General features: G+C 35.4%; 5 protein-coding genes across 5 annotated transcripts; 2 read left to right on the top strand and 3 right to left on the bottom strand.

Annotated features, from left to right (window-relative positions):
• Positions 1-2,121: 2,121 nt before the first annotated feature.
• On the bottom strand, positions 2,122-3,753 carry LOC140180483 (F-box/kelch-repeat protein At3g06240-like). Its single transcript, XM_072221680.1, has 3 exons — positions 3,391-3,753; positions 2,615-3,344; positions 2,122-2,156 (listed from the first exon to the last, which is right to left on the bottom strand). The coding sequence occupies exons 1-3, from the start codon at positions 3,751-3,753 to the stop codon at positions 2,122-2,124; spliced, it is 1,128 nt and encodes a 375-aa protein (XP_072077781.1).
• Positions 3,754-13,785: 10,032 nt separating this feature from the next.
• Positions 13,786-15,105, top strand: LOC140180482 (uncharacterized). Its single transcript, XM_072221679.1, has one exon. It carries the CDS (start codon positions 13,786-13,788, stop codon positions 15,103-15,105), a length of 1,320 nt encoding a protein of 439 aa, XP_072077780.1.
• Positions 15,106-27,952: 12,847 nt separating this feature from the next.
• Positions 27,953-29,479, bottom strand: LOC114925619 (uncharacterized). The gene is made up of 3 exons (XM_029294232.1): positions 28,835-29,479; positions 28,736-28,749; positions 27,953-27,962 (listed from the first exon to the last, which is right to left on the bottom strand). Exons 1-3 carry the CDS (start codon positions 29,477-29,479, stop codon positions 27,953-27,955), a joined length of 669 nt encoding a protein of 222 aa, XP_029150065.1.
• A 6,557-nt stretch (positions 29,480-36,036) lies between these two features.
• Positions 36,037-42,045, top strand: LOC112765910 (3beta,22alpha-dihydroxysteroid 3-dehydrogenase). The gene is made up of 8 exons (XM_025811777.3): positions 36,037-36,893; positions 38,363-38,512; positions 39,218-39,466; positions 40,618-40,707; positions 40,817-40,895; positions 41,121-41,227; positions 41,389-41,519; positions 41,637-42,045. The coding sequence occupies exons 1-8, from the start codon at positions 36,375-36,377 to the stop codon at positions 41,752-41,754; spliced, it is 1,443 nt and encodes a 480-aa protein (XP_025667562.1). The 5' UTR covers positions 36,037-36,374; the 3' UTR covers positions 41,755-42,045.
• Positions 42,046-44,410: 2,365 nt separating this feature from the next.
• Positions 44,411-47,816, bottom strand: LOC112766616 (uncharacterized). The gene is made up of 4 exons (XM_025812511.3): positions 47,308-47,816; positions 46,907-47,187; positions 44,887-45,039; positions 44,411-44,787 (listed from the first exon to the last, which is right to left on the bottom strand). The coding sequence occupies exons 1-3, from the start codon at positions 47,597-47,599 to the stop codon at positions 44,971-44,973; spliced, it is 642 nt and encodes a 213-aa protein (XP_025668296.1). The 5' UTR covers positions 47,600-47,816; the 3' UTR covers positions 44,411-44,787; positions 44,887-44,970.
• Between the last annotated feature and the right edge of the window lie 24,273 nt (positions 47,817-72,089).

The following is a 72,089-nucleotide window of genomic DNA, read 5'->3' as shown; positions in this document are numbered from 1 at the left end:
GCGCTCTACGCGCGTATTTTTTCTTTTTTTTTTCTTTTTTTACTTTTTTTTAAACTATGGCATATATTCACAAGTTGACATTTAACTGCCCTATTACTGTACCTGTATCAAAATCTATTTAATTGACTAAAATGGTCAAACAATGATTCAAGAAATAAAAAATTTTCATGGAGCCTAAACCACATCAAGAACATGCTGCATTTGCAAATTCACTGTCAATCTTAAAATTCTTCCACATTATTCTCCTTGCTTATACAAAGAACTGTGCTCCTTTATTTCCTACTTGGGATGATAAAGATCATCTTGAATTTCCCATAATAATAAGAGAAAATTATTATTATTATAAAAATTAAAATTGTTAATCATACAATGGAACTAAATTCAACCACAGCAAAAAAAAATTCAGAATCTAAATATATTTGATATTAAATAAAATTCAGAGTCTTGTTCATCCTCTAATTATGTAAACCTAATTATGTCATTTATAATGTGTCTAATTCTAACTTTTTCGACTTGGTCATGTTTCCTTAATTGTAGATAAGGACGCAAATTTTTGGCACCAATTCCACATGGATGAAGAGTATCTAAATAAGGAACAAAACGAACAAAAGTAGAGTCACACCCATGGTCACAAATTTTCGAGAGCACCATATATTTTTCACTAGTTAAACCATATGCATAGACATTTTTGTTCGTAGCAAAAACAAGATCACCATTCAAAACGGTAAAGCCTCTGATCTCAGGGTTCTGTTCCACGAAACCCATTCCTTTCACTCTCACCTTCATGATCCTTCTCCACGAACTCGATTCATAGTCTGCTAGAATCCAAACCGTAAACACACGCTTTCTCAATCTCACTAAGCAAATAGTTTGATGGCCAGCAACTGCTCCCTACTTGAAATATTCATATTGCAACTGTCATCATGGGAGCCCCTTCTTGCTTCTTTAGGAACCCTTAACAACCTAGTTTCAATACGTTCATCTTCATCGCCATTCGTGATTTTATAAGACATGATATAAGGCCTAAAATGAGTGCTATCTTTAGCAAGATAACTGTAGCAATCCGAGATGAAGTGAATGGCGCCATTGCAAATCACAGGCATGTCAAATTTCAAATCCCTAGATCCAGCAAAGAAACGGTTCTTCCTTAAGCTCCAAGCACCTTGTTTATGACTATAAACATGGCAATCAAAATGTGAACTCCAATCTTCATTGTCAAAAAGAATCAACCTGTAATCATGAGAGTCGTATTCCAGTGTCATGGAGACACTATGAAGATTCCCTCGCTGTTGCAAGTGGTTGGGGGTGGGAAATGTGTAAAGGTAACAAGTTGCTGGATTGATGATAAATAATTCTGTTCCATGAAGACAGAGGAGTAAATCGTTGCTTGAGCTTAGAATCTTGAGCCGCGAGCTTGCGATGAATCGTAGCATGTTTTCAGGGACGCCGGAGGAAAGTTCCTCTCCCGGAAAAGGATGCAACTCGATGCAGTCGTTGTGATTCAGAATGTCATCTCTTTGAATGAAGAAGCATGAAAGACAATCTTTCTTCAATGAGTTTTCTGCTTGTTTTGCTACAAAGTATGGAGTTTCTGGAAGCTCTGAAAAGAGTTTTGAAGAAGATTTGAGTTGTGGATTGCTTTTGCAGGTAACCAAGACAATATATCTATTAACTCATCGTTAGACATTGTAGACCATTGTGATCAAGGTCAACGATGACTTACTTGTTTGAAAGCCAAGAATGAAAATTTTACCATGGTATCAGAGCTATGGTATCCTCCTTGAGGAGGATATATAAGTTAGAAATCACCATGTTTCTTTTTCAACCTCCTCCCACAATAAATAATCATAGATTTAGTTACATACATCCAAGTGAAAATCCTACCACAGTTTTGATTATCCCGGTTCTTTACCAGCAATTCCGTCTGCATCTCCTTTCTTCTGGCAGTTCCGTCTGCATTCTGTTTCTGCAGTTTAATCTGCATTCTGTTTTAACAGTTTCGTCTAAACTCTTATCGCGCTCTATGCGCCCTCTTTCTTGTAGCGCTCTACGCGCCCTCTTTTATTGCGCTCTACACGTGTATTTTTTATTTTTTTTATTTTTTTAAACTATGGCATATATTCACAAGTTGACAGTTAACTGCCCTGTTACTGCACCTGTATCAAAATATATTTAATTGAATTAAATGCTCAAACAATGATTCAGGAAATAAAAAATTTCATGGAGCCTGAACCACATCAAGAACATGCTGCATTTGCAAATTCGCAGTCAACCTTAAAATTTTTTCACATTATTCTCCTTGCTTATACAAAGAACTGTGCTCCTTCATTTCCTACTTGGGATGATAAAGATCATCTTGAGTTCCCCATTATAATAAGGGAAAATTATTATTATTATAAAAATTAAAATTGTTAATCATACAATGGAACTAAATTCAACCACGGCAAAAAAAAAATTCAGAATCTAAATATATTTGATATTAAATAAAATTCAAAGTCTTGTTCATCCTCTAATTATGTAAACCTAATTAAGTCATTTATAATGTGTCTAATTCTAACTTTTTCGACTTGGTCATGTTTCCTTAATTATAGATAAGGACGCAAATTTTTCGCACCAATTCCACATGGACGAAGAGTATCTGAATTAGGAACAAAACCAACAAATGTAGAGTCACACCCATGGTCACAAATTTTCAAGAGCACCATATATTTCTCACTAGTTAAAACATATGCATAGACCTTTTTGTTCGTAGCAAAAACAAGATCACCATTCAAAATGGTAAAGCCTCTGATCTCAGGGTTCTGTTCCACTAAACCCATTCTTTTCACTCTCACCTTCATGATCCTTCTCCACGAACTCGATTCATAGTTTGCTAGAATCCAAACCGTAAACACACGCTTTCTCAATCTCACTAAGCAAATAGTTTGATGGCCAGCAACTGCTCCCCACTTGAAAATATTCATATCGTAACTGTCATCATGGGAGCCCCTTCTTGCTTCTTTAGGAACCTTTAACAACTTGGTTTCAACACGTTCATCTTCATCGCCATTCGTGATTTTATAAGACATGATATAAGGCCTAAAATGAGTGCTATCTTTAGCAAGATAACTGTAGCAATCCGAGATGAAGTGAATGGCGCCATTGCAAATCACAGGCATGTCAAATTTCAAATCCCTAGATCCAGCAAAGAAACGGTTCTTCCTTAAGCTCCAAGCACCTTGTTTATGACTATAAACATGGCAATCAAAATGTGAACTCCAATCTTCATTGTCAAAAAGAATCAACCTGTAATCATCAGAGTCGCATTCCAGTGTCATGGAGACACTATGAAGATTCTCTCGCTGCTGCAAGTGGTTGGGGGTGGGGAATGTGTAAAAGGTAACAAGTTACTGGATTGATGATAAATAATTCTGTTCCATGAAGATAGAGGAGTAAACCGTTGCTTGAGCTTAGAATCTTGAGCCGCGAGCTTGCGATGAATTGTAGCATGTTTTCAGGGACGCCGGAAGAAAGTTCCTCTTCCGGCAAAGGATGCAACTCGACGCAGTCGTTGTGATTCAGAATGTCATCTCTTTGAATGAAGAAGCATGAAGGACGATCTTTCTTCAATGAGTTTTCTGCTTGTTTTGCTACAAAGTATGGAGTTTCTGGAAGCTGTGAAAAGAGTTTTGAAGAAGATTTGAGTTTGTGGATTGCTTTTGCAGGTAACCAAGACAATATCTCTATTAACTCATCGTTAGCCATTGTAGCCATTGTGATCAAGATCAACGATGACTTACTTGTTTGAAAGCCAAGAATGAAAATTTTATCATGGTATCAGAGCCATGGTATCCTCCATGAGGAGGATATATAAGTTAGAAATCACCATGCTTCTTTTTCAACCTCCTCCCACAATAAATAATCATAGATTTAGTTATATGCATCCAAGTGAAAATCCTACCACAGTTTTTGTTATCCCGATTCTTTACCAGCAATTCTGTCTGCGTCTCCTTTCTTTCGGCAGTTCCGTCTGCATTCTATTTCAACAGTTTAATCTGCATTCTATTTTAGGAGTTCCATCTGCACTCTTATCGCGCTCCATGCGCCCTCTTTCTTGTCGCCTCTACGCGCCCTCTTTTATTACGCTCTACGCGCGTATTTTTTCTTTTTTTTCTTTTGTTTTCTTTTTTTAAAACTATGTCATATATTCACAAGTTGACATTTAACTGCCCTGTTACTGTTCCTGTATCAAAATCTATTTAATTGACTAAAATGCTCAAACAATGATTCAAGAAATAAAAATTTTTCATGGTGCCTGAACCACATCAAGAACATGCTGCATTTGCAAATTCGCAGTCAATCTTAAAATTTTTCCACATTATTCTCGATGCTTATACAAAGAACTGTGCTCCTTCATTTCCTACTTGGGATGATAAAGATCATCTTGAGTTCCCCATAATAGTAAGAGAAAATTATTATTATTATTATATAAATTAAAATTGTTAATCATACAATGGAACTAAATTCAACTACGGCATAAAAAATTTCAAAATCTAAATATATTTTATATTAAATAAAATTTAGAGATTTGTTCATCCTCTAATTATGTAAACCTAATTAAGTCATTTATAATGTGTCTAATTCTAACTTTTTCGACTTGGTCATGTTTCCTTAATTGTAGATAAGGACGCAAAATTTTTTGCACCAATTCCACATAGACGAAGAGTATCTGAATAAAGAACAAAACGAACAAATGTAGAGTCACACCCATGGTCACAAATTTTCGAGAGCACCATATATTTCTCACTTGTTAAACCATATGCATAGACCTTTTTGTTCGTAGCAAAAACAAGATCACCATTCAAAATGGTAAAGCGTCTGATCTCAGGGTTCTGTTCCACTAAACCCATTCCTTTCACTCTCACCTTCATAATCCTTCTCCACGAACTCGATTCATAGTTTGCTAGAATCCAAACCGTAAATACACGCTTTCTCAATTTCACTAAGAAAATAGTTTGATGGCCATCAACTGCTCCCCACTTGAAAATATTCATATCGCAACTGTCATCATGGGAGCCCCTTCTTGCATCTTTAGGAACCCTTAACAACTTGGTTTCAACACGTTCATCTTCATCGCCATTCGTGATTTTATAAGACATGATATAATACCTAAAATGAGTGCTATCTTTAGCAAGATAACTATAGCAATCCGAGATGAAGTGAATAGCGCCATTGCAAATCACAGGCATGCCAAATTTCAAATCCCTAAGTCCAGCAAAGAAACGGTTATTCCTTAAGCTCCAAACACTTTGTTTATGACTATAAACATGGCAATCAAAATGTGAACTCCAATCTTCATTGTAAAAAAGAATCAACCTGTAATCCTCAGAGTCGTATTCCAGTGTCATGGAGACACTATGAAGATTCCCTCGCTGCTGCAAGTGGTTGGGGAGGGGAATATGTAAAAGGTAACAAGTTGCTGGAATGGTGATAAATAATTCTGTTCCATGAAGACAAAGGAGTAAACCGTTGCTTGAGCTTAGAATCATGAGCCGCGAGCTTGCGATGAATCGTAGCATGTTTTCAGGGACACAGGAGGAAAGTTCCTCTCCCGGCAAAGGATGCAACTCGACGCAGTCGTTGTGATTCAGAATGTCATCTCTTTGAATGAAGAAGCATGAAGGACGATCTTTCTTCAATGAGTTTTCTGCTTGTTTTGCTACAAAGTATGGAGTTTCTGGAAGCTCTGAAAAGAGTTTTGAAGAAGATTTGAGTTTGTGGATCGCTTTTGCAGGTAACTAAGACAATATCTCTATTAACTCATCGTTAGACATTGTAGCCATTATAATCAAAATCAAGGATGACTTATTTGTTTGAAAGCCAAGAATGAAAATTTTATCATGGTATCAGAGTCATGGTATCCTCCTTGAGGAGGATATATAAGTTAGAAATCACCATGCTTCTTTTTCAACCTCCTCCCACAATAAATAATCATAGATTTAGTTACATGCATCCAAGTGAAAATCCTACCACAGTTTTGGTTATTCCAGTTCTTTACCAGCCATTCTATCTGCGCCTCCTTTCTTCCGGCAGTTTCGTCTGCATTCTGTTTCAACAGTTTTATCTGCATTCTGTTTTAGCAATTCCATCTGCACTCTTATCACTCTCTATGCGCCCTCTTTCTTGTCGCGCTCTACGCGCCCTCTATCATAATTTTTTTGAGTTGGTTTAGTGTTTACCTCATTAATCCGCTTAAATAAGTGTTGGAGATTTGAATCTCACTTCATACATACAGTAACTCATTAGTTAGCGACAAACTTTTAAACGAAGCTCAAATATGCGAATTAGTTTTTGGCTGAACACCAAAAAAAAAAAACTTAAATCCTTTAAAATAGTAATTTAGATGTCATCATATTTTTCTTCTAGAATTAAATAAAAGAAAACGAGGAATTTAATTTATAAAGTACACTAATTAATAACAAGATATTCGAAATTATCTTCTTAAGGACATTCATTTAAAAATGGAAGCCAATAATAATAAGTAGTCGTATGATGATATCCAGTGATGAAATCAATAATTGGAGTAATTGGAATTCCTTATAAAGGGTGAAGGGAAGAGATATAGAAGGGTAGTTAAAATAAAACAAAAGAATACGTCAAAGCAAGTTGAATTTGATAGAGAATGTTGTTTCGTCCCATATATTCAGAGGTAAATATGATGCAAGATTTTAGATAAGATTTCGTGGTCCTTCTCAGCTTTAAATTAAAGAAAGGGGGAGACATAAGCATCGCAAAAACGCAAAGTGTAATAACACTCACTTTGCCCACTCGCATGTGTTGTGGTCATTGGGGGACCTCTCACTTTGTTTTCTTGCCAACCAAACAAGTGAAACAACTTCATTAATTTTTCAAAATGTTCATGTCCTTCTGGTTACTTTCTTTTTCTTTTTTCTTCCTACTTTTCCTTCTAATAATGTATTTCCAGAGGGAAAAATTTACTTACTATGTCGGCAATTGCACATAGAAAATATATATATAATCCTAGAATGCATGCATTGCAATTTCCATATGGTAAAGTTGTGTTCCATTTTCTTCGGAGCATTGTTTACAATTAATTCTTGGAAGGTTAATTTTACGGAAAAATGAAGCATATAATTTTTTAGGGTGAAAATTCAAATGCAATCAACTTCACGTGAAGTTGATAACTGAGAGTCGTTAGATAAAATTTTAATCAAATCATTCAAATTATTTAACGACTCTCAACTATCAACTTCACGTGAAGTTGACTGCACATGAGTTTTCACCAATTTTTTAGTGATGGAATTCTAATTTCTTCTATATTATTTATGAAAAATGTTATATATAGGCACTATTTTTGTGAATATTCATTGATATAATTTTTATTTTTTTGTATTAAAAATGATTGATAAAAAGTAAAAGAAATAAAAAATGTATTCTTTATACCATAAAAAACATGCAATAAAAGAGTATATAAAAAAAATAGTGTAAGCATATTTGTCAAAATTCACTGTTGATAGATAAAACTTTTACCGCGGTAAGCCGATTTAATGTAGGTTTTATTTATGGAGATGTGGTATGAGTTAGAGTAGTTGAAATGATTACGCAACAACTTTAGAAAGCATATAGTAGATGCATGGCGTAAACATTTTATAGCCACACATCTAAATATTAAACTTCTGCGTAGAAAAATAAAATTGAAACATTGTTGAAAATATATAAGACTTGAAGTATTTTACCATGGAAAATTTGAAATATAATTCATGAGAACGAAGCTAGCCAGATGTAAATTAAATAACCTCTACTATTATGAGAATTTTTTTAGCAAATGATTTATTATTTATAGTATTTCGACAAACATGCACATTAAACATATACCCAGCCTAATTATTTTTCATCACAAACAAAAAAGAATCACTAGTACTTGGTACACTAGTGCACGGATCGTACCACATTTGATAAAGAAATTGAGAAAACTAAGTTTCATGTTTATTTACTTTTATGTTTATTGTTTTTATGTTGTTGTATTTTTGCATTATTATTTATTTTGTTCTCATTGTATGTATTTATGGTGTGGATTTCATCTATCACTAACTTTGTGGTGGTGAGCTATATGATGGGGCCTTGGAATATGAAAAGTATGATATGAATATTTCACTTAAATCCACATATGATATGCAAATTGCTCCATAATGTTTATAGTAGCCAACAAGTATGTAGTGTCACAATCTCACGTGGACAAGATGCCTTTTATTATTAATATTATTGCACACCGCACACAATATATATACCTTGATTCAGACTTGCATTTGCATATCAATTGGAGTTTCCTATTTGTTCCTTCTTTTTTCTTTTTCCTTACTAAAGTTTCATTCAGCCTAAGAGATAGAAAGAATTAGTTAGAGGAGAAAATAAGAAAATATTAATAAAGTCTCTTAGCATTATCTAATAGAGTGTTCATGTTTGACTCAGCCCATATCTCACTTGATAGTTTTATCAAGTCACTTTTTTAGATCTTTATCTTAAAGCGACGATGAAATCCTAATATTTTTGAGACACATTGAGATTGGATTCAGATCGAGTATAAGTCACGTTTAAACCTAGACATAATAGAGCATATCAGTCGCCAATGACCACCATCACCCTCTTCCTCTCACCTTTTAATCCGAACCTCAACTACGGTGATTGCAACTCAATAGTATTTGAATTCGGAGTGAAAAAGAGTTAAAAAATATGATATTTAAATTTGGAGATAGATATATTGGAGAAAAGAAAATTTTTTCATTTAAGGAAAAATAATATTTGTTGCAAAAAAAAAAAAAAGGTCCATTCTAAATGTTAAAATTTATTAAAAACAATTTCGGCAAGAATAATTTTTTTGGGGATAAGTATTTTGGGGGTTAAGTACGATTTTGGTTCTAAAATATAGGTCGAAAATTTTTTTTATCCCTAACTTTTTTTTGCATACAGAATCGTCCCTAAGGTTTAACTTGGTTTTAAAATCCTTCTTCGGATCAAAATACCCTTCTCTTTCTTCATTAAAATACTCAATTTTTATTCTTCTTTTTCTTCTTCTCCATCACAACATATGTTCTTCTTTTTCTTCTTCTTTAACTAAAAGTTCAACAAAATTTTAACAGAATTTCAACAACAACAACAAAATTTCAACTAACAAATATCAAAAAATTAAAAACAGAATTTCAACTAGAAAAATATCAAAAGCATAAGAATGAAATTAGAATCAGAAGTAGAAAAAACAGAAGCAAAAAATAATGAAATCAATAAGAATAGAATCAGAGTCAACAACAACAATGTGATTAACAAAACAAACAAATCTAACAATGTAATTAATAAAAGAAACAGAAGCAGAATAAGTGGAGTTGCAGTGGTAGTGTTGGCCGCTGTTGGTGGAGGTGAAACAAGGGTTGTTCTCTGTGTCTGGTTCAACGAGAGAGAAGCTGATGAAGATGCTGACGTCGCCGGCAGCTTGATAGAGAAAAGAGGTCGGTTTTGATGGTCACTGTTTAGTAAGGAAACTAAGGATGGACAGGGGTGAACGGCTAGGTTGGGAAGGGATGAAGGAAGGAGACGTCGCGGCGGCCTGGGTGTCGACGGCAGCGCTAGGGATCGGGGGGTCGTTTTGGGTTCGCGGAGAGGGGGATAGAGAGCTCGCCGCGACGGAGCTAGCGTGAAAGGGAGAAGAAGGAGGAAGACAAGGAGACGTGTGATGGCGCTGTAGTGCGAAAAGGAGAAGAAGAATGGTGTCGATTCCCTCCCCCCTTCCCCCTCCCCCATCCCCCTCCTTCTTCTTCCCTCTCCCTTTATCTGTTTCTTTCTCTTTTTTTTATTTTATAATTTTTTAGTTAAGGATAATCTGGTAATAAAATTTAGGTAAACATGATGATTTTAAAATTAAGTTATACTTTAGGAACGATTTTGTATGAAAAAAAAATGTTAGGGACGGAAAAAATGTTCGACTTATACTTTAAAGACTAAAATCGTACTTAACCCTTTTTTTGGTAAGTATTATCGTCGAATTATGTTTAGTGTATTTAATTTTTCTCCTTTTGTTATATATGCAGATTCGAAGACAAATATTTTTTAAGAGAAAGAGAATGATATGTACTTAAGAGGACGTTTTTGACATTTTAAAGTTAAGGGATATAATGATAATATTTTTCTGTTCAAGGATTTGAATACTAGAAGAATATACTATGCTGGTTTTAGTCATTAAGGAGATCAATATTTCGTCTCAAAAATAGTAATGCTAAAATGGTGACACTTATAAGGCCCATTCGGCTAAATGAGAACTCAAGAAGCTCAAGAGTGTTCTTCAAGTTTATTGGGAGTCACAGATTTCGCATTAATTTTTGAAATGATGTAGTCTATATTTTAGTTTGATTTTTTATTAAGATTTGTTAAAGATTTGAATTGGTTTTGATTTATTTAGTAGTATTTTTAGATGTTTTAAATTTAAATTAAATTTGATCTAATCTAATAAGATCAAATCTGATTTAAACTAATTATCATATCTTTTACGATCTTTTAACATAAATCGTATCTGATTTAAATGGATATGCTCAATTTAGAGTCATAACTAGAAATATTAGACTCACTTTTAGGCTAATCTATTTAGGGATCTATTTAAATACTTTTTTGAGACAATTTACACAACTTTTGATGAATATAAAATTTTTAGTTATTTTATGCACTTTTTCTATGTGACTAAGTGAGGTGAGTGATTTTCTTTACTTGTTGTATGAAAAAATTTAAAAGATTCAACCTAAGATAATTCTTAGTATTAGTTCTTTTAATTTTTAGTCATTTGATCTAGGTTGTCAATGATAGGTTTTTTGAAGGTCTAATAAAAAAAATTCTGCCAATAAACTAAATTACTAACAACTGATTTTATAGAGATCTAATAAAAAATTCCTTTTTCTATGAGTTCTATTTTCGCTATTAACTTCATATCTTTTGTGTTTTTGTTGTGTCTTTTCTTATTCCTTTTCATGCCCGTTCTTAATTTTTTTATCAGTTGCTTAGCAAGAATTTTCTATTAGTATCTAAAGAAATCAGATAACTATGTCCAATGCGAGTAATTTTTGTATCTGTACGATTACTTAAAAGGATGTGATCTCTATGGTAATGAGCAAATTCGACTGATTTGGGATAATATAGTGTAAAACTCCTGTATCTGGACCAATTGAGAATGAGAGAGAATGAGAGAGAGCGAGAGCGAGAGGGGGTGGGAAACACAGGGAGGGGTAGGCGTAGGGAACATGACAAGGATCCAAGGGTTTGGAATCGAGAAGAGTATCGGCGGCTGGAGAATGAATCTTTCTCTGTTTTTGTGAGCAATCTGCCGCATGACATATCCAAGAGAGAATTATTCCACTTGTTCAGCTGGACGGGACGCATCAATGATATATATTTATCACGGAAACAAAAAAGTAAAAATATATATATGATTGCTTTCGTGTGATACACAACGAAAGGAGGGGCATTGAAGGCCATTGCGGAAATGAATCATCAGAGACTGAGAGGGAAGATAGTGTTTGTGGAAGAGGCAAAATACAGAAGAATGTCGAGAGCAGCAACACTGAGTAATAGGCGTGCGGAAGGGGACAAGCGACAAATTGTTACATGGCAGCCACGTAAGAATGTTGCTCAGAATGATCCTGAGGTACCGGGACACGAGGTACGGATGAAGGAAATCGACAAAGACCCACATGAAAATGGCTGGACAAAGAAAGTGAATGTGGCAGTGGCAACAGAGAATTTGGAATGGCTGTAGAGGAGCCTCGTTGGGGGCACGACCAAAGCCATTAACTTTGCTTCCTTGAAGGAAATGATTGCAAAGAATGTGCCTAATGTTGTCCAAGTGCGGGAGATGGGCGCATACAAAGCACTTCTGACTTTTGACAGTGTTCGGCATGCTGACGACACTTATACCTTTAACATGAATAGCCTCTTACAGTTGTTCCATAGAGTGTGGCGATGGGAGGAGTCGGACCATAGTGAAACTCGAAGGGTGTAGCTGGAATGCTTTGGGGTCCCGTTGCACGCTTGGTCAGTCAACACTTTTAGAACGATAGGAGGTCAATGGGGAGAAGTCGTTGGGTGTGCTAGAGAAATAGAAATGTGTAGTTCTTTCACTGTAGGTTGCGTTCAGATTGACACTTGCGTAATGGATGTGATTCAAGAATGGGTTCACGTCACAGTTGGTACGGGGGGTTTTGATGTTCTGGTGAAGGAGGTCGGACATGAGGTGTGCCATCTGTGTTGTATTGGAAATTTTGAGGATGGAAATACAAGTATACAAATGAACTCCGATAGCAAAAGCAACAGTGCCGGCTTGGATATACCGCAGAAGTTTGGAACAGGGTTAGTGCATGAAGGGGTACAAGATGAAGAGGGGTTGCTGATGGTTTCCCGGGGTGAGGAAGAAGACAAGGGCAAAATTGTAATTACGGACACAATTTTGAATGAATGGAGTAATTGCTGTGCATCTCGTAATTCCGGTGAAATTGGAACATATCAAGCATTAAATAATAATAATCATGGTATGCATGATTTGGGGAAAAGAGCCGTTATGCTCTATGCGGAAGGTTCGGAAAAAACAGTCACTTGTGAACTAATTGGGCTGAGAAGAGAGCCCACAAATGCAACACCAAAGAGGCCATGCGGAGAAACGAATTGGGCCATGTGCAATAACATACAGCATGGGGGCAAGCAGGAAATACTAGGCCTAGCAACTAAGGAGCAATCAGGTACGGGTCAGCGGGCCGTGGGGGATCAACCGGGTCGGACACCACTGGGAGCTGCAGATCACGATTTTCCAGATCTGGCTATCATGGGAGAAAGCTATGGCGCCCTTGGAGACCCTCAAGTCGCTGGAAGGCGGGAAGTGATCGAAGGGGACGGCCGTGGAGGGGTTGGACTCGGCGTGAACCGGGGGGGGCAGATGCTGTGCGCAGGGAACGTCTGCCTCCGAACAAGCGTGACCGGTGCTGTTGAAGGGGAAGGCCGTGGAAGGGTTGGACTCAACTTGAACCGGAGGGGGCAGATGCTGTGCGCAGGGAACATTTGCCTCCAAACAAGCGTGACCGGTGCTGTTGAAGGGGAAGGCCTTAGAGGGGTTGGACTCGGCGTGAACCGGGGAAGGGGGCAGATGCTGTGCGCAGGGAACATTTGCCTCCAAACAAGCGTGACCGGTGCTGTTGAAGACGCGGGGAGTGATGTCGGCAGTGGGGAGGAGATTTCTTCAGCGGCGGTCAACCACGGTCTGTGTGGCGCTGCAGTTCATCAGGTGGCAGGGGGAGAACGCAGTGACAAACTCCCAAAGGTCAGCAGGGGTGGAGGCACGATATTAGTTGATGAAACCGAGTGAATGCACGGGAAGCATGGCGCCAGAGCAAGGAACGTTCCCTGGAGTGAACGAAGGCCGGATACACCTCAATCCTGTGTGCAAACCGGTAGAATGCTCTGCAGTCAGATTGAGGATGGCATTGGAGAGACTGAACCGGGCCAAGAGGAAAAGGGGAATGATGTGGTAGCAAGCGACAATGAGCAAACCGATGTAGAGGAGCAACTAGTAGAAAATTAAAAGACATGGGAGCTGGCACACGAATCAGGAGCGAGATTATGCAACGAAGAAGATGACATTATGGCAATTCTACAAGCACAGAACGAAGAAATAGCTCGCAAAAGAAAAATGGCAAAGCAAAGAGCAAAAATGAGACGGTGCAGACCCAAACATGCAAAACAGGTGTGTAAAATAATTTTAAAATGATATTCAGTTCATGGAATGTTAGGGGGTTGAGGGGAGATGGGAAGTTGAGAATGGTGAAGGACCTAAGGAATAAACATAGGGTACAAATGTTAGGTCTGATTGAAACTAAAAGGCAGATAGTGACAAGATTTGACGTTGCAAGAATATGGGGACAAGGTAGTCCAGGTTGGGAATATGTAGGCTCTGATGGAGCATCTGGTGGACTATTGTTAATTTGGGATGAGGTGATGTTTAAATTAAATAACTGCTATAAGGGAGAGAGGTGGTTGTGTGTGGAAGGCATGATATTAAAAAATAGTTTCAACTGTGTGTTTGTCTTGATATATGGTGCACATGGTAGAGATGAGAAGATTCATGTATGGGAGGAGCTGAGCTTTATAGTGGGGTTATGTCAGGTTCCGTGCTGCTTTATGGGAGACTTTAATGAAATAGTACATGCAGAGGAACGTAGAGGTACTATTGGTTTGACACGGTCTGCGGAAGAGTTTAAGTTTTGGATACAGGACATGAAATTAGCGGATCTGCCGCTCACTGACCGGAAGTTTACATGGTTTCGCGGGCGTTCTTGCAGCCGCATAGATAGAGTTTTGGTTAGTTTGGAGTGGCTAGAAGAGTTCCCAGAGGCACATTTGCAAGGTGGACCAAGGGGTTTGTCAGATCACTGCCCATTAATAGTGGAGGGCAGGAAGCTGCGAGGTGGTCTGAGGCCGTTCCGGAGCCTTGATTCGTGGTTTACGCACGAGGGTTTTCTCAGGATGGTGAAGGAGGAATGGAGAGGTTTGGGGGAGCTACAGTTCACAAACAAATTGAAGGCGCTGACAGAACCACCGGGAAGATGGCATAAGGCAAATTTCGGTGAGAAGGATAAGAAGATTATAAAGTTTGAGGAAGAGATCAAGAGGACTGATGATATGGTAAGTAATGGAGTGTATGATGAAACACTGGAGGCTAGAAGAAAGGCGTTGGTTAAGTGCTGTGAGCGATGGTATGTGAGAAAAGAAGTACATTGGAAGCAGATGTCGCGGTCTCGGCACATGAACGATATGGACAGAAATACAAGATACTTCCACAATATAGCCTCAGCAAGAAGGCGGAACAATATGATTGATACTCTGGTTATCAATGGCAGGCTGGTTCGGAATCAGGCTAGAATAAAGGTTGCTATCAGAGAGTTTTATAAGAATTTATATCATCAGGAGGACTCTCCTAGTATGGGATTCAGAGATGGATTGGTGGTTCAAATAGATGAGGAGGATGCAATGGCTCTAGAAGTGATGCCGTCAGCCGAGGAGATCAGAGAGGCTGTGTGGGACTGAGTCCTTCAAGGCGCCAGGGTGTGACAGATATAACATGAACTTCATCAAAAGATGTTGGGAGGAGATTGGTTCTGAATTCACGGCTGCAGTGATGGGGTTCTTCCAGACGGCCAGGCTACCGGCGGATGCCAATGTCACTTGGGTAGCACTGGCACCTAAATTCATAGGTGCGAAGGAGATTAAAGATTTGCAACCTATCAGTATGGTGGGGTGTGTGTATAGGGTTATTTCGAAGGTACTGGTTAGGAGGATGAGATCAGTAATGCCGGCATTAGTAGGAGAGACCCAGAGTGCGTTTGTACAGGGAAGGAAAATCCATGATGGGGCGCTTATTGCGTGTGAAACAGTTAACTGGCTTAAACTGAGGAAAAAAAGAGGCTGCCCTAATCAAGTTTGACTTCCAAAAAGCATACGACAGGGTCAAGTGGAGCTTTGTGAACATGGTGCTACAAAAGATGGGATTTGGGCATAAATGGAGAGCATGGGTTATGGAGTGTGTAGCTACTGCGTCTATGTCGGTGTTGATAAACGGCTCGCCGTCTAAACCGTTCAACATGGAAAGAGGCTTGAGACAAGGTGATCCACTATCACCGTTCTTGTTTGTACTGGTTGTGGATGTGCTGCATCGAATGATTGGAGAGGCAGTGAGGAACGGTCGTATATCACCGTTGCTGGTTGGTAGAGATAGTGTAGCATTGTCACACCTTCAGTTCGCTGATAACACTATCCTCTTTTGCCCACAAGAAGAGGAAACTATTAAGAATTACAAGAGGCTTCTGCGATGCTTCGAGTTGATGTCAGGCTTGAGTATCAATTTTGATAAGTCCAGCCTGATCCCAATTAATTGTGAGGAGCAATGGGTCGAGCGTATGTGTAACTTGCTGGGTTGTAAGGGGGATGCCCTTCCAGTTAAATACCTTGAAATCTCTCTAGGAGCTAATCTGAGGTTGGTGAAGACATGAAAGCCTATAATAGATAAGGTGGAGGAGAAACTCAGTTTGTGGAAAGCCAAGGTGCTAAACAAAGCTGGAAAGTTGGTGCTTATCAAATCAGTGTTGAATAGCTTGCCAATATACTATTTAAGCTTGTTCAAAATGCCGAAAGCTGTGGCCGAGAAATTGATTTCGCTGCAGAGATGATTTCTGTGGAGTTCAGAAGAAGGGAGGACTGGTATGGCATTAGTAAGGTGGGAAGTGGTGCAGGCGCCGAAGAAATTAGGTGGGCTGGGAGTTGGGGATGCTATGGTTTGCAACACAGCGCTGTTGTTTAAGTGGTGGTGGCGATTTGCAAAAGAAGAATGCCCACTATGGAAAAAGGTCGTATGTTCTTGTCATAATCTGAATCCCAATGAGCCACTGTCAACTCAAGAACTGCCTACTAGAGGGGGACCATGGAAGGATATCTGCCAGTTACAAATCATGAATCAATATTTAAGGGATAAGATGGTCGCAGGCCTGTCCATGGAGGTTGGTGATGGGTGCCGGACTCGATTTTGGGAGGATGTATGGTTACTTGGTGGATCTCTGAAGGATCGCTTCCCGAGGCTCTTCTCTGTTTCAAACCAATGTGGATCCGTTATAGGGGAGTGCGGATTTTGGAATGGGTTTGAGTGGATCTGGAACTTCCAATGGAGGAGAGAGCTCTTCCAATGGGAGTTGGAACTCCTGAGTGTATTTCATGAGGTTTTGAGACCTGTGACATTAGTTCCAAACAGAGAGGACAGAGTGGTGTGAAAATATGATAGGTAAGGTGTTTTTACAACTAACTCATTTGTGCAGGTGATGCAGGAGGAACTGATCCCAGAGGAGGTAACTAGCTATAGATTCACCAGGACTGTTTGGAAGGGGTTGGTTCCGCCTAGAGTAGGGCTATTTGTATGGTTTGTTTTGATAGGAAGAGTTAATACAAAGGACATGTTGAGCCGGTTTGGAATCATCAGTCAGGAAGATGTTACTTGTGTTCTTTGTAACAACGAGGTGGAAGATGTATATCACTTGTTTCTAGGATGTGTATTTGCTTGGCAGGTGTGGAGTGCTTGGATTTCAGCCTTTGGCCGACGATGGTCTTATCCGGGATCGATGAAAGAGCACTTTCTTAGTTGGACAGAAGAATCGAGGAGAGTGGATGAGCGTAACCACCGGTTGAGGTGCTTCTGCGCGATCGTCTGGAACCTATGGTTGGAAAGGAATAGGCGAATTTTTCAGCATACAAGCAAAGGAGTCGAAGAAATTATCAACATGTCCTCGAATAGTGCTAACGAGTAGAGCGGTGGGGACCCCTTTAGTTGTTGATGGCTATGCCGGAAATGACATATGGACGGATTTGGTTTGTTATATTTCTTGTTAAGTTTGTTTGATTTTAGTGTCGATGACTTTGATTGCTCCACTGCTATTGTGTTGAGCTGTTTGCTTTCAAAAAAAAAAAAACTCCTGTATCTGAATACCAATAGTTTTTTGGAAGATTTGAGGAAGTATTCATATATACTCTTGGATTATAGAAAGAAGAGAGTGGCGGCCGTGGAGGCCAAACTCATGTTCAATTTGGAGATATGGTGCTAAATTGAGAAGCTTGAAATATGAGAATGCAGTGTGTCTAAGTTTAGCACACACTTAACACTAAATTATTGATAAATAAGAACCTTGAAATCGAAAAAATCTTCCACCATCTCTTCCTACATCTCTGTGAAAAATCTCTACTAGTCCTCTACCAAAAGAGTTGTAAGTTTGTGTAAAATTTGACTAAATGATTCTTGGTTCAAGTTTTCTAAATCGTTCCAGCATGTCTTCATGCCCAAAAAGTAATGATTCCACCTCAATAATGCTAATTGAGTCTATTTTAATGTCACAGATGACAAGAACATGGTATATTATTCCTCATTTAGTCCTTGTGTAATGGCCTCAATGTTTTTATCAACAGAAGTAAGAATGTGATCTAAGAAAGCAAATGAATCTATTGTCTTTTAAATTTTGTTGAGATAATTAGGTACATTGATTTGGATTTTAGAGGATTTCGAGAAAAACTCATGTATCTTCTCCCATACTTGATAGGTAAAAGTGTAGTTTAGCATTTGATTCTTGAATGGTTCATTCATGGAGTTCAGCATCCATGTCATAAGATAACAATCACGTAATTTTCATTCTTTATACTTTTTAGATTCTGTCCCAATTGTCTTCTCTGCTTTAATGTTGAATTGTAAAGGCACTTTTACTTGTAGAAGATATTCCAATTCATTTTCTCCAATCTAATGCAATGCTAGTTGTTTTCATATGAGAAAATTATTCTTGTTGAGTTTATCAAAATTGGATGTGAAAAGAAAATATTTGTGAGTGAAAACATTGTTAGGTAATGATATAATTTTTGCCATGAATCATTATCAAGTTCTGAATGCCATGTAAAAATCAATTCTATAAGTTCTAAAGAAGAAATAGTGAAGAATGATTTTGATTATTGGAATGATAATAGTTATTGGAATGATATATTCTAAACGAAAGAGTCAATACTATATATAGTAATAAAAAGTTTTTAAATGTATTCGAAATATTATTGTTTTAGTAATCTTAACAGTTAATTTTAATCTATATATATTATATATATTTTTTATAATTGAGATTAATGGTTGATACACTTAAATCTCTTTTGTAATGGCTTATTTAGCAGATTGGATAAAGTACTAAATTGGTCTATTCTATGTTGGTTCTTAAGGTTTAAAGTGTCCTATTTGAATTTAAAAAAAAAATTCATTTAGCTTTAATTTAGTCCAACCGTAAAGTCAAAGTTAAATAATTAACGGAATGTCTTACATGACAGCAGTACAAGAACAAGGTCGATAATCTGGAGAATAAATACAAGCTCCAAAGGCACAAAATCAACTGTGGATGCATTAATATATTTATTTATCATTTTTCTTAGTTCTATAGAAAATATTTCATTTAAATTGTAAGAAGAATGATAAATAAATGTATTGATGCATCCACAGTTGATTTTGTGCCTCTAGAGTTTATATTTGTTTTTCAGATTATCGATCTTATTCTTATACTGCTGTCATGTAGGACATTTTGTTAACTATTTAACTTTGACCTTACGGTAGGACTACATTGAAGCTAAATAAAACTTTTTTTTTTTATTCAAATAGGACATTTTAAAGTTTAATGACCAAAACAGAATTACGCGCAAACATAAAGGACCAATTTAATACTTTACCCTAACTAACAGATTCTATATAAAGAAACTTAACTACCTAGAAAAATTAGGTGGTTGTAATGGAATCTATTTAAATAACAAATTCTGATTCTTTACTATCCCTTCTCAACTTGGGATATTACAAAATCAATTTTAACCTAAATTAGCTCAACCTAATTTAATTTATAATTTTTTTCAGTCTATCAATTTTTTATGTATTATCATTGTATAGTTTTCAACAATTGCATACTACTAATTTTGCTTTAACATTGTATTTCTTTTTCTTTTTGTAAATTATGAATTGTGAAATGAATAAAATAATAATAATAATTTTGTCTTCATTAGATTTTATGTAACATGTTTAATATATAGGATTTTTTATTAAATAAAATAAATGTAATATTTACTAAAATAAATTTTTTTACCAGTATTTACCGAAATAAATTCTCCTGTCATATTTCGTTTACACTGTAAACGAGATAATTTTGCACGTATATCGTTTACAGTGCAAATGAAATATGGCTAGTCAGGCTGATATGTATATATCTCGTTTACACTATATATATATATATATATATATATATATATATATATATATATATATATATATATATATATATATATATATATATATATATATATATATATAAAAGGATGTGTAACCTTTGGTATTTTTTCACACACATTTCATATCCTTTCTTCGTCTCCTTTTACTCTAAAAAACAAAGATGAATGGCCAGTAACAATCCATTCATAGTTGTGCTTCTTTATCCCAATTGTCGTATGAGAAATGGCGACAACGGGGTGACATTTGAGTGTCAAGATCCGATGTTGATTCGCACTCAGCGTGTGGAGACGTTGTCAGGTTTGAAGAGATTGATATTGAGCAAGCTCGGTGGCACACAAGCGAGGCAAATTGGAAGGGGTGGCGTATAGGTTGCTGGCACCCATGGGAAATGGAGTCTTCCGGTTTCGACTATTCCGACTTCACGGGGACGAGCATGTGCGACTGATATTCAACATTCATGGGAGAATCATGTGTGAACAAGTAATGGAGTTGTCTGCCGAGGTGGGTCATGGTGGTAGTGGGGGTTCCGTACACGAAACCTATGTGCAGGATAACCGACCTCTCACACCACCGCCCATTCATGTCGCGATTCCGGAGCATGAGGCAGAGGAGGGTGAGGAGGAGTCGCATGAGGATTACGTGGCGGACAGTGCAGACAGTGAGTCTTCCGATGGTGGCGATGAGGATGAGTTTGTGCCGGAGACACCTGCAGGGACTGTGCCGCACCATGTGCTGCCTCCACCTCACCCGATTCCGGCGCTATCGGCTGTGCCAGGTCACTATCACAACCTAGATCTGGATGCCATGCATGAGAGAATCCCGATTTCTGACACCTGTGGAGTGGATTACAACCTAGACGACGGTGTGAAGTTTCGGGTCGGACACAGGTTCAGAAGCCGAGAGGTCGTGCTTCAAGGTGTGAAGAACTACAGTATTCGCAGGAGTGCTGAGTACCGGGTGATCGAGTCCGACCGGTTGAAGTACCATGTGCAGTGCCGTCAAGCCGATAGTAGGTGTCAATGGAGCCTCCGTGTGGCCCTTCGTCAGAATCTTAGATACTAGTAAGTTCAAGTTTAATTGTGAATTTGAGTAGTTTTGTATGATATGTTATTTTGGTTATAGATGTTGTGTAAGAATAAATTTTTTGTTGTGATTAGGGAGGTTCGGAGGTTTGGTGGACCACACAGCTGTTTGGTACTCACCATATCTCAAGACCATCGTCAGTTAGATAGCAGTCTCATCTGCAGAGTCATATTGCCCTTGATTCAGTCCAACTCGTCTGTCAGTATCCCGGTCTTGCAAGGTGCGGTCCAGGCAAGCTATCACTTCAAACCCTCACACAGAAATGTGTCGATGGCAAAGCAGAAGGCAATTGCACGGATATACGGTGATTGGAAAGAGTCCTACAATAAGGTGCCGAAACTGCTTCAAGCACTGCAGAGCTGTTTCCCCAGCACCATATGTGACCTACGCGTCAAACCGTACTATGAAGGACACCTCATGGTGCGCGACTGCTGCATGTTCGACAAAGTATTCTGAGCTTTTCCGTCATGTGTTGAGGCCTTCACGCATTGCAAGCCATTTGTCTCTGTAGACGGCACGCATCTGTATGGCAAGTACGGTGGAGTGTTGCTTATAGCGGTGGCGCAAGACCGAAACAGCAACATACTGCTAATCGCTTTTTCCATTGTTAAGTCTGAGAGCACCGAGTCATGGTTGTTCTTTCTTACTAATTTAAGGCGCCATGTCACCCCACAAGACGGCTTACAGGTTATATCCGACAGATCTCAAGCCATCAAGGCCGCCTTAAACTCCGATGATAGTGGGTGGCATCCCCCTGGTGCTGTCACGGGAGGCCTGGCGCCGAGCAGGTGCTCCACCAACGCCCACATCTCCGTATGGTACCACATACCAAAATCACGGAGGAACCCCCGACGGGGTTACCGTGTGCGCGTAGGTCTAGGTGGTACGCCACGTCCTGCAGGGTGATAGTGACCTCATCCCACGGGAGATGAAACGTGTGCGTCTCTGGACGCCATCGCTCCACCAATGCCGAAATCAGGAAATTGTCAAAGGTAAAATCCCCGAGGGACACGGTGTCGCCGAATCCGGCCTCAGTCAGATACGGGACGATGGCGTCCGGTGGAGGTAAAGTATGGCTCACTCGCCGGGGTAGTAGAAGGCGAGGCCTCTGAAGAATGAAAAACAAAATTATTTTAGCCTTAAGAATACAATGTTTCAACTATCTAGCCTACACATGTCTCTACATTACATATTCGATAATAGGCAAATCCTAACTACAGCGTTACAAATACTAACAACATAGCACAGGAATAACAGAGTTCCAAACTAATAATAATTATGTCATACCAACCTAGCACAAGCGGATAGAGAGTTCTAAATTAAGCCTACAGACCTAAATCCTAACTCATATACCAACGTTCCAGATATTCATGACTACCCTAACAATGGCAACATCATTAACTTTAACAAGCATAACGAAACTAACTTTGAAGTCGGCCGCCCCGGTGTAATGTGTCGTCTCATTCAGCCTATTGATGTCCCCGTCATTCCCCGCTTGGCGTGCCATCACCGCTACGGTCAAAAATATAGTTAGAAATGGTCAAAAGAGGTGAGAAAGATGTTGACAAAGTCAAACTGGGCTCCAGAATATTACTATAAACGACTTCTATATATAAGCGCGTACGGGCCATATCTCCTTTACAGTGTAAACGAGATATGACAAGGGAATTTAAATCGGTAATTTGTCGTAAAAATATTTATTTTTGGTTAATATTATATTTATTTTATTATTAAAATAAAAAATCCTTAATATATATGTTAATTATAATAGAGAAAATAATTGATTCTGTAAGACATAATTAAAACTTTCTTTAAGAATATGACAGTAAAAGTAGTAATTAAAAGAGCGTGAAATATAAGACTGCTAGTAATATTCATTTGAGTCTTGTTATTATTTGTTAAGGTGTTTAATGAAAAAAAAACTCCATTGAAAAGCAAACAAATTTAAAGATTTCTACTTACTAGCAAATTTAAAGTCTAATAAACCAATTTGGTTGGTCGAGTAGTCAACTCACTCGTCCGCTTAAGTAAATGTCGGGGGTTTAAATCCCGCCTTGTGCATGCAGTAACTCATTGGCCAGCGACAGACTTTTAAATGAAGCTCAGATCTGCGACAGATTAGTCTTTAACTTGTCGGACTGGGGGATACTGTGGGCAACTAAAAAAAATTTAAAGCCTAATAATTTTTAAGATTTAACTAATTTGTATGTTAAGAGTATATGTTAAAAATATAATAATAGTATTTTCTAAATTTTAATATATTTAATATATTAAAAATTAAAAAGTTTATCTTTTTAATAATTTTTGATAAAAATTTTTGTATAATATTTTAAAATATGCAATTAAATACATATTAATAATATCTTTTTATGAATTTAATTATCATATTCTAAAGATATATAATAAGACTATTACTAGTTGGAATTTTTAAATATTTTTTCTTAATATATATATAACCTTAACATATATGTTCTAAGAGGACAAGTTAGTTTTAAACTCATAAAATTATTATTTATTAGTACAATAAATATTGGTAATGAATTAGAAGTTGAATACTCCAAGGATGTATAGTGTAATTAAGAGTGCTCAAGGCAACATTCTGAAATCTGAAGGCAATGAGACTCAGATTCCCATATGCCGGCAGCATCGATGTGAGAGAGAAACATCATCGTTACTCACACAATACATAACATAATGCCATTTTGTGCAAATCCCGTAAATCATGGGTTTTTTAATCTGTCTCTAAACCGCAAACTAACCTACATACCTCTACATGTATAGCCATTTAATTTTGCAACTTGCATATTGCAATGCAACCATACTAACATTGCAACATAGGCATGTTAACCTTATGAAATTACTTGTTCCAAGATATAAACCGATAAAAAGATATATAAATAATTATATTTTTTATACAATAGTTTTTTTATTAGATTTGTATAATTTCTTTTATAATTTTTCTTGACTTATACTAGAATTTTCTTTTTATTTTTTGGAGTTTAATAATGATCAAATTTTAAATCTTAGTTACAAAATTCTAATATTATATCATAAAATATTTTTTCCAAAATTTTTAGATTGATAGAAAAAAATACATAAATAATTATATATTTAATACTTATTACTGTTTTATTTTATGACAATAGCAATAATGTTATTTCATTTAATAAAGTAGTCGACCATAAAAATTGATTTTAGTATAAATACATATAATATTTTTTGTATATTCGAAGGAGAAAAATATTTTACTAATACTTAGACCGTTATCAAATATTTGTATTTAATATATATAATATATTTGAATATATTTATAATATAAAATAAATTATTATGGATTTTTTTTTATTTGAAAGCTTATTATATACCGCTAGGAATTTACCAATAAATACATAAATGCTGATCCGATTCTTTCTTACTGTATCTAATGCAAGCAATGCAAAAGGTTCTTACATTATATTGTGGATGGAATGAGTGAAAAGTAGCTATATATATGTGGGTTACATGTATATTAGTAATCATAATTTACATGGGTATGTTATGTCTAGTGGTGGGTAGAGGGCTTCATGTCCCTTCATGGGGACCATGTGGGTTGAAGGTAACATGTTATTGAAATTGTGCACTTCATTTTATATATATACTCTCTTTCACGTGGGGCAGTGTTATGTTAAATTAAATCAATAAATTAAATTAAGATGAAAACTCGCATACAATTATTTTTATGTAAAGTTATTATTTGACAATTATTAAATAATTCTATAAATTTAACTAAATTATTATTTAATAATTTTTAATTATTAACTTTACATAAATATAATTACATATGATAATTCACCTTAAATTAAATTTGTATTTGGGTATATATATATCTTCTAAGAAGCTTCCTTTGTGGGTGCTCACTGGTCCAAATTAATGTAACTACTCATCAATTTCTTTTAGTAGTCTAATTAATTATATAAAAAAAATCAAATGTTTTAATTATAAATACTAGTTTATAAAAAGCATGCATGGTTGGCAACTAAAAGGGAATGTTTTTGTGATTTTCTAGTTAGGGTTATACCGGAACAATTATGATTTATGAAGGCAAAACATTGTTTTTTCAATGTTTTGTTTGCTAGAGAAACACTTGGGATTATGTGGGACAATTAATTATCACATATCATTAGTGGAATGTCATGAACATGCTAATGTTTAATTAAACATCCAACATGATTTTTTTCTTAAAAAAAAGGATAAATAAAAGTTTGAATATAAAACTAATTAAGTGTGACACACCTCATCCTTTAAGAGTAGTAATTAACTTATAGTATTATAAAAACAAACAAGGACACAAACATAGATATTCGATAAATATTTGCTTAACTAAACACAGGCTAAATCTAAATGGTGCACACTGCACACTACACTACATGCAATTCATGGTGCCACGTACGTATCCCATCCTCTGACCAATAAGGGAAGGAAAGATAAACCATAAACAACCTTGCTTTAGTAAATTGGGATGAGCCTTTTCAACAAGAAAATTGGTAGTAAAATATACAAATCATGCTTTCAGAAAATGGGTAAAAGATAATGCACAAAAAAGGAGTAAAATAGAGTAATGTTAGAGAGTTATTTTTTTAATTAATAGAAGTAGTTAATTTTTAAAATTATTTTATTTATTTTAAATTTTAGATTTTAAATATACATTTTAAACTTTAAATTATTTATCCTAAACTTTAAATTCTAAAAAAAATTAGATTTTTTGAAATTAAAATAAAAAATAATATTAACTAATTAAAAATAATTTTTTATTATACTTTCTCATAATATTATTATTGTGAGTTTAATTAGAGAGTTAATTTTTTCAAGGACTATCAAACAAATCTTGTAAAATTATATTTTTATTTCAATTCTAAATTTTAAAATTTAAACTCTTTCAAAAAAGAGTTTTTACAATTAAAAAAATATTAATATTTACTAATTACAAATTAATTTTTTATATTATTATTATTTAAGTTATTAATTAATTCTGACAAGAAAAAGAGAATAAAAAAAAGAATTAAAAAATATATATGTAGTAGAATAATGAAGAGGTCACAGATTGTACTAAAATAAGTAAATATAGGTGAGTGGTTGTAGTTGAATTTTTTGCCATTCTTGTCATGTCATACTGTGGGCCAAAAGAGTACACATGCATATCACTTGAAAGAATCAATATGCAGAGAAAAAGGTAATAAGAGAGTAGAAGAAAAGTCAGTATGTGGCTACATACTTTATTTTTTCCTTCTTCTCCCATTCTCTTCTTTCGGTAGTAGAAGTAAGTCTAGCGGGTGCATAGCATCTTATAAACAAAAGAGAGCAACATGCCTATACCACTAAGGATCACATGTGTGGTTTTGCACTTTGCACCTTAGCTTCCATTATATTCTACTCTTCTTATTTTGACTATTATGTGGATCAAAGATATAACATGCTAGATATGTTATTGCTATATTAACCAAGAGCTAGGCATAGTAGACCTCACATTTTGCTTGGTTTTTTAACCATTTAGTCATAGATTCAAATTCTTAACGGGTATATGGAAAGGTTTTCTTTTTCTTTTTCTTATAGATACTTTTTGGAAAATTTTTATTACAAAAAGCAAGATTTATTAGTCATTATTGTTGATAGTAAATATTCTGAGAAATATTTAAAAAATAATGAGAATATTACCACTTGTTTTTTAAATAAAAACACTTAACATATAATTATATAAAAGATACATACTATGTAAGCAACAAAAACAATTACTATATATTTGTGTAAATATATGTTATGTATCTTATTTAAAGTGTATTTTATATTCAACATATATTTTATACGAACACTTAAATTTTTGGATAAATGTTTCATAAGTTGAATTAAACTTTTTAATTATTTTTATGTTTCATTCAATACGGAATTAATGGAACTTAGTCTTTTGTGGTAGTAAGGTTAAATATTTTTATTTTCTTTCAATACATCCATTATGTCATTGACTTTAAATGTTATGGGTTAAGTACTGAAATCGTCCCTAAGGTAAGGGGTGAAAATCAAATTCGTCCCCGACCTTTTTTTATTATTAAAATCATCCCGAATGCTCAGATACACTTTAAAATCGTCCTTTCCCCCTCAAAACAAAATTTTTGGACACTTTTGCCCTTTAGCAGTTACTGTCCGTTGGAGGTTTTAATAAATAAAGTTAATTTATTTGTTTATTTATTTATTTATATAAAGTTCTGATTTGGGGAGGGTTGGGATTAAATCAGAGCAGTCATCCCTAACCAACGAAGCAGAGAAAGAGGAAGGGCTTTCGAAGGTGAGTGGAGCCATGGCTACGGAGAGCTCACGGTCGTGTCGGAGTCGGTCGTCTGCGCAGAAGAGGGAGCTTGTGTGTGGACATGGAGAGAGACCCGTTCTTAGGATTTCGGGAACGAGGAACAACCTTAGGTGACGATTTTGGGGGTGTGTCTACTATGAGGTTAGGGTTTTAAGTTTCTATAGGTGGGTGATGGAAAGGTATTGTTTGTTCTGGGCTCTGACTCTGGTGGGTTGCTGTAGATCCAGGAAGAGTGTGATTTCTTCCGATGGGCAGACCCAGAAGCAGAGAGTGAGGATCCTCATGTTGCAAGGATGAAGAGGAAAGTTGCGGCCCTGAAAGCAAAAGTGAGGGACATTGAGTGGAAGTTCAAGGTTGCTGCAGTGTTAGGAATTTCTGGATGGGTTGTTTTGTTTTGCTTCTGGTCGTAGATTTGGTTCAATCAGAGGGAGGGGGTAGCGTGTGTGATGCCATTGAAGTATGGTTGATGAAATTAGGAGAGAATTTAGTGTTCAGTTTGCATTTGTTTGATTGGGTCTGAGTTATGTAAATTGAGATGTACTGGGTCTTGTTGAACATTTGGGGTTAGTTTAGGGTTTTGGTGATTAATTTTGTGAGTGAAATGATCTCCTTGTAATTTGACAATTAATTGGAATGGCAAATTTATCTGTTAGCAAGAAAATTGTGACTGAACTCTTCTGTTAATCAACTCTGTAACATATCAACTCAAATAAGGAAATTCATTAAACAGAACCAACATAATATTAGGCAGAACACAGTCTAGTGTAATTCAGTAATAAGCATAGGAAAATAACACCAAATGGTGGATACTTGAGTCACCATCAATTCCATTACATGGAGACTAAGCAAAATATAGTCTAGGACATTCAAAAAACCTACTGCAACTCTGTTGCTCACTAAGAAAGATTAATCATAAGCCATGTTGTCAAGTTTTCAAAAAACCAAAAAAAAGTGTCACAAATATTATCTCAATTCAAGCAACAGTACATTGATTACAGCACAAAAGACAAATTTTTACTACAGTCTAAAGTTTTCTCCAAAGTCTTGGTGGAAGTTTAACCACGAGCCTCAGCTTTCTAGGAGATACATGCAGTGGAATTCTGTGACTGAAGAAGACAGGCCTGGCTGGTTGGCTGGAGCTGGCTGCACCCTTCTCCATTGGTGCTGGTGGTTGTTGTGTAAGGCTTCTGGTGGGCTTTCTGTTGGGCCTTGGGTGGAGAGTACCTGCTGCTGGACTATTGGGCCTAGTAGAGGATGATGTGGGCTTGGACCTGGAATGAGTTGAGTTGGGCTGAGAAGAGGTGGTGGCTGGTTGGGGCTGAGATGATGCTCTAGACTTGGTGGACCTCCTCAAACCTCCACTTGCAGATTTCATGTCAGGCTGGGATGACGTTTTAGATCTGGTTTTGGGTCTGATAGATGAATGCTTCCTTCCTCCTCTGGTCCTCTTGCTAGCAGCTTACCTTGGTTGTTGGGCCTGAAAGACATTAAAGAATTCAGTTGATGAAAAAATTAAACTATAACCCTAGCATACATGCAATTGATGATATACATACACTTACATCCAGGGATGGCTTCTTGCATCCTCCCCTCTTGTGTCCAGATTCACCACAGTTTGAGCACCTTTGGATTTGTCCCCTCCTAGACAAGTGGGACTGGCTGCTGTCCGGAGGCTCATCAGGTCCTCTCTTCCTCTTCTTGACTGGTCTGTGGCTAGGCTTTCGATAAGGAGGGGGCATGACATCATCAAAGTTGGTTTTCTCCCACGAATCTGGGCCATTCAGAGGATTGATGACTGAATCATAGCACTTGACATATGCAGCCTTCTTGTAGTAGTCATCAACAAATCCATCTATGTCAAGGCCCTTATAGTTGATGCAGCTAATGGCATGGGTGTAGGGAATACCACTAAGCTGCCACTTCCTACAGGAGCACTTGTGAGCAGAAAGATCAACAGCAAATTTAGACAAACCATTAACAACCTCATATGTTTGTGCAGCAGACCAGTAAGGCCTCCACTCACCAGCTGATCTGCCTCTCCTCTCTAGTTTCATCCTAATCCGAGGTAAAACTGTCCCATTAAAGTTTTTAATTCTTTCCCTATTAAGAGCCCACCTACTCATCAAATAAACCCTTATGTCCTCCAACATTGTCACTATAGGTTTCTCCCTAGAGTCTACTATTGCACCATTAAAGCTCTCACACATGTTATTCACAAGAGTGTCACATTTAGAGTGAAAATTAAACCTGGACCTGCTCCAAAATCTTGGAGGGATAGCGTTTAGATGTCTGTGCGCATCCACATTGATCTGCCTTATGATTTGCATCTCTTTCTCCCATTCCTTCCAGTGTGTAGCCTTTGCACACCTTCACATCAGCTGCTTCAGGTGTAACCCAGGAAATTTCTTCCTGAAGTTGTTGTAAAGATGGCAGACACAGAACTTATGGTCCACTCCTGGAATGACCTCATCGAAAGCAGGCAAGAGACCCTAATAGAGCAGGTAAAATTGTGTTACTTAACAATAACTGCATCAATAAAGGACAAAAGCTTCAACATCCAGAATTTAAATTTATCAAATGTAAGATTTTAATTGGTTCCATAATTTTAATTATTCGATAACCATTTACCTTCTACTGATCAGACATGAAGGTTGATTTTCCAATGACCTCAGCTCCGAAGTCATCAATGAGCAGCCGGAGAAACCACTTCCAGGTGTCTTTAGTCTCTGCCTCCATAACGGCGTAGGCGATTGGAAGCATTTGATCATTAGGATCCCACCCTATCGCTGTCAACAACTGCTCTCTTTGAGGTGTCTTTAGAAAACACCCATCCAATCCAACAAACTTTCTACACTGCTGGAAGCTCTTTTTGCAAGTAGCTAGACACACGTATACCCTTTGAAAAATGCAATAATTATTTAACCCCTGGTGCTAGTCCTCAACTTCGAAATCAGGGGACCTCTGTACCTTGAGCGTCACTGAGGACCCTGGATTAGCACGTAGCAGCTCCAAGCAGTAGTCAACAATCCTTTTGTACTGCTTTCGGTAAGCTCCCTGAATCTCATCCAATGCAGCTTGTCTAGACCTAGCAGCCATTGATGTTGTCACAGTCAAATTCCATTTCCTTTGTGCCTTGTTGACCAGGTCCTTTATCTTCACTTGTGGATTACCTTCAACTTTCTTCCTAAATACTTTACTCAGCCAACCAGTATGCAGTATCCCTACCCTATGTGACTGACCACAAGTATGCTTAAGGTTCATTGACCTAAGCTGCCAAGTCTCCTCTTCACTCATTTTTTCTGCGTATAACCAAAATGGGCAACCCTCTTGACAAACAGCACTCACCCTAACCAAGTCAAGTTTCGCATACCTCAGTCCCCTTCTTGTTTTCACTGTATAAGCTGTTACAGTGTCCTTGAATTCCTCCCTTGAAGCAAACTCAATTCCAACTTCCCATTTGTACCTTGTCATGTCTTTCACATCTTTATGGATCGGATATCTAATTGCTTCATTGTTATCATCATCCTCGATGTCCTCTTTCTCTGAACCACCACCCACTTCATAATCCACATCAACTTCATCACTATTGAATCCTTCCTCATCACTGAAATCACCTCCTGCAATCCCTTTTCCTTTTTCAACCCGATCACCATCCGTCCCGCCTCTTACTTCATCAAATTCGCTCTCATCATCGTACTCCTCTTCACTATCTGTAAAAATCACATCATCTGCACTGTCAACCTCACCATCAGATGGAATGAAATCCTCATCATCACTATCCTCATCACTATTCGATTTAACCTGCTCATCCGGGTTCAGCTTATCTCCCTCTTTAACTATCTCCGCATTAGCCCTGTCCACCTCTTGATCCCCATCACCCTGATAAATCACCAACTGTTTCTGATTATGTACCTCTTCATCATTGGCCCTCTCCGCCTCCTGAACCTGTTCACCTGGGCCTCCAACATCAAGAAACCCTACTTCAGAAAAGTCTTCATCAACCTCAACCTTATGGACCACGTACAGATCAACATGACCCCTCTTTCCCGTTATTTTACACATCTCAATGGCATCTCTGTCTCCCTCAAATAACTTCAAATCGTTCTCTAACCATTCAGAACTTGGGTCCTTATACCAGAAAGTTGCAATTTTTTCCTTTGTGTATCCAAATTGTCCCACCTCAGCATATGCCTCAAAAAGAGACCAGCAATCCATATCAACATCTTCGATCACAATCTTTTCTCCCCCCTATATACTCCAATGTACCATTGTCATGCCCAAATCTACCACCATGGTAGACAATCAGGCTTAAGGTTCCCATCACCTAAAACCTACAAACAAAAATCACACCCAACTCCCATTTGTAAACCACCAAATACCCTTCACACAGTATTAAGTTCAAGCTCCAAAAAATCAAAACAAATGCTGCACACGTACCTGATTCGAGATGACTGCCACGAGAACGAGCTCCTCTTCCACCCTTTCCCACGCAATGCAAACGCAGTGACGCTACTCCTCAAGCCAGCACTCACTTTGTTAGGGCATCATTGAAGGTGAAGGATCAGTGTTCATTTTGTAACGTTACTCACATAATGAAGCCGTTTCGCGGGAATAAAACGCGAAGCGTCAAAGGACTCAGGGGCAAATTTGGAATTAAAATTTTTTTAATGCACTTGAGGACGATTTTAAAGTGTATCTGAACATTCGAGATGATTTTAATAACAAAAAAAGGTCAGGGACGAATTTAATTTTTGCCCCTTACCTTAGGGACGATTTCAGTACTTAACCCAAATATTATCATGTTTCATAACTGAATTTTTTTATTTAAATAAATATATGAAAATTATTATTTATCAAAATACGGAGAGAAAGAAGGAAATATCAAAATGCACATGGCCGTGGAAAGATCAAATTAAAATTATCCTTCAACTCAAGCTTGGCGCATGCGAAATGGAGACTGGCATGGTAGAGGATTAGGTGGTGCATCCGATACAAAGTCGTCTTTTCAATCCAATGACGGTGCAAACGAAATGGGCCAACTCCTATTCGGCGAATACAAAGTGGACCACCTCACATTTGGTGCTTGCGAAGTGGACAAACTCACCTGCGGTGCCCACGAATTAGGCCAAGTCAGGGGCAGAGGCTACGAATTGAGTGACTTCGTGTCTACCGCATGCGAAATGGTGATGCAACAGTCAAAGCTACAAATTTTCATGTTTCCAATTTCCGTACCAACATGCAATGGTTGATGAGGGTGGCAATGGTTGGAGGTTTATGGCTGGGTTTCAATATAAAAGGAGGCAAGGGACCAATTCATTGATGCAGCTCACAAAGTAAAATTGATGAAGTAGAAGAGAAAGAGTGCAAAAAATTGAGATATAGGCTTGTGCCTGTCGACCCTTGTTGACAAATAATGCATTAAGACGATGGTAGGTAGACTTCACAATTGTACAAACTAGAAGGTTATGAGTTCCCTTGAGTACTAAGTTGATACACTCAAAAAGATTTGTTGTCATGTGACCGTATCGACGACCCTCGTTACATTGCTATAGCCATTTTGGTGGCTCTAACCCACGGATCCAGGCCATCATTGTCGGATACGTGGCCGGATCCTCGCTGCTGATTAACTCAAGGTAGTATTATGCCTACTTTTGCGTCTTCGAGTATGTCGCGTTGACCAGGTGCCTTTTGGCTTCTTTACTCTTGAAACTTGTTGTGAAGTTAGAAGCACTATGTCTCACACAGTAAACATTGTATTCTCATCCATACCCAACTCGCTCCAAGGCTTCCTTTATTGCTGGATGCCTATCAGAGATAAGCAGAATCCCCGGTTGAGAAGCTAGTGCCTTTTTAAGTTAGCAAAAAAAAAATTACCACGAATCTGTATTCTTCTTATCGACAATCGCTAAAGCGATGGGTAGAATGTTGTTATTCCCGTCCTGTGCTATTCCTATCAACAGGGTGTCTATATACTTACCATACAAGTGTGTTCTGTCAACTGAGACCAATAGCTTGCAATGCTTGAATGCTTCAACACATGATGAAAACAACCAAAATACCTGATGAAACATAACACTGTCACGGTCCAACGTGTTGCCAACGTAGTACGGTCGCATTTATAGGTCAATAATTGTACCTAAGATGAGTATGCTTATTTAATAAAATGGAGAAATGATTCCAAACACCAGCAACAAGAAAAATCAATAATTTTTATGTGTTATTTATACCTGGAATGAAAGTTTGCATAGCGTTAAAATATCTCCGCAGCTAATTGTATGAGTCATCCTAGTCTCCATAAATTTTAGCAATTGCCTTTTGTTTCGTGTGCCAAACCTTCTTGTAAGAAATCTTATACCCGTAAGCTGACTCTATTGATTCCTACAACACCTTTATACAAATAGTCGCGTCTGCATGAACCATAGGAAATATATGATGGCATATGACATTGCTATCAAGTTGAGTATGATCTTGCGACATCGAAGTTACCAAACAACTGTGAGGCCCTTGATATTTTCAGATTTTCCAAAATCTCGAAGATCTTATCTTTGCAACCCTTACCATCCAATGACATTGGTCACCAAATTAAACTGCTTGCATCGACATACATATCGAGATTGATCTGACTCTACGACCTTGTATTTCGTACTTCTACGAATGTTGTAATTTATAACAGCAAGCATCACTATTTCTCCATTGAGACATTTCAACCCAATCTCAAGCTCCATTTCACCAAACATAGCATCGTTGCTCAGTTTGTCCTCAGCTGTAGTCAAATTCATTGCTCCAAGATTTAAAGATAGATAATGGCTTGGAGTGCCGCTAGAAACACCACCTGGTGCCGTGACACCTACCGATTGGGCAGGAAGTGGGAGAACCCTTTCGTTATAAAGCGGTTGGATTTCAGGAACAACTTCTACATCTTCATCGCTATCATCCTCAATCTCATCTTCATCAGACGAATATGCCAATCTATCAGCAATACCTTCTAGGAATGCAACACACGTGGAAGGGAAGGGACGTGCATGATGATTTTGTTCCAGCGTGACAAAGACATTAAAAGTGGGACTACGAGCCCTACCAATTTGCTGGAAGGGAATCGCTTCAGCCAATCCAAAATTTCGAATTTTCTCTACATTATTCGAACTAGAGGAGCTACCACTAACATCTTGAAGATTCACACGAAGTTTTATAGAATAGATGCTTACAATGCTACGATGATAAGAAGACATCATCAAAACATGCATGTCAGATTTAATATGTATTTTATAATAAGAAAACGAATTGGCTAACGCAACTGGCATCCTGTAAGCCAACTTAATGATTTCCTTTTTTCTAATCATACCAATATTTATCAGAATCAAAATTTTCAATTGTTGCAGCGATATTTGCGACAGAATCTTTATCCAAAGTGGATCATCACAAACAAATGTAATACTCTTAGATGTATGAGAGATTTCTCCATTCGAATATATAATGACATAAATATTTTCAAAGGCTATAGAGCAAAACTAGCTATGACCGAAATCTTAAAAGAGAAGTTTATGGGTGTGGAAGAGAGAGTAGAAGAAGAGTGAGCTGAATAATTTAAAAGTGGCTTATAAAACACCAGCATTTATATAGTGAATTTCTGATCCCATTTCGCATGCAGCGAAGATGAAATAGAGTTCCATTTCGTGGTTACCACAGATGAAGTAGTTCTGACACAAAATTCCCATTTCGTATGTGCCAAGCCTGAATTGAAGGGTTATTCCAATTTATAGGCGGTACAATTGAGATGGCCATGCACATTTTGATCTTTCTTTTCTTTCATGCGTATTTTAGTAAATAATTATTTTCATATATTTATTTAAATAAAAAATCCTTTTATAACTTATTAAAACATATATCATGTTAACCTTTATATGAATTTATCATAAAATTATTTATTTTAAAATTTAAAATATTTAAAATAAAAAATATAAATAATTATATTTTTAATATATACTTTCATGTATGTAAGAGTTTTTTTTTAAGTTTAAAATGTAAATTATATATAGTTTTGTGTTTTTCATATGTTAATAAAATTTTAGATTTTTAAATTATAAAAATTTTGATATTATATTATAAAATTATTTATTATAAGAACATAAATTATTAATTATATATATAACAAATGATTAATGATGACTATATGTAACTGCATAAAATGCTGTCTTTCTTATTGGTTTTGTAATAATAAGTTTTTATTTTTCAATCTTACTATGTCTTTCTTATATTTTAAAGTTTTGAATTAAATCAATATAATTAAGTATATAAAAATATTTTCATATAAAAATAATAAAAAATTATTAAATAATTTAATATATTTAATTAAATTATTTATTATATATTAATATCTTAACTACCATCTTTTAAAAAAATATATTCTGAGTAATTTTAAATCAATTCAATTTAAATAATCAATAATTTAATTAAGAATTTGACTAATATGTATTTTAAAGACATAAGTTAAGAATACTTATAATAAAAATTTTAAATATCTTACTTTAATAAATATACAATAAATATATTAAAAATTTTAATTTTATATTTTTTATAAAATTATTTTAGTTTATCATATATTTTAAAAATAAATTTTAGTTAAACCCTTGAATTAAAAGCAAGTGGAAAATTTTACCAAGCAAGCAGAGCATTTACTCTTTTTTACTAGTTACTAATGAGAAAAACACACAATAAAAATTGATGGAGGGAAGGGTAAAAATGATGTCAGATACCAAAAATATCCCACATTTAATCGTTTCTCCCCACATCCTCCCCCCCTCCCCCTCCATTAATGCCCCTTTTCTTGAAACCATCACCCCCTTCCCTCTCTAATATTAAATACACATATTACTATCACATAAACTCCACAACCACAACACTATTACTCACTCACACCATAGTACTACTAATTCTTCTTCTTCTTTTTTATTTTATTTTATTTTTAACACTATATATACACACACACGCACACAAAACTGTAATAAGATGTATATATACCACTCTATTGACTATCAAGTCTCTTATCTTATTTCCACTTATTAATTCCACTCTCCTTTTCATATTCATTCAAACCAATCATACATGGCTGCTTCTATTATCTTTCTCTTTTTTGCTATCATAACACTCGCCGCCGGGATCCTCCTCCGCCGCAAACACCGCCACCGCAACCACCGCTTACCACCGGGGAGCCTAGGTCTCCCCTTTGTCGGCGAAACCATACAGCTAATCTCCGCCTACAAGAGCGACAATCCCGAACCGTTCATAGACCAGCGAGTGAACCGGTACGGTCCGATCTTCACAACGCACGTGTTCGGCGAACCTACGGTTTTCTCGGCTGACCCGGAAACGAACCGGTTTTTTCTTCTGAACGAAGGGAAGCTTTTCGATTGCAGCTACCCCGGTTCGATATCGAATCTCTTGGGGAAACACTCGTTGCTGTTGATGAAAGGTGCACTTCATAAGAGAATGCATTCACTCACTGCTAGCTTCGCTAACTCTTCCATTATCAAGGATCATCTTCTTCTTGATATTGACCGACTTATTCGTCTCAACTTGGATTCCTGGTCCGACCGGGTTCTTCTCATGGAGGAGGCCAAAAAGGTAATTTCAGCTATTCAATCCCCTTCTAGGCCACCATATTACGTGTGCATTAAAAATTAATAACTATATTAATTATCTGTATAAAATAATATTAAAATATAAAATATAGATTCGGTGATTAAGTTTTTGTGTGCATATAGTATTTTATTTATGTTATTTTTTACTATAATGTTAATTAAAATATCGTTTTTTTTCATTCACTAAATCATACCATGTTACGAAACAATATTAGGATCCACCTTTTATACAACTTATAGTCTCATCTATACTATCACAACCTTACTCCTTTCGTCATGCATAAGTTATTAAGATACTCATTTTTTTACTATAAAGTTTCTAGCTCTATTCTATTATTGCAAGGATTTTGCAAACTTGTATTTTAAAGATATAAATTGATTAAGAATGCTATAAAAAATATTTTATAAAAATTATTGAAAAAATAAATATTAATATTTTTAATATATTAAATATATAATAAAATATTAAAAAAATTATTATTATATTTTTAAAATACATTTTTAAGACATGGATTAGTTAAATTAGCTAAATCCTTATGATAAAGTGATTGAAAAACTAAGTTAATCAAATATTTATTTTTAATTTTATTTGTCCTGCAAATTTTTTTTTTCACTAGAGATTCTTTTGTTAATATATAATATTTGACTTTTAAAAGTAAAAAACATTGCATTGACATATAGAAGCTATGATTGAGTAAAGTGTTGCTCAAAGTAATAATGGTGTATATAAGCTTTTTTTTTCTTTCTTTTTCTTTATACCGTGAGCAATCTATTTTTGCTTTAATATTTTTATACTAAAATACATTTTTCTCACTTGAGTCAACTTTCCCAAAAATCATATCAGTGTGTCAAATAGGCCATGGATAGCTCGAGTCTACCTCACTTGCCATCATCATCATATTGGGGAAGAAGTGGTGGACCAGCCTCTTTAATTTGCACCTCACAATTACCATTTTGTTTTGATTTTTTTTTTTAAATTCTAAGTTCACTGTCTAAAAACTTAAAAAATCTGTTTATTTTTATATCCTTAGAAAAATATTTAAACTAAACTTAAAAAAAAAAAAAAAACCTATTTTGTTCTTTAATAATTTTATTACATGAAGTTGGGACGATGTAATAATGTGACTGTAATTTACGTGATGGAAGTGAAAATGAGAGGTTTGGTGAATAAAGATTCGATGCTTTGTGTAATGTGTCGAATTCCTAGCTTACAAGTCCCCACGTTTACTAAAAGTTTTTACGGCTGCATAAGAATAATAATCATTCCCTATATACAATAAAATAAAATTATAGGCATATAGGTTTAGCATGCCCATGTACGAATTTGTTGTTATATGTTTGACATGTTATCATACTTAATTACCATCATCAAATACTAGTACAGTACTACTTTTATTTTATTTTATTTTTACCTTATGGTTAATTAATTAGTTAATTAATTATTGGGTGCAGATAACATTTGAGTTGACAGTGAAGCAGCTTATGAGCTTTGATCCCGGGGAATGGACTGAAAATCTAAGGAAAGAGTATGTTCTTGTGATTGAAGGATTCTTCACTCTCCCTTTTCCTCTCTTCTCTACCACTTACCGCAGAGCCATCAAGGTACATGCATTTTCATTATTGTTATTATTGTTCAATTCATCATCCTTTATTCTTCTAACAAACGCTACTTATTTATTATAAGATATCATACTCACATAATATTTAATATTCACAGTTTGATAAGATATAGATTCAATTTTATATTACATCCTAAGAAATGTTACTTAGGAATATATTTTATTATGAGAATTAGATTGTATTTTCATTTTTATTTTTATTTAAGAATTTTGTAAAAAAAAAAAGAAAGAAAGTAGAAGGTAAAAACAGAAATATAATTTTATTGATTATGTTGTTTTTCTTTTTTTTTTTTTTTTTACAAAATTTTAAAAACAAACACTAGTAATAAGAATAAAAAATGAAAATACAAATCAAATATATTTTAAGATATACATTTTTTAAATTTAGAATTCAACTACCTTTTTTTGTTTTGTTATGCTAGGGGTTGTGGTTTTTTTTTTTTTTTGGTGACTGCTAGGGGTTGTGGTTAACATTGAATTATTAAATTAATTATTGATTAAAGTACCAAAAAAAAAAATTAATTATTGATTATTAATTAATTAATTGATGTAAATTGCCAACGAGTTATAACTCACATAGCATAGTCTTCCCTCCTCACCTCTACACTCCTCTTATCTAGGTATCGAGTTCGAGTCTCACTCCTAACTTTGTAAAACAATTAATCGATGTAAATTATTGTGTGTATAGGCAAGAAGGAAGGTGGCGGAGGCACTAACGTTGATAGTGAGGGAGAGGAGAAAAGAAAGTGAAACAGAGGAGGGAAAAAAGAATGATATGCTGGGGGCACTGTTAGGCTCCGGCAACCGCTTCTCCGATGAGCAAATAGTGGATTTCATGGTGGCATTGCTTGTCGCCGGCTACGAAACCACCTCCACCATAATGACTCTGGCCGTCAAGTTCCTCACGGAGACTCCTCTAGCCTTAGCACAACTCAAGGTACACATTAACATAAAGTCTTAAGATGATTGCATATCTTCTTTCTTATATTTTTGTTGTGATTAATATTAACATAAACTTCAAGTAATATTCCAAATACTTGATGGTTAGTTTTGTTGTTTTATGCATGGTAAAAGCGTGTTCACCCAAGTTAATTAATGCGGTTGAAAACTTGAAAGTCATGCATTGGTTTGAACAGATCAACTATGAAAGAAGACAACAGGGTAGGTTGTCAAGTTTTGGACAAATCACTCTATTTCAAAGAAAAAACCCATTCATAATAATTTCTCATTAAGTAATAGGAGTTTGCTAATGTTTTAGATAGATTTCATGTTATAGAAAGAATTTTAAATGTTATTGGAATATCAATTTTATAGTATTTTTAATCGTTGATCTCAATTATAAAAAAATATATAATATATATTAATTGAAATCAACCGTTAAAATCATTAGTATACCGGTATTTCAAAAAAATTTAAAAAATTTTCAATATTATATGACATAAATTCATAGCATATGATATCATATAAAATGGGCTCGCATGGGTAACCAAGTCACGTTGGTTGACCGATTAACTTACTCGTCAACTTAAGTAAGTTTAGAGCTTGCGTATGTAGTAGTAATCCATTTGTCAGCGACAAACTTTTAAATAGAGTTTCAATCTGAGACGAATTAATCCTTAAAATTTACTGTAAATATGGCGAAAAGCAAAAAAATCTAACTAAATCTATGAAATTTGAGCAATATGTTTTGTTTGCTAAGGTATCAATCATGAAGCCATCAAGGCATGGCCAAAGTAACACATTACAAAGTCAAATGATGTCAGTTTCTGATTCAGAGTTTGGTGTTTTGACATTTTGACCAGTCGATGCATGTGTGACACAAGAGCATGATAGACCTTTTTTTTTTTTTTTTTTTTTTGGTTTCCCACGGTATCCCCCAACCCGGCAGGTCAAGGACTAATCCGTCGCGGTACTGAGCTCCATTTAAGGGTTTGCCGCTGGCCAATGGGTTGCTGCATGCACAAGGCGGGATTCGAACCCCCGACACTTGCTTAAGCGGACTAGTGAGCTAACCACTAGACCAACCCAACTTGGTTAGCATGATAGACCTTTGATGTGATCAATAATGTTAGAATTTTATTTTTACAGGAGGAACATGATCAAATTCGGTCAAAGAAGAGTAACTCAGAGGCACCATTGGAGTGGTCAGATTATAAGTCAATGGCATTTACCCAATGCGTAAGAACACACTTTAAATTAATTTAAATTAATAATCTGTCAAAGTTTACTTACGTTAGTTATTTTATTAGATCATAAACTCTTTTTTGTGTAATATATATATATATAGGTTGTGAACGAGACTTTGCGTGTGGGAAACATAATTGGTGGGATATTTAGGAGAGCAATGACAGACATTAACATCAAAGGTATTATTAGTAACAAAAATAATTGGTAATAAAAAAAAAAAACAAAAAGAGTCAAAATTTATCTTATTTAATATTTATTAATTTTAATAACAATTAATCACAGTTAAATAAGATAAATTCGGACTTTTTTTTGTCCCACTAGTATTATGGTTAATCAAATAACATATTGTTGTTGATAATAGGCATAGCAAAGTTAGTTAATCAATGCTTCAAATATTTTAATAGGTTACACTATTCCTAAGGGATGGAAGGTCTTTGCATCATTTCGCGCTGTGCATCTAAACCCAGATCATTTCAAAGATGCTCGCACCTTCAATCCATGGAGATGGCAGGTACCTAATAGGCTAATACTCTCCCTAACTTACATGTACTCACTCTTCTCTAAAACACGGGGGTGTTGCCGTGTCAGATCCCCATCCTTTTTAGAGAAGAGTGAGTTGGTTTGATGTTCGGATTTTTAACATAAATAAACTAATTAATCCAAACAATGCAGAGTAACACGGAAGTAACATGCCCTACAAATGTATATACTCCGTTTGGCGGAGGGCCACGGCGGTGCCCTGGCTACGAGCTAGCCAGAGTGCTGCTATCCGTCTTCCTTCATCGCATGGTAACCCAATACAGGTATGTACCTGAAACACATTGCATAATCATGATTTGTAGCATGTTTATTGTGTGATTAAGGAACATGTTTTTCTTATTGGATGCAATGGCTAATGTTGTGTAAACAATGTAAAACAGTTGGTACCCTGCAGAGGAAGATAAGTTGGTGTTTTTTCCAACAACTAGGACACAGAAGAGGTACCCTATCATAGTGAAGCGTAGAGAGGATTACAATAAACTATGTAAAGCACAATGATGATGAGAGAACAACATAGAAGAATCTCAAAAGGAGGATTTGAAGCAGATAATGTAGATGATGAGTTTGGTCAGTTTTATTAATGTCCATTATAATTAATAAGATAAGATTATTATATCCCCTATAGTTTAGATGTTCATATATGATGGTAATTTCCTTTTTTTTTTTTGGGTTATAGGGATGTCATATTTTAGGGTTAAGGGAAATGGGAGAAAGGATGTAAGGTAAAGAGATCAAATTAAATGCATCATCCTTTTATAAATATATATGATATTAATTAGTTCTTCCAAATTCTTTCAAGGATGCTCATATTCACAAATAACATCTCTCTTAATTCTTAAATCAATCCTCAAAAGAAAATATCATGAATATAATTGGCCTCCATTTCTATGAACATGTTTGGTTTTCCGTCCAAAATTTATCAAAATCATGGCTTCAAGAAGAAACATTAATCTTGTAACTTAGTTTTGGAGTTTCACTAAGGTAATAATCCAAATGCCAAAGATGTCATCTGATTAGGAAAGCAAGCAATACAACTATGAACTATGCAAAGCATTTTGAAAGGGACTATAAATAAAATCCAGCCCAATATTATTAGTCTTGAGCCTTCCTGTTTGAGTTAGGCTTTGATCCATGTTCTTCTATATAAGGTACATCTATGGCCCATGTTTTGTTTCCATTTCTCTAATGAAAATCAAACAATCTGAACTCTGATAAATGGCTGAGGCTGTAGTATTCCAATGACAAAGTTGTTTGTCTCTAGTTCACCAAAAAAAAAAAAAAGGTTGTTTGTCTCGAAAAGTGCCACACCAGGCTCCACTTTCTGCTATGATGATTAAAGAGCCATACATTGTGTGTGAATGGGTGTATATATGAACAGGGGCGAGACTAGATAAAATATTAGAGGAGTCAAAAATATTTATACAATAAAATAAAATTAAAATAAAATTTTTTTAAAAAATTAAACTAAAATTTACATATAATTTACATGTAAAAAATTAAAATTAGGGGGACATTGTCCTCCTTTCTATGTATGTAGTTCCACCCCTGTATATGACCAAAAAAAAAAATCGGATAAACCTTACTAATAATAAATCTACTTGGATTAGTTTAATGGTTAAGTCAGTAGTCTATTAAGTGAGTGTCCCAAGTTCAAATACTTCGTAGTGTATATAATTCATTGATCATAACAACCCCTTAAATGGAGGTCTAATTTACAAAAAATTAGTACTTAACCTGTTAGATTAAAAAGATCCAATAACCATTCTTTCTTTTTTAAAAAAGTATTTTATAAGATACTATATTTCGTTACTTTATTATTTGGTTTGTTGTTCATCAGTGCCAAAGTGTTTTTTCATTCAAATAGTTAGAATATATATATATATATATATATATATATATATATATATATATATATTATTTAAATTTTTCTAGTGTAAAAACAAAAAATTAAACAATTTGTGACACTATAATAAGCTTCCAATAGATGATATGAAATAATAATTACAGGTTTTTCATACTACTCTTTTGATACAAAATCAAATAACTTTTCATAGTATCATAAATTGCTATTTTGGGTATCCATCCACTCGAAAATTTACAGATACAAATTTTTGTTTTTGTCCTCTATACTAAGATATATTATAAGGTCAATAAGTTGATTCGATATTTTACTATTAGTCTCTTGACTTAAAAAAATGAGTTTCTTTCATTATATTATTAGGGGTGAAATCCTCCAAGATGAACCAAATTGTGTGTTAAACACTATTATGGTCATGTACAAAATGTTAGTGACGTTTTGTGTTTCTTTCATTAAAATAATATTTTTTTAAAAATTTTTTTTATTACAAAACATCATTAACATTTTGTTCTTTCATGATTAAAAAAATTTTTTTATTGCAAAACGTCAATGACATTTTGTGCTACCACCACAATTGTATAAAACACTAAAATGATCAAATATTTTTGTATTTCACATTAAAATTATCCATATATAAAAATTTTAGCCTCGTACATGCATCTTTTGATGCTTATGATTCACAAAAAATCACAAAAATAAATTGATGTGTAGATTTCAATCCATTTTTATTACTTTATAACTTTTTTTTTAATGGACTTTTTAGAACTTCTAACAAAAAAAAAAAGATTTCTTTTTTATAGTTCTTTTTTAATAAAAAAAGATTTTTGAGCCTTTCTTTTATCTATATATAGATTGTATTTAATTTTTTGAACTAACTTTTTATTGGTGTGTATTATTTTCATCGAAATTAAATCTAAATAAAATGAAATCACAATGTAAGTTTTTTGTTTTTGAATGGACTTCTTCAATTCTTTCTTTTTAGGTTCTGTTTTATTTTGAGTAAAAATCTATCTGAATTTTATTTGTGCATATAACACAATTACTCCAATACCACATTTTTTTGTTTTTGTTATGAATCTCCTTATCCTGAATTTTTTTTTTTTCACATATATGATATAATAGAAGTAATAATCCTTGATATATTACTCAATGAATTTTTTTAAACAGAATCTGAATGCTTTATTTTATTTATTAGTCCAGTTAAATCAACCATAAATAATTTAAAATTGAAAATATTAATTTAAATACTCCTAAAAAAATCAAATTCCTGCATTAAGTGCCCAACAAAAAATAAAATTTAAACTCAAACCAAAGGAATTTGATATATATAACTAATTTTATCTCATACATCTACATACACTTATCATAAGGCAAATCCTTGCCATCATGATGATATCATCCGTAACTGAAATTTTATATTACATGAACTCTATTTTTTTTTTTTATTTCTTTTTTTGAGAAAAAAATGTTAAAAGCATCCCATCATTCAAGCACCTTGAAGGCTTGAACAGTAGCGGGGTATTACTATAAAAATTAATTGAATTAACATGGAAAACCATGAAAAGGGTGCCCCTATTCTATTCTATGCATGTATATACATCAATCCTCCTATGTGATCTCTATTCAGTGCTCCGTGTCAAGGTCACTATTGGAATTTTCTGGATGATAATACCCTGTACAAGGAGAATAACAAAGGCATTTAGTGGTTATTATTTTTAAAAAATTAAATTTTATTTTACGGCAGACAAATACAGCTGAAAATGGTAAATTACCTTGGTAGGAAATGGGGTACCATGTTAGCGCAAAATCTACGTTAGATTTGGAAATAACTATTACTAAGTAACGTTAGCAAAGGTTCATTTGACTCTCTCTTCTACAAGAATCTTCTTTGGATACCGAGAATACCCATTTTTACAAGCTGAAATCTGCAAACATATATCATAAACACAATTTGGTTAACAGAACCGAAAATTTTGAGAGCCAGTAATTTTTAATAATTTTGGTCAATATTAATCAGTATAAATATTAAATTTATTTTAATAAATAAATTTTATTAATTTATGTTAACTTATGTGTATAAATATTAATAAATAAATATATATACAAATTATCTATTTTATATATATAAATTTTTGTAAATATAAATATAAATTATTACTACAAATATTTATCTAAAATAATAATATTTACTGGCTATGTAGCATTATTTTTTTTCTTCTTAATTTGTTTAACAAAAAAAATTTAAAGATTTTAAACAAGTAATTTTCAAATATTGATACACTAAAAATATTAAAAAATTTCAAAATTTTTGTTATAACTATTTTAAAATACACTAGACATATTATTTTTAAAATATTAGCAAACACATTTAGGTACTCATGTATCTGTCTTTAAGAATACCTATTCAAAATCTAAAATGTTAAACTTTTATAAAAGATAAATAATCTTTTAATGTTTCTAATATATTGCATGCTGAAAATATTTTCACTTTTAATCTCGGTACAAAATATATAGCTAAGGTATTAATAATTTAATATTCTTACTTGACCACTAAAAAAAAATTCAAATATCATTGTTTCTGCATTAAATAATTAATTATTAATCATGTAAGTATGGGCTGAGGTGGAAAATGATTTGATGATTGCCTCGGATTGAGCGAGAGAAACCTAAGATTTAAGAATTATTGCTGATGGGCAGTTATGATATTCTGGTTATTGGTATGATGATGAGTTTCATGCTAAGAAAGAATTTGGATTCAACATCAAAAGAAGTGGAACATGATTTGCAAATATATTGGCACATGATCATAGATGCCTAAAATATTCATAAATTAACTATGGTCGGTTCTACCCATAATTTTAGGGCGGTGCTATGCACGTTCCATAATTTTGTAACATGGAAAAGTATCATGATTCACATGAGTTTGAGTGAGACTAGGTTTTACATTCCATGATTCAGTTATCATTTATTTAACAACATGCATGTTTCTAGACACACCCAAAAAAAATAAAATGTTTAATAAATTATAGAAAAATTGATTAAAAAAGGGCTAGGTTTGACCATCTGGAAGATTAAAATCAAATTGGTAAATGGTTTGACCAGGAGTCTAACATTTCCACTATGCCTACCCTTTGTAATTTCTCACCAGCACTATGTAGCTGAATTGAAAAGTTATTAATAGAGATATTTTGTTATTTGTTAAAGCTAAGTATAATATTGAATTTGAATTTTAGGGTTGAAGAATTCAAAGAAAACTTAATGGTGCACCACCACAAGCAAGCAAAAATTAAAAACATTGTTTTTTATTGGAATATACTCAACCACACCTATGGCACTAAGGTCATACAAGGAAGTTTCATTGGTGTTTTATTGTACCTAAGTGGGACCCCATAACCCATTTCCTCTTAAATTTAGTTTAAAAACGTGTGTATATTTCCATTTTCAATGGGTAATGATATTTTCATGACTAATAAAAGAAGAGTTCAATTTTATCATTCATTGATAATATAAAACAAATTACAAAATCATTGTCACTATATATATATATATATATATCTTTCAGATTAATGGTACTTTTGTTGGTGTGATACTATATGATTAAATCCTTTAAATAGATATCAATTTGTTTTAAAACAACTAATTTCTTAGGGAGTTGCACTTAAACAACTAATGAGTTAAAAAATAGAAAAATACCAACACTTAATTGACTCATCTCTTTTTCAAAATAACTTTTTTTTTAAGTAAATTGATTTTGATGCCAAATGGAATAGAAATTGAGGATGAAAGACTTACAGCTTCAATGTCAATTTTGTAGACCAAAAGCTTCCTTCTCTCTCTGCAACTTGTTCTGTATGCAACAACAACATGTCCCACAGCAAAAACATAAGAACACACAAATAAAGCTATTTCGGAGCTTCTAACATAATACTCTTTTGTTGCTGCTGTTGTTCCATTCCCAAAGATGTAAACAGCTTTCAATGACACAAACATCAAAGAAAACACCGAACACACCGTTGTTACACCCAAATATGGACCATTTGAAAGCCTTGGCCCATCACATAAGCTATAAACACCTGAAAAAAACAGGGGACAAAAACAGAGCATAACATTAAGAAACAGAGGAAAACAGAGTATATATTTTTCTTTGCTTTTTGATTAAAAAACTATGGTATTTATGCATCATAATCACTTACAGAAGATAACGAGAGATCGAGCGATGGATAAGAGGGGGATATCGACGAGGGAGTATCGAAAGTCGTAATTCTGAAGATGAGAAAACAGAGCTGTTTTGATAGATGATGGTGGCGACAACAATGACGAAGAAGAAAAAACAGAGAGAAGAGCAGAGGGAAGCAGAGCATCGGCAATAACAAGAATGGTGGGAGCAGAGATGAGAAGCAATGACATAATCATTGTGATTAAAAAGAAAAGTGTCTTCACAACCCTCAATACCCTCTTTGATTTCTCTTCTTTTGAAAAACCCATCTCTTATGCTTCTTTCTAAGATTCTTCCAAAACTGTGGGTTTCTTAGAGAAAATCAAGGAGCATATATATATGTGTGTGAATTGAATTGAGATACAAAAAAAAAAGGTTTACAATATATTTTAGGGAGAAAAGAATAGAGAGGAGGAAATGTGTTATTTTTTTGACCAATACTTGTCTACTATGTTGAGTGAAGACAAATAGATTAGAAGTTGGAACTTTATAACGCCCAACAAAGACTTCTAGATTTTTTTTTTTAAATTTATTTTTTCAAGTCTTTCTTCATGTCTCTCTCTAATACAACGCATAAGATTAGTATTTATGATTACTACAAATTTTACTATTTTAGGTACTATCTAGAAGAATCAGAATTAGTTATAAATGATTAAAACTGTTGGAAATTTTTGGATTCTCAACGCGGTAAAAAGACAAATTTATCTAGTTGTTAATTAGGTCAAACGTTACGGTAAAATCGCATTCAATAAAAACTATACTTGTTATTATAAACATAGTGAACTTAAGTTGTTAAATTTAAACAATAATATTGATTAAATAAAGCCATTACACTTATAAGAGATTTCACATTTTTTTTATCAAGTAATTTTGTTATTCAATATTACTTTATAATCAGTTATTTAGTTTTTTTTTTTATAAATTTTCTTTCATTTCTTTAAATATGAGGTCATAATAAATTAGTGTCAAGAAAAAATCACTCTTCTTAGTATATAAAAATATAATAATATTTTAAAAAATAAGAAATCAGTTCAAATAGCTTAAAATTATTTTATTTAATATTTATTAATTATTATTAAAATAATTGTGTAATTTTAGATATAATAAATATATAGTTACGAATATTATGTGTATGAAATTATTATAAATGTTATATTATATAAATAATTTTAGATATTATTTTCTTAACATTACTGATAAAAATATTTTCTACCTAGTTAAACAAATATTGTTTAAGACGTGATTAGTTGATATTTGAATTATGGTTCAGTATATGTGAACAAATAATTCTTTTCCATTAAACTCAATCCTCGTTGCAAGAATATGAATGAGTGATAACGAACAAATAACAATAGGTAAAAAATCCTTTGATTAAATTCACTAATAACATAATTAAATCTTGGACCTATCGTTACAAATCTATATCTATATATCTATATAAAAATTCACTTGGACTTTCTTTTATTATTATTATTATTATTATTATTATTATTATTATTATTATTATTATGAGATTGTTACAAATTAAGCATGCAATTTCGTCATTGTCTATTACATTAACCTAATTAAGAAGAGACTAATCTGAATTGAAGGGTAAAGTGCAGCATGTGAATATGTGATAAGGTTATATGTAGAAACTAGGTATCATATAAGATAGTTACGTAGTTAAGTGATTGAGGTTCAAGAAAAGCGATGTTAATTACTCATTTACTCGGGTATCATCAGAAATTTCTTAAGTCAAACATGCCTAATAATATTATGGTCAACTCTGGCCGCCGGGACAGTTTTTTGATTTGGTAAAGTCAAAATTGTTTCATGGATACTGGATAGTTGGATACTGCGAGGGACACGCTGCCCCTAATTAATGTCTAATCACTAATAAGAAGTTTTTGTATTGGTGGAAATTTTTATGCAATTATTTTTGTGTGAAGTTGATATTTAAAAATTATTAGATAATTTAATAAATTTAATTAAATTATTATTTAATAATTTTTAACCATAAATTTCATATAGAGATAATTGTATGCGAATATTCACTTTTTGTATTACACACAAATTTATTATTTTCATTATATTTTTGGATTTATCTATCTTATACTTTAAGAGCACATGTTAAAATTATAAATTAAAAATTTTTTATTAAAAATATAAAAAATTTAAGGTACATTTGATTTGCATTTTTATTTTTAGTGTTTTTTATTTTTTTGAATTTTGTGAAGAAAAAAGTAAAAACAATAAAACAATAAAATACTATTTTTTATTTTTACCTCATATTTTTACTTTTTTTTTTCACAAAATCTAAAAAATAGAAAATACTAAAATTAAAAACAAAAAATAAAAACGCAAACTAAACACACCTTTAAATTTTTAATACATTTATCTTGCATTTACTAAATAAAAAAATTTAAAACATTCAACTAATGATAAATTTATTGTATATTTTTAAGATACATGTTAGCTAAATTTTATATTTTATGTATATACTCTTAATAAAAATAATTAAGTCTTATGAATAAGCAAAAATATGAAAATATGGACTTTCTTAACCAAATACAATAAAAAAATTATAATAAGTAATTAAATTGAAGTAGAATATAAGATATTACGTACAAATCATGAAATCATGTATACCCAAAACAATTAAAAAAAAAAAGAGAACAAATTTATAACAAATATTGGTTTTAAGAATTCCAACCATAAAATGCTATTAAAGTGATTAGTTAAAAAAAAAATACACATATTGAAAACATAGCTTTAAAAATAAATGTGATTAATTTGGTTGAAAATGGTTGCTCATGCAGTTTGTTTGCAGAAAGAGGATTAATTAATATAGTTTTGGCTGGACTCTCTTTTAATATAGGCTAATGTCACTTGTCTGACTTGAGGAAGATGGTGTTAATATAATATATCTTGATTTTGATTTTGGTGTGTAATAAAAAAAAATAAAAACAAAACTTCTAATAAGTTTTGTATTAAATGCCATTGCATATTCAATTGCGAATTCAATAGAATGGGATGTTATTCTAGTATCCATGGAAGTTAAAGGAAGGGATCTCTCTCTCTCTCTCTCTCTCTCTCAAAATTTAATCTCTTTTAAAATATTTATTTTATTTTTATTTATATTATAAAATTAAATTTTAACTCCTCGTTAACATTTAACCTAATTTTGCTCCTGATTAACATGGTATATTATAAATGAAATCTATAATGAGTATAATTGCAATAATTAGAGTGATTATATACTTTTAGCAACACTTCAAACTTTTTATTCGAATTAAAATTATAGAGTAAAGTATCATTTATGTCTCCAACGTTTGGAGTAAGTCTCAAACCTATCCCTAACGTTTTAAACGTCCTATTTGTGTCCCAAACGTTTCTAAATCGAATCAATGTTGTCCTACCGTCCAAATTACTAACATTTGGTTAACGGCGTTGCATACGTGGAGGCTACTGTACACGGTGGCAGGGCGTTTTTATGTGACCGTTATTGAATTAAAAATAAAAGAAAAAAGAAACAGATAAACAGCAAAGAATGGTCCTCTTGGAAACCCTAATTATGCAAATCTTCTCTCCTCTTTGATGCTGCACCTTCTGCGAAGCTCGACTTCTCTGGTTGAAAAAGGATGGAGGCTGATGCATGCCAATCTGAAGTGACACACGGCAGCAAGCAGGCGACACGAAATAGAAACCAGGCACGTCGAAGGAGGACAACTTGCTACTGTGGGAAACGGCCTGTGCTCGCCACCTCATCGACGGCAGAAAATTCCGGACGGAGGTTCTGGGGTTGCGTTAACTTTGGGGTGAGTTTTAGCCATGCGTTTCTTGTTGTTGAGTTATATGTTTTGACAATCTGTGGGTGTGACTCGGTTGTGTCATATTTGGTATAGATTGGAGAAGAATGCGGCTATTTTGTATGGGCAGAACCAGAGGAAGAGCCCCCACAAGTTTCAAGGTTAAGGATGAAGGTCAGAATTTTGAAGAGCAAAATGGAGAAGGTTGAGTTCAGGTTCATGGTTGCAGTGGGAGTTGCTTTAGTTGGATGGACAGTTGCCCTAATATTGGTTTGTGAGAAAACAAGCAGCACCAAATTTGGGAGACTTTTACTACAATGATGTTGAGATAGTGAGATTTAGGAGAATATCATTAGATCCCAACTTGTGCTCTGTATTTTTGCCTAGAAATAGCACTGATGTTGACATGGTTGGTTTTTTGTTGAACTGAATGAAATTGTAATGAAATGATGTTTTGATGATTTAAGTTTGGCAAAATGCTATGTTGTGCTTGTGTAAAAAAGTGCAGTGATATATTGTGCAGCTGCAATGTTATATTATGCATTCTGTTTAAAGTGTTATATTTTGCATTGTTATATTTTGCAGCTGAAATAAAGTGTTACATTTTGCATTCTGCTTAAATGAAGCAAGTCATGATCATGACAACAATCTGAACTGTAATATATTACTTAATCACTAACCATTAAGATTGTCATTAGCAACAAGCACAATAGGATCACAGCAAAATAACAAAATAGGAGCTACACTATTTGCTCCACAACAACTGTATGAGATAATTAGCAACAAGCACAATAGGTTCACAGCAAAATAACAAAATAGGAGCTATATTATTTGCTCCACAACAACTGTATGAGATAACAAAAGGGAGTCTTTAAACTAGTTTTGACAAATTATAATGATACTAAAGAGAAAACATAAAACTGCACACATCATTATCATCACATCTTCTTCCATGCTTTTGGAGGTGTCCTAGCCATAAACTTCAGTTGGGATATGCTGACGTGCTTGGATGGGGTTGGCAGCACTCTAAGATTGTTGTGCTTGGCAGCATCCTTGAGTTGTTGTCCAGAATTATTATTTGACGGAGTCATCTTAGCCTTCTTTGACCTAGCCTGAGATTGCTGGGAACTGATATCATTGGAAGGTGATTTTCTCTTTGGCCTTGATGTGTTGGTCTTCTTAGCTGCAGCTTGTGATTGCCTAGAAGCCTGGCTGGAGATAGTACTAGACATAGTGCTTGAGATAGTGCTAGAAATGACTCTTGTAACTCTCCTTGTAGACCCAGCAACTTTGTGCCTAGTTAACAGCCACAATACGACATTATAATCTTTGAATGCAATCAGGCAAAATGAAGCCAAAACCAGAAAAAACAACTATTGTACTTACCGAAGTAGTGGCAGCTACTTTCCGCTTCTTTGGACAGGTCCGTTTGTTGTGGCCTCTAGCAAAACAATAGGAGCACTTCTGAGTCTGCCCATCGCGAGACACTCCTCCCCTAGTTGAATTCTCATCTGCAGCTTTATTCCGTTTCAGTTTAGGCCTTCCAATGGATTTTCTGTAGACTGGTGGTAAAACGTCATCAAACTGTGTCTTCACCCACAGGTTGGGGCCATTTACTGGATACACCACATGTTGGTAGCACTCAGAGTAAGTTTTCTTCTTGTAACAGTTTGCAACAAAGTTGTCCACATTGAAGCACATCTTCCTAATGCAGGTCATGGCATGGGCACAGGGGATTCCGGACAACTGAAACTTCCTGCACGATCACTCGTGATTCTTCAAGTCAACCACGAACTTCTCTTTGCCTCCATGGATGCTAGTTACCTCATATTTGTCACGACCAGCATAGGTGCTCACCCACTTACCACTTGCATCAGCTTGTTTTTCAACCTTAGTCCTGATACGGGGCAACACCTCTCTTTGGTATTCAATTATCCGATCCCTATTATCAGCCCAATGCCTCATTATGTATACTCTGATGTCTTCAAGCATACTGACTATAGGCTTCTCCCGGGCGTCCACAATCACAGAGTTAAATACTTCACACATGTTGTTAACTAAGGTATCACACTGAGACCAAGTCCCAAACTTATGCCGGCACCAATATTTGGTTGGAATCTCCATAAGGTGGTTGTAGGCTCCATTATCAACCTTTTGGATTTCAGCCATGTTTCTCTCCCACTCTTATAAATAAGTGGCTTTTGCAGCATTCCACATCATCAGTTTTAGTTGCAGCCCTGGGAATCTCTTCCTGAAATTGCTATAAAGATGTCTAACACAGAATCTATGATCCACTCCGGGAATGAGCTCATCGAAGGTTGGAACTAAGCCCTAAATCCATAGTAAATCAGTTTTACTTGAAGTAGTAATTAAATCATCATGATATGTGATAATGACAATTAACCAAGTACATACAGTTCAATTAATCACAGAATCTATTATCAGCATGATATGTGATAATGACAATTAACCAAGTACATACATTTCAATTAATCACATAATCTATTATCAGCATGATATTTGATAATGACAATTACAATTAATCAGTTTTTACTTGAAGTAGTATGGACCTGCACAATTCATACTACAAGTCATACATTTCAATCACTAGGTTCACTATAGGCAACAACTCTAACACTAAACTAGGATCAATAACGTAGCTATCAGCAAGTCTAACACTAAAACTGATTATATGAATGAAGTGAGTAGAGAAATAAGTACCTTTTGTTGGTCAGACATGAAGGTGCATCTCATTAGCTTGTCACTACCAAAGTCATCACACAGATTCGTGAGAAACCAAGTCCATGTGTCCTTAGTCTCTGCTTCAACCACTGCGTAGGCTATCGGCAGTATCTGGTCGTTCGGGTCCCAGCCAATAGCCGTGAAAAGTTGACCTCCATATGGTGTCTTGATGAAGCACCCATCAAGGCAAATTATTGGTCTGCAAACCATAAAACTCTTATTGCATGCATCAAGGCACACATAGAGTCTTTGGAACTTTGGCCTTAAATCCACACCCGGTTTTGGTCTCTCAGAAGCAAACTCAGGTGGTCTCTCCACTTGCAACTTAACTGTAGAACCCGGGTTAGACCTCAGCAATTCATGACAATAGTCATACAGTCTCTGATACTGCTCTATGTACGTTCCTTGTAACTCATCAAGTGCAAACTGCTTAACCCGGGCAGCTTTAGACTTAGTTAGCTCTACATTCCACTTGCTGTATGCTTTCTTCATTAGTGTGGAGAGCTTTATTTTTGGATTCTCAGCGATCTTTTTTAGAAACACCTTGCCCAACCATTTTGCATGCATAATTCCAATTTTCAACTCTCTAGAACAGCTATGCTTGTTATGGCAGCTGGTTAATTGACATGTTTGCTCATTCTTAATCTTCCCACAGTATGCAAACCAGTTACAACCCTCCACACAAGTGACCTTCACTCTCCGAAGATCAACCTTATCAAACCTCAAACCCCTCCCAGTGTGTACAGCATAGGCAGTGGCACAATCCTTGAACTCTTCTCTTGAGACATAAAGTTCCAACCTCCCACTTGTACTCACTCATGTCCTTTAGCTGCTTGTGCAATGGATACTTCTTTGCAACACTATTTCCATTCTCATCATCATCAGTAATAGGCATATCTAGGAAATCTTCAGAATCATATCCTTCTTCCTCATCACCTAAACCTGCAACAACCTTCTCCTTACCTTTGGCACTCCCACTAGCTTTTGCTGCATCTGTTTGGGTTTCAGTTGACGCAGCCTCAAATCTATCCCCTACCCTGATGTTGACATCTACTAAGCCCTCTGCCCCTTTCTTATCATCATCACTGTCACCAAACACAACTTCGGCAGCACTATCTTCTGAACTATCACCATTTCTGGAATCAGAACTCCATGAATCACAACTATCATCTTCACCACCCTTGGGTTCATAGTCCTCGTCCTCACTGCCATCACTACCCTCTCCTTCCTCATCTGATTCATCTTTGTTACCCACAATTTCTTCCTCCACATTTGGGCCAGAATTTTTTTCTACCTGTCCAACTGTTTGGGCCTCACTTGTAACCATTGGGCCCTGCCCATTATATCCACCACCCTTCACTTGCATGTTACTTTCAGTACTCCCTAACAAGTGTACATCTTCAACCACCTCATGGATATCACTTGTTTTGTGAACTACAAATAGCTCTACCATATCCTCCCTAACCCCAATGTTAGCCATATTCATTGCATCTTCATCAGTTCGCAGCATCCTTAAGCCTTCTTCTGTATTCTGATCCTGTGATTTGTACCACATTGCAGCAATATCTTTCTTCAAATACCCTTGTCTGCTCACTATGTCATAAACCTCAATCAGGCTCCATTCATCTTCATTGCAGTAGTCTATGACAGTTGTCTCCCTACCCAAATACTTCAATTGCCCTCGTTGAAGTCCAAAGCTACCATGGTGGTAAACTTTGACACTAAAATAACTCATCCTAACCAACAGACCCTGTTACAACAGGCAAACATAACGAAACAACATCAATCGCAGGCACACATTCAATCACCAGAAAACGTAAATTCATGCCCTAACTAACATAAGCAATGAACATTTTGCTGAGAATACAAAAAACCAACTAAACCCTAAAAATGCACGCAATCTCATACATTGCCGGCCATCTTTTCTTCGTGGAACTACTCAATAAAACCCCAAAAAACAAAATTTTTTTCAAGTACATACCTCGTCGCACGATCAAACTCTGTCACCACAACAAAGGTGTAAGCTTTCATGCAAAACTCCCAAGAACGATCCGCCAACTACCTTGCAGCCCCTCCCTACGGTCAGCCTCGACGAAGAGAAAAAACGTGTGTGGTAACCAGAACTGGAATAAAAAATGTTGGGTAGAGGTGCTGTGATTCTTCGACGTTTCGTATTTGCTATAGTGAACGGTATATTGGGCGCGAAGAGGCAGACGTGTGTATCTCAACCTTTGGGCTTACTCACTTAATGTCCACATGTGTAACGCCGTTAACCAAATGTTAGTAATTTGGACGGTAGGACAACATTGATTCGATTTAGAAACGTTTGGGACACAAATAGGATGTTTAAAACGTTAGGGATAGGTTTGAGACTTACCCCAAACGTTGGAGACATAAATGATACTTTACTCAAAATTATATTTTAGTAATAATTTTTAAGTATTGTTAAAATTATATAGACAGTATAGTTATTATAACCGGTTATGCACCAAACACTATAGCATGCATCATCATATTTGAATTTAATTTGAATAGTTATCTTTCTGTGTGTTTTTGTATTTTTTTTTTAAGATATGAAATTTTATTAATGAAAATTGCAATAAAGTAATATTGGTCCATTTCAGGATTTTAGCAAAGATAAGATGGAAATTAACCCAAAGAAAAAATAATAGAATAATCTAAAAAGAAATATAAAAAATTAGTAATGAATTGTCTTAAGATGATATTCCTCATTTATGTTTTGTGCCTCTTCCCAGATAGCATTCGGTTCAATTCTTTTGCCATCAAAAAGTCATTTGTTCCTAGATATCCAAATCCTCTATAGCACCATGACAGGAAGACTTCGATGCTTCTTATTAGAATCCTCTTACTTTATCTTTAACTTCATCTCCCTCCACCAATTGCAAAAACTATCATCCCCATCAACTTCATTTGGACTGTTGAACAAGAGCTCCATGTGATTCTACACTTGCTGCGAGTGATTGCAGGTAAGCAAGTAATGGGTTAAAGTTTCATCCTTCATTTCACATCTTGGGCATATCGCAGGTATAACTTGAATGCGGGCATGTAGTCTGTGTCCCACCGAGAAGTTATTGTGGAGAGTTTTTCATGCAAAGACTTTAACTTTGGCCGGACAGTCAAGATCCCAAATCGAGTTCCATAGATTTTTGTCACTGAAAACTGGTGGAAGACTTTCGAGTGGCGGGTGAAAAAAATTGAAGTATACCTCATATCTTGACCGTACAGAGTAAGAGCCCCCTTTTTTATTGTACCAAATCAATTTATCTTCTTCCTTAATGCTTACTTGAAATATCTCTTGCGTAATTTTTGGTATTAAGTTGCTAGCTATAAGAGGTGCATTCCAATTACTTTCCTCAGTGATGAGTTGAGAGATCCAAACTAAGCTTTGATTAAACTCCTAATTCTGTCTCAGTGTCAATGGTCCTTGTCTTTCAATCCAACAATTTTTCCAAATCTTTACTGCTGATCTCCTCCCAATCTGCCAGCAAACCCCTTTTTTCAGAACCTTTTGCTCTTCTAGTAGAATCCTCCAAGGCCATGACAGATTGTAGCCAACATTAGCTTTTAGAAATGAAGAATGTCTAAAATACCTGCTTCTGTATACTTTAGTCACTAGAAAATTCGGTTTGGTCAGAAAAGATGGTTCCATGGATCGGGTTTTCATTTCAGAAGCTGGCAGAGCTTCTTCTTTCGTATTTTGTTGATAGAATCCCCCCGTCCGGAGTTAAGGAAGAAGCTAGCTACGTAGAATGCGGGCTTACGGCAGCAATCATAGAACTCAAAGAGGTCAAACAACCTTCTCCCTCCCTTCCACCGATGAAACTACTCTTGCAAAGTCAAAAAGTCGTATAACGCTGAGTGCTAGAATCTTAGTCGATGGAAGTTATATTGAAAGTCCCAGAAATGGGGCGGGGAAGGAGAAGTGGGCGGACCCTGATTAGCTGGTCCATCGGAAACCAGAAGGTACCCCTAATCTTCTCGACCAAAGAGGGTATATGTAAAAATATAGAGCGATCGGGTGAGGGAAATGGAATCGGAGAATATGAAATGGGCTCTCGACCTGATCGAAGAAAGAATTTTCCCTTACAAGAACTTTCTTACCCGGCTAAGCGCTAACGAGCAATCAATAACACTCCTCTTCTTTTAGAACGGGTAAAGGAAGGAGCTGTAGGGTATTCACATCTTCTCAAGAAAGACTTTTCACCTACGACACACAGACCAATTGAGCGATGTCATATCTATTTTATTTCCTACACTCCGCGATCCCAAAGTCGCGATTTTGCAAATAAAATAGACCTTTCCGGACCTTTTCCTCATGGAACGATAAGACCGATGCCGTCATCAATCTCCATCCCTGTTTTTCTATCTGAATTTCGTCTATGAAAGTTTCAGGTAGTTTAAAGCCCCGAAAGTGTATATCGAGATAGTCGTACCCACAGATTTAATTAGAACTTCACGACCACTAATCGATAGTAACGATCTTTTCCAGTGTTGTAATTTTTTTGCAACTTTATCTTTGACATAAGCGAATGTTCCTTTTTTTTAATTTCTGGATTGTTGTTGGTAAACTCAGATATTTGTCTTGAGCGCCAACATTCGGGACTTGAAGAATGGTTGCAAAAATTTTCCTTTCTGATTGCGGTGTATTCCGATTGAAAAATACAGCAGATTTATTCAGATTCACCTCCTATCCACTTATACTGCTGTAGTCATTCAAAACCTGCATTATATTTTGGCATGCCTATGAATTTGCTTTGCTGAAAATTATAGAGTTATCTGCAAAAAATAAATGTGTGATAGTAGGGCAACTACTGTTTAATCTGAGCCCGACAATATCATTATTTTATTCTTTTCTGTGTAGCAAATGAGAGAGTCCCTATGCACAAAGAATGAAAAGATAGGGTGAAAGAGAATCCCCTTGTCGAAGACCTCTTGTAAGTTTAAAGAAACCTTTAGGTTGACCATCTACAATAATAGAATAAGAAACAGTAGTTACACACTCCTTCGTCCATCCTATCCACCTATCACAAAACCCTAATTGACTCATAACCTTCCATAGGAAACACCATTCCACCTTGTTATATGCTTTGCTCATGTCGAGTTTTAAAGCTAAATCCCAATCACCAATTTTTTTATTCTTCAAAAAATGCATATACTCATGTGATATTAGGATATTATTACTAATCAACTGTTCCTTTATGAATACACTATAGTTATCACTGATCACCCAATTATAAATTACATACGATGGATCAAGACCTTGTGTATTTTTGTATTTGACTAAAACTCCATAAATAAATAGTACCTTATGTTATTACCAAAGAAAAAGGGACCTTGTATCATACTTGGTCATCAAGTACTATCATAGAAATTCTGTTCATAATAATATTTATCTTTCTTATGCAAAGTACTCTTATGGATGAATTATATTAGACAATCTTACTCTTTTACAGATAATTAGTTAATAAATTTGTCTACTTGATTATTACACGCCTATATATATATATATATATATATATATATATATATATATGGTCTATTCTGATTATATTGTTAGCCAATTTTTATCAGTTTCATGCATTACACATTATCTTGTTGTTCTTTGGATATTCTGTTACATTAAAAGCATTACGTTCCATGGGCTTCATTTTTTCTAATAGCTCTTTTTCGACCTTCCAAACATATTCTGATGCTAATTTAGCCCGTGATCTAATTGATTGTCATTTTACTACTGATTACTGTTTGTTCTTGACATCTCTATTAAAATAATTATAATTTGTTGACTTTTTGAAGACATGAGGTCGTTCAATATTCTCTAATTAATCTTTTTTATGATAATAAAAATACTATTAAGATTATTTAAAATAGCGTCTTTCATAAATGTACCAAATACATTGAGAATGACTATTATTTTATTTAAAAATAATTTTTTATTAATGTTATTCGTCTAATGTTGAATCAGATTCTTGTTGTCTTCACAAAATTTGTTATCATACTTTATTTTTAATTTTAGTATTTAAATTTAAGTTAATCTCCTTTAACTCTTATTTGAGTTTGAAAAGAAGAGAGAATGTTAGGGTATTTAAATATTAATTAAGATAATATATTTAGATGCCTAAACTCATATTTGAATTTAACTTAAATATTTATCTGTTTTTTCTTTTTGTACTTTACTAAATATCTATAAATAACTGAAACTTTATATCATATTTATTTCAAAAAAATAAAAAATTTTCTTTTTTTTTTAAATTCTATTATCTTAATTTTTAACATATGTAAAGAATAATTTTCATCACGTATCATGATAACAAATAAATCATGTGAATACAAAATATCGTGTCTAAATACTAGTGCTCTTTAGTTTCATGAAACCGTCAATTATAGGGGAATCGAGCATAATTCTTCAACTTTAGGAAAAAAGAATTGAAAAGTTAGATGTGAAATTCTTTTATGTTTTTCAATTTTGAAAATTAAAAATATTTCCACCGTTGTAATCACTATTACCTTATTACATCATCTATTAGATTATTAGCAAAGTATTTAATCAATAACCTTTAAATTGAGTGATATTTGTAATTTGTAGTACAATTTAAAATAGAATAAATCTCTAAAATAGTTTTCTATATTCGAGCGTGTTTTAATTTGATGAAATTTTAATTGCACTATTTTAAATTGGAAAAGTCTAGGGGATCAGCAATTTTGTTAAATTCTGGCCAGCATGTAATCAGCAAAGAAAAGTGAGCCATTGGATGAAAGTTCACACCAATCTCACACCATTAAAATCATTATTGATGGCTATTTAATGGCTACAAACCACAAAAGTTGTTTGTCCCCTAGCATTCCTCTTTTAAATTTTTAAATTGCGCTCCACACTACATACAAGTTCTTCAAATAATTTCTAATGTAAATCAGCAATCGAACTGCTGATGTAGCACCTAGTTGAATAATGAATATAACGGCTAGATGACGTGAATAAGATTGTATAATTCTTCAATTTAGCGCATGTCCTCTTTATAAACTTCAAAGCTTCTTCTTTTTTCTCTTATTCCTCCTGTTCTTCTTCTTTTGTTTATAGAAATAATTATCATTCATGATAAAGTAGAAATTGATGTTGACACAAGCCAAACTGGAATAGACACATTTTATGAGAAAACAGACTAGTTAAGAGCCTAAAAATATGCCTGCTAAGAACAAGGACCAAAAAACCAATAAATAGACTTAACTAGATACTATATATGATTGTAGCAAGGAACCATTAGCAGTTTAGTACCTTTTTCAAGCACTCGTTAGATGTTTGATGATCACCACTCAAAGAAAATGCACTTAAAAACTACTCATTTCAAAAACAAATAAGGTTTAAAATCTAGAATCAGGCCATCTACATATAAGAGTAAATAAAATTTTTTTCTTTCTTTTTTCGAAAAGTGACATTATCAGAATACATCGATTTAGAATGGAAGAAGAGCCAATTACCATTCAAACTAAGAGTTAAGCCCTAAAATGGTTCTTGAGATTGGCGTTATGCACTAAAATCGTCTCTAAGATTCCAATTGCACCAATTACGTTTCTGAGATTGAAAAAAATGCACCATATTAGTCCTGACCCATTTTCTATTAACGACATGAACTGTAAGTGACACGTGTCACTTCATGATTTGGCCACGTGTAATGGTACGATGATGTGGTGACCAGTGACACGTGGCATGTTGACGTGGATGGTTGTGCAACGTGTCACAATGTTATTTGGCCACGTGTTCGTTTGTGCCACGTGTCGCAATAGTATTCTTCCACGTGTTATCCATTATGTCATCGTTCTATATGCACCAAATTAGTCCCTTACTTTGCATTAAGTGACCTATTTTAGTCCCTGAAATTAAATGTCGTGCACCAAACTAGTCCCTTCACCAATTTTTTCTCATTTTTTTCTATAAATTCAAAATTCTCATTATTTTTGAATGCATTAATTTCAATTCTATTTTTTCACATGTTTTTCAAATAAAAGTGTTTTTATAAAATATTTTTTCTCTTGCGAATACCCTAACCGCCGACTTGGAGTTGACGTGAAGGCTTTTCAAGCACATTCACTACCATCTCCGACCTCTTTCAGTACTTTTATAAAATATTTTTTTCTTGCAGATACCCCTAATAACCGCTGTTTTGGAGTTGACGTGAAGGCATTTCAAGCTTCCCTCATTACCATCTTTGACTTCTTTCGTCTAGATTGCAGAGATCAAAGATGGTAGTGAGGGTGCTTGAAGTGCCTTCAATCTAGCTCATTTACACATAACGAAAACGTGTATTTTATAAGAAAAAATATTTATTTTAATTATTAATTTCTTGTTAAAAACACATTTTTTTTATGAAAAAATGTGTCTAATCAATCATATAATTATTTTTTTATAATAACATACTTATATATTACAAAATTTACCAATGTTAAATTATTAAAAAAAATTATATAATTAAAACTAGGGGTGTGCAAAAAAACTGATTTCACTGAACTGAATTGAAACTGAACTGAAACTGTTTTAAATAAACCAGTTTTTTTAAATAAAAAACTGAACTGAAACCATAGTTTTTATGAAAACCAGTTTATTAAAAACCAGTTTTTATGGTTCAGTTTAGTTTTAAACCAAATTAAAACTGATTTTATTTAAACTCTAAAATTAGTTTTTACATACTCTTTCTCTCTCTCCCTTCACTTTCTCTCTCCCCTTCCTCTCTCTCCTCTTTCTCCGCCATCTCTCCCTTCTCTCTCTCTTTCCCCTTTCTTCCTTCTATCCTCTCTCTCTCTCTCTCTCTCTCTCTCTCTCTCTCTCCTTTCCCCCCTCTCTCTCTCTCTCCGTCTCTTTTCCTCTCTCTCTCTCTCTCTCCGTCTCTCTTCCTCTCTCCCCCCTCTTTTTCCCTCTCCTCTCCCTCTTCTCTCTCCCCCTCCCATCTCTCCTCATCTTTCTCTCTCTCCTTTCCCCCTCTCTCTCTCTCTCCCTTCCCGTCTCCCTTCCTCTCTCTCTCCTCCTCTTTCTCCCTCTCCTCTCTCTCTCCCTCTCTCTTCCCCTTACTTTCTCTCTCTCTCTCCCTCTCCTCCTCTTTCTCCCTCTCCTCTCTCTTCCCCTTACTTTCTCTCTCTCTCCCTCCCATCTCTCTCTCTCTCTCTCCTTTCCCTCCTCTCCCTCTCTCTCCCAATTCCTTCCTCTCTCTCCTCCCTTCTCTCTTCTTTTCTCTCTCTCTCTCTCCTTCCTTTTTCTCGCTCTCCCCTTTTTTTTCTCTCTCTCTCCTCTCCCACCTCTCTCTCTCCCCCTTCTTTCTTCCCCTCCTCTCTCTCTCTTTTTCCTCTCGCTCTCTCTACCTCTCTCTCTTTTTTCTCACCTCTCCCTCGCTCTCTTTCCCATTCTCTCTCTCTCTCTCTCTCTCTCTCTCTCTCTCTCCCTCTTTTCCCTGTCTCTTCCCTTTTGTTTCTCTCTCTCTCTTCTCCCTCCTCCTCTCTCTCTCCCTCCCTTCTTTCTTCCTCTTTTTCTCTCTCTCTCTCTCTCTCTCTCTCTCTCTCTCCTTTTTCCCTTTTCTCTCTTTCTCTCTTCTATTTCTCTCTCTCCCCCTTCCCTTCTTTCTCTCTCCTCTTCTCTCTCTTTCTCCGCCATCCTCTCTCTCTTTCTCCTCTTTCTTCCCTTCCTTTCTCTCTTTTCTCTTTCTCACTCAACCTTCTCTCACTCTATATCCCTCTTCTCTCTCTCTCCCCCTCTTTTCTCCAAAATAAGAGAGAAAATAAGGGAGAGTGAAAAGAGAAAAAAATAAGAGAGAAGGAGAGATAGGAAAAAGAGAGAAAGAGGAGGAAGAGAGAGACAAATAGAGAGAAGGAAGGGGAAGAAACAACGCAAGAGAGAGAGAGAGAGGAAGAGAGAGAAGGAGAGAAAGTGAGAGAGATAGAGAGAGAGAGAAGAGGGGAATAGGGAAGGAGAGAAAGTGAGAGAGAAAGAGAAAGGAGAGAGAGAGAGGGGGAAGAGTGAAGGAGAGAGAGGGAGAGAGAGATTCAGAGGAAGAGGGATAAGGGAGAGAGAATGAGAGAAAGGGATAGAGGAAGAAAAGGGAGAGAGAAAGAAAGGGTAGGGGAGAAAAAGGGGCAGGGGAGAGAGAGAGAAGGGGAAGAAGAGAGGAAGATAAGAAGAGAGATGGGGAGAGAGAAAAGAAAAATGGGGGGAGAGAGAGGAAGGCAAAGAGAGGAAAAGGGGAGAAAGAGGGAGAGAGAGAGAGAGAGAAGAAGAAGAAGAGTAAGAGGGGAAGAGAGAGAGAAAGGGAGAGAAGGAGAGAGAGAGAGAGAAATGGAGAGAAGGGAGAGAGAGAAAGAGAGAGAGAGAGAGGAGGGAGAAAAGGAGAGAGAGAAAGAGAGAGAGAGAGATAGAGAGGAGGGAGAGAGAGGGAGAGAAGGAGAGAGAGAGGGAGAGAAGGAGAGAGAGAGAGAGGGAGGGAGAGAGGGAAAGAAAGAGAATGTAAAATCTAATTTTATATATGTTAAGAGAGAGAGGGAGTGAGAGAGAGTGAGGGAGAGAAAGAGAGAGAGGAGGGGGAGAGGAAAGGAGAAGAGAGAGAGAGAGAGAGAGAGAGAGAGAGAGAGAGGAAGAGGGATATGAGAGAGAGAATGTAAGAGAGGGAGAGAGAGAGAGAGAGAGAGAGAGAGAGAGAGAAAGAGGGAGAGAGGATGGGGAGAGAGAGAGAGAAAGACAAAGAGAGGGGAGGGGAGAAAGAGGGGAAGGGGGAGAGAGAGAAAAGGAAAAGAGAGAGAGGAGGGAGAGAGAGAAAGGAGGGGGAGAGAGGGAGAGAAGGAGAGAGAGGGAGAGAAGGAGAGAGAGAAAGGAGGGGGAGAGAGGGAGAGAAGAAGAGAGAGAGAGAGAGGGAGAACTGAAGGAGAGAAAGAGAGAGAGAGGGGGAGAGGGAGAGAAGGGGGAGAGAGAGAGGGAGAGAAGAAGAGAGAGTGGGAGAGAGAGGGGGAGAGAGAAAATGTAAAAACTAATTATATATATGTTAAAAGTTAAAACTAGTTTTAACCTATAAACCAGTTAAACTGATTTTTTCAATTAAAACTGGTTTTATTTTTATGAACTGGTTTAAACTGGTGCACTGTATTGTAAACTGGTTTAAAACCAGTTTCTTATTTGACAAAGTAGTTTGGTTCCGTTTCTAAACCATTTAAAATGGTTTAGTGCAGTCTCAGTTCAGTTTATGAAAAAACTGAACCATGAACACCCTTAATTAAAACTAAAATTTTAAAAATTTTTATAAAAGCACTTGTATTTAAACGATATATAAAAAAAAGAATTGAAATTAGTGTATCTAAGATATTAAAATTTTAAATTTAAAAAAAATGAAAGAAAAATTGGTGAAGGGACTAGTTTGGTGCACGACATTCAATTTTAGGGACTAAAATAAGTCACTTAATGCAAAGTGAGGGACTAATTTGGTGCATATAAAACGATGACATAATGGATGACACGTGAATGAATACTGTTGCGACACGTGGCACAAATGGATACGTGGCCAAATAACATTGTGACACATGGCACAACCATCCATGTCAGCATGCCACGTGTCACTGGTCACCACATCATCATACCATTATACGTGACCAAATCATGAAGTGACACGTGTCACTTACAGTCCACGTCATCATGCCATGTCATCACGTCGTTAATGAAAAATAGGTCAGGAACTAATATGGTGCATTTTTTTCAATCTCAGGGATGTAATTGGTGCAATTAGAATCTCAGAGACGATTTTAGTACATAATGCCAATTTCATGGACCATTTTGGGGTTTAACTCTTTAAACTAACCTTTGAAGATAAGCTATCCCAGATTACAACATACTTTGCTTCATTTTGATCTTTTCGAAATTTAGTTCATATATAGAAAATAGTAATTGGATGAAGAACATGAGGAGGACTGAAGTGATAAAAAACTTGTTAGCTAATGAAAAAGAAAAGTATGTATTAAATACATGTGAAAATAAAATTTTAAATTATGCTCTATAACTTCCATCATCAAAATATTATCAATTAACGGTGCTAGTTCACAAATTCCAATTTCCAATCTCTAGATTGCTTTATTATATGACAATCAAAAACAATAAATTGATTTAAGTTAATTTCAAAATGCAACCCCAACAAAATAGAGTAAATTCCCATAATAGTCCCTGAGATTCGCGTGAATACCCAATGTAGTCCTCAAGATCCCAATTTTTCCACAGTAGTCCTCCAAATAGAGCTCTGGGCACTCATAGTGGTCCATGGGCATATTTCTGGTGATGAATCATCACTGGAGTGTTGACGCGGCGTTGTTTCGCCACGTTGGATGGCTCCAACGGCTAGTTTAACTGGCACATTTCCAATTTATACCCATATTGGTCCCTCCATTTATATTTAACCCTAAATTCCCAAATTTTTAGAAAGCTTATTTCTTCTTCTTGTTCACCATTCTCTTCTCACTCTTCTGGTTGTTGTTCTTTGTCATGTCGATGATGGGTGGTGCTTGCACTGCTGGTGAAAACTCTATTCGTTTCCCATCTAGTTGGAACCAGACAACAATGCCAAGCAAGAGCAGAAGATCGGGGCTGCCAGAATGGTGCGGATGTGGCTGCCGGCCGGTTCTTAGGTGGTTTGGGACAAATTCAAATCCAAACAAACCATTTTATAGTTGTTCCAATTATAATGTGAGTTAGCAGTATTACTTGTGTTGTTATGATTGTCCATACCTCACTGTTCTTCTCTTGTTCTTGTTTGAATGTTGAGCATGTTATATCTTTTATTGGGTATAGACAAGTGAAAAGAGATAGTGTGGACTTTTTGTGTGAGCAGATATTGGGAATGATGAACGGGTTGATAAATCAAAATCTTCTGGTGATGATCATCAAGTGAAGGTGAACTTTGATTGGAGGCTTTGGAGGTTGGAGAAAGATGCCCGAATGCAAAAAATGATTATCCAGTTGTTGGTGTTAGTTGTGTCTGTGTTGATAGTGTTGATGGTTATCCTGTATTGTAAATCATGAATGAGTTGGTGTTGGATTTTCTGTATTCATTGTATGAGCAATAGATGTAAAAATGGTGTTTGTTGATGGAATGAAAACCCAGATAACTTTGAATGTATTGTGTTTATATTTGTTCACGACTTTAACAAAAAATGGTAATATGTTAAAGAAGGCAACAAATGTGATTGAAAACCACAAAGCATAAGTGTATTAAGATAAATTTCGTAGTTTTGCAAAACACAGCCAGTGACAAACATAAAGGGCAGCCAAATAACATGACCCTGCCAAATGTAGTTGCCTTAATAGGAAAGAAATCACAACAAAACATAAAGGATCACACATAGTCATTATCTAGTGAAAATGTCTAATAACACAAAACAGAATGCCCTATACACATTTATCTTGTTGGAGGCTTAAATCTTGGAGTTGGAATGAACTTCATCAAGTTGATAGATTTTGTTGTCGTTCCTGAACTAGCACCTTGTATGAGATTCATTATTGGAGAGGTTGCCAATGGAAAGGATCTTCTTTTTTGTGACAACTTTGAAAGCATTTTTATACCAGAATCCTATATGAATAAAAATTGGCATTACACATAAATGAGCATTATACTTAAATAACAAAAGGCTAATGATATAAATATTAAGCTACTTGTTGAGAATCTTTTGCCTCAGAAGCAGTTGGCTGAGTTATCTCTATCTCCACTGGTTGTGCAACAGTAGTGGGTGGTGCGTTGTCAGTAGGCTGTATAACATCTTAAGGCTGCCCAACTTGGTCACCATCACCTTGAGGCTGCCCAACTTGCTGCTTAGGTGCAGGATCATCTCCATCATTTTCTTCTTCTCAGCAGCTTCAGCAGCAGCTGCAGCAACAGCGGCATCAACTACCATTTTCTTTTTGCAACCCCTCCTTGTATGTCCCTTTTCACCACAGAAGCTGCAAGTAAAGGTCCCCAACGGCCTTTTTAGAAGTATATTATCTCCATTGTTACTTAAAAATTTTGTATCAACTTTAGACTTTTTGGATCCTCCTCCACCTTTCTCATCTGCATCCATCCTTCTCTTCATCTTGAGTTTTCCAGGTTTCTTCTTGATTTTTGGTGCATGTGGCCTGTTGCAGTCCTCTGCTTGTTCCCATAATGGTTGCCTAGGAATTGGATGAATGTGATGGTTATATGTTTCCCTGTATGATTCCATCGTTAGCCATTTGTGACAGAAATCTTCTAGTTGCTTGTTAACCCAAAAAAGTGCAGTACACGCGTACACACACGGAATATCTGTATATGCCAAACAATCACATCAACCATGCATATGAGTCACATAAGTGTTAATGTAATTAATTGGGATACAAACATAATTGTTATGCATAAGCGTTAATGTAATTAGTTGGGATACAAAGATAATTGTTATACATTGCCAACTGACCTGTAAGCAGACAAAATTGGCAGGTACATAATCTTTTTCCTATGTCCACGACATGGTAAGTTGGGTGTCCATGCACCTCAAACTTTTCGTATCCGTTATCCCCGGTCCAAATAGGCTTCCAATTCTTAGCCTCTTTTCTGACTTTCTCCAGTCTACTCTTTATAACCGGTGTGAGCTTTTCAGTGTGATTGTTTAATTTTACCTTGTTCTTGGTGATGGTCCACATAACGAACATTCGAACCCACTCTAGCAATGTTATAATGGTCTTGGCTCTTGCATCCTTGATCTTAACATTGAACACCTCACATGCATTGTTACATATGCTATCCAACTTCGGCTTATGGCTAAATAAGCTTCTGGTCCAAGCATCCATTGGCCACTTATCTAAATATGCCCACACATCCTCATTTAGTCTTTTTATCTTATCCATTCCATCCCTGAACTCTAGATAAGTCGTTGCCCTTGCACATTCCCACAAAAGACCTCGTAGCTGTAGATCCTTCCAATTCTTGTTGAAATTTTTTTATAAATGCCAAACGCAAAAACGGTGATGCACATTGGGCATCACCTCTTGCACCGCCGATATCAGTCCTTGACAGGTTCATGGAACAGTTTAGACATCATTTTCTGCTTACATATCTAACTATCTAACCATTCATCTAATATAACCATAAAAGTCCCTGACTCTCAAGTTGATAACCATAAAAGTCCCTAGTATTTACTCAATGTCCCCATAAAAGTCCCTAACATTCAGTCAGTATACTCATAAAATTCCCTAACATTCAGCATATAACAAACCATAATAGTCCCTAACTAGTCACACTAACCATTCCTATCATCACACTATCAACAATCTTAATGTAACAGCACAATCACATATCTAACATATAAGCATTAATATATCATAGAATCAGATTAGCACAAAATGTAACATGTCTCTATACCTTTTGCATATCTAATATGAAGTATCAACTATTATCCTTGTAGTAGCCCAAGTTTAAATGTAGTAACTCAAGAAACCATTTTCAGGTCTTTGTATTCTCCACTCTAACAATAGCCTAAGCTATTGGGTAGATATGATGATTTGCGTCTAATCCGACTGCTACCAAGATTTGTCCACCAAATTGTGTCTTTAGAAATGCACCATCCAAGCCTATCAACGGATGGCAGCCAGCCTTGAACCCGTTTTTACAGCCACTTAAGCACACATACATCTTATCAAATGTAACTTCACAATCTGGTTGTGGTGTGGTACATATTTGCACCGTGGAACCAGGATTTGATTTTAGCAGGGTCATACTATAATCTCGAACCATCCTATATTGCTCTTTCTCATAACCATACACCACACTTCTAGCATCCATTAAGGCCTTTGAGATAGAGTTCTTGTTTAGTGTCAAATCAAATCGTGTCTTGAAATATGTTGTAGCCTCACAGTGTTTAAAATTAGGATATTTTCTCAATTTTTTGACAAGCTTGTTGCAGATCCAGTTTCTGTTGGCAGCCCAAATTTTGTCCTCTCTTGGACAAGTATAGTCATCATTAAAGGTTTTAATTTGCCAACACGTGTCCTTATGGTCCCTTGATGCATAGGCCACCATGGACACTCTTTAACCTTACAAACTGCCCTGCACCTTATATTATCATTCTTAACCAGCTTTATGCTCCTACCCTCTTGAATTGTGTATTCTCTCACAGCTTTTCTAAATTTTCACTTCGTTCCAAACTTCATGCCAACCTCAAGATAGAGCTCCCCAAACCTTGTACCCTCTCTAAACATAGGACATGTATCCTCAGAATCATAGCCTTCTTCCAACTCATCTTTTGAATTTGGAGGAGTCTTTATCTCTTCCGAGTGCCATGAATTAGTGTCATCTGAATCAACACCAGGATCCAATCCATTTTCTGCACCTTCTGTAAAACTACCGATAAATCCAAGATCAACTTCCTCATCGCTAACCTCCTGAACTAAAGTATTGTCTTCAAGCAATATCTTCTCCTTCCCTTTTGTCAGTGGATTAACATTTATGGATTGCATGTTTGTTTGTACCTTGTTTCTCCTAATCCTACTTCCAGTCTTGATATCATTTTCTGCAACATCAGAATCAGAGAAACTGTCTTTCTCAGGGCCTGGCCTAAAAAGGCTATCTTCTTCACTGTCAAAGGAGTCAGAAGACACTTCAAAAAAAACTTTATTGTTAAATACCTTGCTGTTGAGTCCTCTAACAGCAAACCTTGTATAGGTCTCCTTGATATACTGGGTTTGTTGGACAGTTTTTGTTTGTTGGACTTATCTAATTTGGTGCACTGGCTGGGCTTGGTGGGCTTAATAGGCTAGATGATTTTGGTGGGATTTGTTGCCTTGGGGGAGGATTGTTTGTCTTGGGAGGGTTGGTAGTCTAGGGAGTGTTAGTCTTCTGTGTAGGCATCTTGGACTAGCTTGGAGTTTTTGAAACTAGTGGTGGCTGTGTGACTTTAGATGTGGATACACCTTTGATTTTTGAGGGTGATGGTTGTGTTTTCCTTGGAGATTTCTTGTTTTTGTTGGGGTTGGACTTGCAATGCCTACTGGGTGCAAAATTGGTAGTGGGAGTAACTATGATTGCATAAGTCTCATTTTGGGGGGAGACTCACAACAGCCTCTGTAGTAGTATTACACCCCGCTCCACCATCATCATCCAAATATACAACTGTGTTATTGCCTTCTAACACCTCCGGCACTGACACTCCATGCTCAAAATATACATCAATCACTCCATCATTTCTCATGGCACAATTTACCATCTCTCTTATTTTCTTGTCACTATTTACATTTCTCAACCCATTCTCCAAGTCTTTTCCAGGAACATGCTACCAATAATGCTTTATGTCATTATACCCAAGTTCCTTATGGTAGTTCCGTATGTAGAATACATCTAGAGTATCAGCGTTTAGATCACATGCCTTGTTATTTGGAGAATATACCATTATCCCTTCTGTATTTTTTTTTAAATCACCCACATGATAAAACATTATGTCTAACCTCTCTTCTATCTGCAAGAAATTCAAAATTTTTACTTAATACTAGCATATTTTCTTGGCCTACAATTGCATAATAAAAAAAAAACAAAAGCAAAATCAACACCATAAGAACATATATTTTTTCAATTTCATAAATATCGTTTATCATATTTCTGTTTCATTCGAGTAAAATAGAGCAACCCCACAAAACCCCAACTAACCTTCAAACCTAGAGACTAAAATGATAACAAAATGACAAAACCTCAACCACACTAACAAATTGCATATAATGAAGAACCCACACTATATTGAAAATCCAAGATAAAAAAATGGTTACCTTGGGTCTGATCAGGATGTCGCAACCTCGTTCTTCTGGTGGAGGAGGGGAACAACTACAAGACTCTTCAGTGGGATTAGTTCTTCTCTCAACTTTTCAACCCTAGAACAGAATCTTACGGTAGCACCATTGATGAAGAGACGAAGAAGAAGTTGGAGGGTGGAAGAAGAAGAGATGAGTGAAGTGTTTGCATTGGAGACAAAACTGTGTTTCATGCTACATATCATCTAAACGGCGCCGTTTTTACATAGAAGGGCGCCAAACCAAAACGACGATGTTTTGGAACCATCCAGCGTGACGAAATGACGCCACGTCAGCACTCCGGTGATGACTCATCACCAGAAATATGCCCAGGGACCACTATGAGTGCTCAGAGCTCTATCTAGAGGACTACTGTGGAAAAATTGGGATCTTGAGGACTACATTAGGTATTCA

This window comes from Arachis hypogaea, chromosome 17 (assembly GCF_003086295.3).
Source record: "Arachis hypogaea cultivar Tifrunner chromosome 17, arahy.Tifrunner.gnm2.J5K5, whole genome shotgun sequence".
Taxonomy (NCBI): domain Eukaryota; kingdom Viridiplantae; phylum Streptophyta; class Magnoliopsida; order Fabales; family Fabaceae; genus Arachis; species Arachis hypogaea.
Note: the sequence above shows the minus strand (reverse complement) of the source record. Positions and strands in the feature narration are given on the sequence as shown.

What these genes read in the sequence shown, in the direction of transcription:
- LOC140180483 (XM_072221680.1), bottom strand. Translation starts at nt 3,753, where the DNA reads ATGGCTACAATGGCTAACGATGAGTTAATAGAGATATTGTCTTGGTTA. An exon ending in AATTATTTATCATCAATCCA is followed by an intron (nt 3,345 to 3,390) that starts GTAACTTGTTAC and finishes AACCACTTGCAG; the next exon opens with CAGCGAGAGAATCTTCATAG. An exon ending in TCTTCGTCCATGTGGAATTG is followed by an intron (nt 2,157 to 2,614) that starts GTGCGAAAAATT and finishes ATTTTGATACAG; the next exon opens with GTGCAGTAACAGGGCAGTTA.
- LOC112766616 (XM_025812511.3), bottom strand. Translation starts at nt 47,599, where the DNA reads ATGGGTTTTTCAAAAGAAGAGAAATCAAAGAGGGTATTGAGGGTTGTG. An exon ending in TCGATCTCTCGTTATCTTCT is followed by an intron (nt 47,188 to 47,307) that starts GTAAGTGATTAT and finishes TGTTTTTTTCAG; the next exon opens with GTGTTTATAGCTTATGTGAT. An exon ending in ACAAAATTGACATTGAAGCT is followed by an intron (nt 45,040 to 46,906) that starts GTAAGTCTTTCA and finishes ATATGTTTGCAG; the next exon opens with ATTTCAGCTTGTAAAAATGG.
- LOC140180482 (XM_072221679.1), top strand. Translation starts at nt 13,786, where the DNA reads ATGATATTCAGTTCATGGAATGTTAGGGGGTTGAGGGGAGATGGGAAG.
- LOC112765910 (XM_025811777.3), top strand. Translation starts at nt 36,375, where the DNA reads ATGGCTGCTTCTATTATCTTTCTCTTTTTTGCTATCATAACACTCGCC. An exon ending in TAGCCTTAGCACAACTCAAG is followed by an intron (nt 39,467 to 40,617) that starts GTACACATTAAC and finishes TTATTTTTACAG; the next exon opens with GAGGAACATGATCAAATTCG. An exon ending in TCAATCCATGGAGATGGCAG is followed by an intron (nt 41,228 to 41,388) that starts GTACCTAATAGG and finishes CAAACAATGCAG; the next exon opens with AGTAACACGGAAGTAACATG.
- LOC114925619 (XM_029294232.1), bottom strand. Translation starts at nt 29,479, where the DNA reads ATGTGTGAGAGCTTTAATGGTGCAATAGTAGACTCTAGGGAGAAACCT.